Here is a 72,089-nt window from a genome sequence, read left to right as displayed (position 1 = left end):
GCTGCTAACAGACATTGGTTTATTGTTTTGGGTTTGGTCATCTTCTTTATCTCTTTGAGTCCGGACTCGGTGTCAATGCAGGCACTCCTATTCCAGAACAGGAAGGCGAGCAGTCAGAGCACATGTAACCATGCGCCTAGACGCCGGGCAACATCGTATGTTAAAGATGTTTTCTTCAGAGCATACACTCCTTATCTGCCTTTATAGAGCTACTGTTAACTTTTGCATCTTGACAGGCAGCCACAGTCCATAGCTACAGTCTGAAAGACACAATATGCAGAGGAATGATATAAATAAGAGTTGCACTGAAATCCACACATTGAGTACCTGTTGGGATTCAGGATAGCATCTTACAGGGTTTTTTTTGTTTGTTTGTTTGTTTTTGTTTTATGGATCTGGCTTACATCATGACAATAGTTAGAATATTTTTTGTTCTCTGGCCAGGAAAAGAGCATTAAGGAGAAAAAAAAAAAAAAACAACATATCTGATACGCTTTATATTTGTGTTTGTATAAATTCAAATATTGCCTCTCAGCTCCAACTTCAGTGCTGCAATCAGGCCCACACTGTAGCCCTTTGCCAGCACAGCTGTGCTACCCACGGGTATAAGGATGCTTTGCTTGGTTGATATCTTAGCACCCACGCACATCAGACATAGTGGCAATGTTGTGCTTTTACTGGCAACACTAGTATTTTAGGTGGGGACTGATCTAAAATCTCTGTATTACCACAGCAAAATTGCTTTACTGTTATCTCATTTCTGCACATTAAAAAATCCTGCATTTGCAGTAATAGCTTTGGCATCTTGGGCTTGGACTAAACCAGACTCTTATCAGAACAGTTTTAATAGCTCAGTGCTCAGGCCAAGTCACAGAGTGCTTCTAATTTAAACACGGTAGAATAAATATAGTCTATTCAAAGTAATATTTCTTCAGTGAAGACAAACTTTTAAAAAATATGAGAAAGAAGCTAATGTCAAGGGTTAAAAAAAATAGTAATCAAATTATAGTATCACTTTATTTGGATATGTGCATCAATTGGTTCCTTCAGTCCCCTTTGTGCCTTAGATTGACCTTTGCTCCTATCACGTATGATTGAAGTTTTCCAAAACACAAAAAATAAATTTGTCACCACTGTCATTTTCCTACCAGAGCAGATGATAAGGAAATGTGGTCCTAATTTTAAAACTAAAGCTGTATGATCAGCTGGGTAACTAGACATTGCTGGCCATGCATGGGACTCTTACTAAGTAAGGCATGTTTTGCACTCAAAAGCCATTTACACAGGTGCAATATTTAATATGTTCATTTTCAACAAACATACATTTGTTCTCCTTCTTTGCCATTTTCATCATTTGCTAGCACTGCCTACATTAGCATTAAGTTAATGCCACGAGTGACTTGAGAGAGAATTGGAAATGATTGGTTAGTTTATAAACAGTGGTAATACAAAAAGCTTCCATATGGTTATGATAAGTTCTGCTTCAAATTTGAAGTTTTTGATTGATTAGGAGTTTAAAGTATAAATTGTATTTTCTGAACAAAGGAGCAGAGAATTGGTTTAGCTTTCTTAATCACAGCCTTAGCTTTCTTAATTCAGCCTTTGCTGAAAAGTACCACCTGTTTATAATTAAAAACAAGGCATGTTGTCTGCATTAATTAAAAACAAGGCATGTTGTCTGCATTAATTTCTCAGGAAAGCTCAGTTCATTTGTAATTAGAGGTGCCCAGGTGACGGTATGACAAGCAGAAGCCCTTTGCATAGTCACAAAGCAAGCCGTGCACGGGCAGCAGACAAAGTCCTTCTCTCTTACCTTTATGCACCACGTACACAGGTAGATTCTTAAATCCAGCTGAATCTGGACTGTCTCTTTTGGTATCAGGGTGCCGCTGAGATAATGCCATATCCCTGGGTAGCTACCCGTCTGCTCGATACCAAAAGAGTTCCCAACCCCACTGTCAGTTGTTGGGCAACCAACATCCAGGGACACCAGTCCTCTATCAGCAGCCTGCAGCTGGATCAGCTGTCTGATAGCCAGGCATGCTGGATCCCCTCCAGACACCTTCTTTCCTTTATTTTCCCTCCTCTCCTCTCCTCTCCTCTCCTCTCCTCTCCTCTCCTCTCCTCTCCTCTCCTCTCCTCTCCTCTCCTCTCCTCTCCTCTCCTCTCCTCTCCTCTCCTCTCCTCTCCTCTCCTCTCCTCTCCTCTCCTCTCCTCTCCTCTCCTCTCCTCTCCTCTCCTCTCCTCTCCTCTCCTCTCCTCTCCTCTCCTCTCCTCTCCTCTCCTCTCCTCTCCTCTCCTCTCCTCTCCTCTCCTCTCCTCTCCCTCTCCGCACCATTCTTAGAATAAGGTTAAGGAATTCACCCAGGGTCACACCACGGGGCTGTGATGCTTTCATTCAAGGCGTCCATCCCAAGCACCAGAACCGGGACAGATACAAGCAGTTTGGTCAAAGAATGAGTGTTTAATCAATGTGGCAGCCAACGACAACTCACACTCAGCCATTCAGGTCACGTCACCTTTGCCCAGGTGACATTTGCCCTCGTTAGGGTTCCTGACAAAAATAAAAACAATTTAAAAACCCAGAGTAATGTAGTTGTATGTATTTGTCAAATTTATCAAGTAATTTGTGTAAAGTAAGTTGACTTAAGGAACTACAAAGGTTTTAATTAAAATTTATTTCAATACATAAAATGAATCAACCAGGCTTTATAATTAAACCTTGGAAAAAAAAAAAAAAAAAAAAAAAAAGATTTTAGTGGAAAATGCCAGGGCTTAAATTGCATTAATTATGTAAGTCTATTCAACACAGCTAACTCTGCTGCTTTTCTGATGGAGTAGGAATGAAAAGAATAAAAATACCATGCTGAAATGTCTTTGCATGAGTGGATATTAGTCACTTCAAACTCCTTCCTGATTAATAAAATGCATTACCATAACTTTCAGAGGGAGGAAAGTGATATACTCAGTGGGGAAGAACAGCTGGATATCATTAGCAGCTGGGAAGGGGCGGTGGTGCTTTCATTGCTCCACTTTCCAGGAACATATTCCCTTTCCTCCCCAGTCCCTTCTGCATCTGGGTCAGAGCCATAGTTTCGTTTTCTTGTTCTACATGAACAGACTCCAAATTACAGCTTTCTTGCAAAAAGAAACTTTATTTTCAGATTTTTCCCTCTACATTTTGTCAAGCAAGACAGTGGTGGGTAACATTCAGCAACTTTTCCTTCAGAGCACATCCCCTTCCTCTGCATGAGCCACCTGAGCAAAAAACAAGAGCTAGAAATACCCCATGAAGCCCCACAGCTCCCCCACAGATGGAGCTGTAGCTTGTGCCTCGGAAGGGGTTACATCTGCTGTTGCATTCCCTTCTTTATCCATACCCAAAACCTGGCTCTTCAACCCAGGTTGCAGACCTGGGTGCATTCAGCTCTGGAGCCTCCCTCCTCCCCGCTGATGTGCCGCAAAGCTGCACAAGTTGCAAAACAGTCTGAGTGTCGGGGCCGGCTGGAGAGGTGGTGTCGGCCCAGCACACTGAAATTTCACAGGAGGCTTGCTTTTCAGCAAGACCACTCAGATTCTGGCTCAGGCTACAGCTCAGTGACGGCTCCACAGAGGTTCAGTCACCGCGTGCATCCTTCCGCATGGCATGACAGAGGTTCATGCAAGCAGAACGGTTTGGGTTGGAAGGGACCTTAAAGACAGTCTAGTTCAATCTTTTATATCTCTCTCAAGCTCAAGAAGAAGAAGAAAAAATATATTTCTCAAATCAAACAGTATTTGAGTTGTTGGGCTTGGCGGCGTATTTCTCTCCTCTGACTGAACTCTGGAAGACAGCTCTTAGGAGGTCTGTTGGGCCCCCTAGAGCTTTTCTTCTCTTCATTTCCATGTACCTTTCCTTGGTCTCTCTGTAGAGTACTATGAGTACATCAGGATTATTACGCTTGAGGTGAATTACTTTTCTGTTACTTCCCTTTGTGAAGGGTTAAAAGAGGAACTTACACAATAGTGCTTCGTACGGTAGTAATATATCAAACAGCTGGAGTTTACTTTACTGACTCCCCATTTTTAATGAAATCATATTCTCTGCATTTTAGGATTTAATCTGTAAAGTGATGAATAATTACCTTAATTGTGGTTTTAATTTTTTAATTTTTTTTTCTGACATGGAGCGAGGAGGAACAGTGAATAAAGGTTTTTTAATTAGAATGCAAGACATTACAGACTACTCTAAAATCAAAATGTGAGTAAGTGGATAAGTACGTAAAATCCTCATAATTATTGTCTCCAGACTGCACGGTGGGACATGGATTATTCATATTGCATTGGTGATATACTGCATATTAACTGTGATGACCCATCAGCCTCAGATGAGGTGTTGAGCCCAAGTGTTTGTTTTCTTGCATGCTCATTTTAGTTTTAAAATAACCTTCATTCTGTTTCTGCTGTTCCTGATGGAGCTAATGAGCAGTGCTTATGTAAAGTACCCCAAAGGCAGTTAAAAACACAGTACTTAATTGCTGGTAAGAAGCAATTTTTGATGAGAATATTGCTATTCCAAGCCATGATTAGTCATTTAAAATCAGCCAAGCGCTGTTTATGTAGCTCCTCCAGGATAAATATTATGCAGTGGGCTGTTGACAGGATCTCTACATATCAGTGGGGTCTGGATCAGGTCTTGTTTGCACATTAATAACATTCTCAAGTATTCAAACTTCTTCAGAGTGAGCAGGAATAAGTGGAGAAGATTTAGGGACCTGGGCACTTGTCCAAATGTTGACTGGATGGCAACTACTTCTAAAGGAATGGTTTCATCTTGCCATTACCAAGCTATGAACTGGGAAAAAGAGAAAAGGTGAATTCTTTCCTCTTGCTTACTTCAGTAGGAGTAGTAGTTTGCCAGTGCCCAAGCATATCTTTATTGTCCAACAATAGTTAAACAACAGACAATTGCGTGCATATAGAAGAAAAAAAAAATAAAACAATAACAACAAGAACAACAACAAAAGTTCATTGGGTCTCTCATGGCTCAGGGGAAGCTGGAGAGACAGATATACTTCTCTACAGCATTTTCCCAGTCATCCTAGGGACTTCAGTAGGATAAGGAGAGTGAGTTTTTGGAGACACCTGTGCATGTGCACCCTACGAGCATCCCATTTCCTCATTTGCTTTACTCATGTTTGCGGGGTAGAGCTGAGGATTGCTGTGAGAGGACTATGACAACTCCATGACTGTGAAAGGAAGAAGCAGCAGCCCGTTCCCTGCTCCAGCCACCCTTTATGCCTGGCATAGACCTCTCCCAGCAGTGGTCCATGCATGACTTAGCCTGTTTCTCTTCAGGAGCAATTGTTACAAATTCTGTGCATATTGGGCTACACCTTTTACTAACTTGCACACTGAAAAATTTACCTACTTTTAGTACCCACCCATTTTAGAGCAACAGTTATTTCAACGTTTGCTGATATATTTACTTAACATGATGAGGAAGGATTTGACTACGCAAACTTTGTAATGCCTGCTGTAGTTTGATTTTTGAAAAAGGAAAGCTATTACCTTCTAATTCTAACAGACACATAAACGCTTTCCCAACATTTTACAAGTTCCTTCCATCCAGCACTGAAACATGGCTGCACCTTTTGTACGGAAGGAAGACAGAGCTTAAACTAAACTCATCAATTTGCTGGTATCTGCTCTGGCAGGTCACCATGAACATGTGCAGGACATATAGCTTGGTGTGCTGGGGTACGGGCTGAACACAGAAACTTGTTTGAAATTGGTACAGGTTTTGATACTGCCTTATATGATACCACAAGTGGATACATGCTGTCTAAAACATAGCCTGTGCTCTGAGGGCTTTTTTGTCTATTTCAATTGTATTTTGTATAAGTATTTAAAAGATGAAGTATAAAAATTAGGATAGATATCGTAATAAGTCCTTAATAGCGGTGAATACATGGCACCTCAGTTTTGCAACTGAACAAAACTGTCAGTGCATGTTGCTGGTTTTTATCTTAAAAGCTTCATTAATATATATATATATATCACTACTTTACTTATAATTTAAGCATGATTTAAGCTCAATAAATATTTCTATACTGAAAGATGTCTTCTTGGTCTGTGGGGCAGCATCCTCTCCGGTCATTAGTTTTGTTGTATTTCCTCTTGTGCTTTTTCCCATCTTTTACTTCTAGTTTGAAAGATAAGAACAGATTTTAGTTTCCACTGACTGTGCATTTCTTCTTCTTCTTTTCAGGATAGGCAAGTGCAGAAAGATAATGCTCAGAACAAAGTGCTGGATGCAATAGCTCTGATCCAGAGAAATGTCTCCAGTCGGGGGGGGGGGGGGGGGGGGGGGGGGAGTTAATTTGTTTAACTGTATTTTAATGTTATCAGTTTCAAGAGGAAAGATGTAGGTGTGTGTTTTCAGACTAAGAAACCAACTTTGAGCAATTTGCATACTTAATCCCTCTTCCCCATAGAGGCAGAAGGTCTGGGTTCCCTGATGACTGAGAATGACAGATATGCAGAGCCTGTGTGGTATTTTTTTAAATGACTGACCTTTTAGAAGACTCAGTACAATATTTAGAACAAATTTAAGTAGGGAAAATATTGCTATGTACCTCATATCACAGACTCTTTGAAATATGGAGTGCCTTGAAGCAAAGTAAAATTAGTAACTGCAAAGACAGGACTGCAAAAAGGGAGACAAAAAAAAAATCAGGAAAAAGAAAGTTTGAAAAAGTAATAAATGTTTCATTGCCTTACATTCTAAAAAGAGTTTAATCAATAATGGGAAAGGTACCAGAAAATTTCTGTAACTCAGTATTGATTTTTATGTCTCCTTTGAAAGGCACTTGCAGGTCATTACTGAATTAGATAGAGCAACCCTGAAAAGTTAAGGACTTTTGCCATCCTCAAAAGCTACATATTTGTTACTCAAGGTCATAGTGACTGTTTATTTTTGGAAAACTATTATTTCCACATTGTATGTGAGGAGAGTTTCAGCTGCCCGACAACAAATCTGAAGTTTCTACTACTGCCTATGAGAGTTCATGCATAACCCTTTCTTTTTGTTTTTTTTTTTTTTTCTACCATAGAATGGTCATTTATTATGTTCTGTTATTTTAGCTTTTCAGTTATCATTAACCAAAATCCCACTGTTGGCAGATTTATGACCAGCCTCTTTACAATTTTATTTTGAACCCGTGGCGTTTATATGTAGGACTCTGGCACAAATAAATTCTAAACTAACCAGAAACACCACAAAAGAAAACACGCTGATCAAATGCAGGCCTGAGGCTACAAGCTTCCCCTTTCCCTGAGGAAATGTCACAGCCTGTGCGTTTGTGTGCCTTCTCCCAGGAGGTGAATAACCCACTCCAACGTGGGCCGAGTCCTCCTGACTAAAATGTTCTGAGAGTCCTCCGGGTTAGGCTGCGGGCGGCATTTCGGCGTTCTGAAGGTTCAGGGCCTCTGAAGTTCCAAAGCTGTCACTGCACTGCCCTGGGCCCCGTCCCGTGCAGCAGAGAAGTCCCCTCTGGAGAGCAGCTAGGACCTTCGTGATCTGGGCTATCAGCCCGGCGTGGTCCCGTTCCCTGCAGGGTGGGAAAGGGCTGGTTGGCAGGGGGTTGGACCACAGGGATGCTTACTCACATGGACGCCAAAGTGCCTCAAGTGAGGTGAAATTAATGAGCACATGCTTGAAATTTTCTTTCTTTTTTTTTTTTTCTTATTTTCATCTTTTTTCTCTCCTTTTTATTTTTTTTTATTATTATTTGGCTAGCTTTTTACTTTATTTGAGTTTTTTGCCTTGAGGCATTGAAATATTTAAGAATATTTATTTGAGCTGAGGACAACCTAAGCAGTAGTGTAATGTAATATCAAACCATTAGCTAGGAAGTAACTTGTTAGTTGGTTAGTCCAGCCCCTAGAAGACAAAATGTACAGTATCTGATTTATTCCTGGTTGTTCTGGCAGTTCTAATGTATCTCTATTTTTTGGGACTGTATTTGGGACACACCGTCTTCATTTCATCCATCAACTTGGCTAAGCCCAAACACTTCACCATTGTGCATTATTTATTTGACTTTTTAATCTATATTAGATTGCCAACCAGCCTTCTGTTTAATTACACTTTACATTTAAGTGTTTTTTCATTTGTTCAGTTTTTTTTTTTTTTTAGAATACATATATCATTTTCTCTCTTTCTGTTAGCAGCTCATATTCATTTTGGTGCCAATTTTTCATTTCCCTCTCTGTTTCAGGACTAAACTTTTTCTTTAATGTACTTTTTTATTATTATTTTTCTCTTACATTGTCTCCATGGGGAAGAAGGTATCTTCTCTCAGTATTAAATATACAATAGGATATAAAGAGCAAGTAAATCCTCAAATTAATCCTTCTATATAATTCTGCTTTCTAACTTCATTTCCTGACAGTTTTTCCTTTAATAGCCTCCCAGCACTGTGATAAATTGCTCCAGATAACACTTTTTTTCTCAATATGGATTAAATGTCTGTACTGGGGAAAAAATAATTGTTCAGGGAATTTGAAGTGTAAGCCTTCACTCACATTTCATGCTATACTTGCTAGAAATTCTGGCTGTGTGAATGAGACTAATTGGAACATGCTATGAAAGGCTGTCCAGGATTGCAGTGTGCCAGACCCCTGACAGTGCCTGGGTGTACCTGGGAAGGTGGCATTAAATAGCTCCAGCTGGATCCTGGCACTAAAGCAAGCCTAAATTGGCTAAATTAATTGTCTGTTATTTTGGGGAGCCGTGGAGATTAAACAACAACAACCAAAAAAAATCCTGCCACCACTGTTTTAGTCCATGTTTCTTCTTTTTTACAGGTAAAAAATGATCAGAATTTTAAAAATAGTACAGTATCTATAATTTCTTCTTTTGTTTTTATTTCAATTTTATCTAGGTTAATAGAAATGGAATGTAGTGTAGAGGCTTCAGGTGAGGAAAAATAAATTAATTACATTTGAACTTTCTCTCTACATAGGAAATTTTTAAATGGCTTCATGCTGAATATCTGCTTTAGTAATTCTATAAACAGCAGTAAAAGAAATAGAGCTACAGTGGACTTGGAAGACAACCAAAGCTTCTTTTTTGTTCTTCTGGCATCTATTCTCTTTATTTTATATAGAACCTGCTGTGGAGTTTTTTCTACTTTCTCATTAGAGAAAAAAAATATATATATATATATAAATTCTTTTCCTCTAATTAGAAAATAGTTTACTATATCTTATATGATTGCTTTTTTTTTTTTTCCCAGAGAAAATGGAGAAATTTTAATTTGTATGGGTTGATTTCCTACAATTTTTGAAGGATACTGTTTATCTGTTTATCTTTTTTAGAAATAATAGATTTTCAGATAGGCCTCTTTAAAATGATATTATTTCTGATAGGAAGAAAAGGAAAATAAATAGACTGCTAAGTATTTGCTATTTACTTTGATGATATTCAGCCTTATTTTAAATGCTTTGTCATCATGTTTATACTAGATAAAGTCATCTCCATGTTTCAGCATAGGATTTTGCTGTTCATACTCTGTTGTGCTAAGACTTGTGTATACAGTACCTTTCTCAAAGTTTACAGTCTCAGTTGTCAAAACAAATAACAGATTTTAAAGGATGCATTGGAATCTGTGGAAGATGTAGACATGAAAATGTTTTTTTTTCTTACTGAAAGGCATGTTGTATACATGAGCTCTAACGAGATCTTTCCTTTAATACTCTTCAATGAGTTTCCGTTATTTGAAAGCATCTTAGTGTTGGAAATAAGAAATTGCACTAATGTTACAGATGATTTTTTATATACGTTACTATAAAATAAAATTAACTTCTCAACATAAAACTACTTGTTTCTATTGAATACCATTTCCCTCTGCAAAGAAATCTTTTTAAGTACTGTAATTTACATGTTTCAAGAGTGCATATTGAACCTATGCTGAACACCACAGTTAATGGGTGCTCATAAGTTTTCCTGTAAAGTGTGTTAAGGATTGTCATCAGCAATAAATAGCTCTCGATAAAAGTTTCAAATCCATTACATTGATCTATATTGTTTTGTGCAATTACAATAATAGGGCATATTCAGATATCATCAGATGACTTTAAAAAATAACAAGAGATTGTCTCCAGCACCAGATACCCTCCCAAGCTTGTCTCCTGCTTCTCAAACATATCAGACAACCCCAGGTTAATTCCTTATTGCTATGGCTACCTATGCAGTTGCTCACATGTGGTTGCTAAAGCCTCGGCTAGCTGTAGGTTCAGCCATCTAGCTGGCCTAAGCCTGCTAGTGGGCATCCACCGAAGCTGTGGCTGTACCTTCTTGTGCAGTGGACGTGCCCATGTAGGTGCGTGCTCAGCTGGACGACAGAATCAAGGCTGAAATGAGGATGACGACAGTAACTTCCTCTGCTTCCTTGCCTCCTTACACTAGGAACGGCCCAAGAGCGACCCTGTACTCTGGAGCTGCCTTCTCTGTTGGCACATCATGCACAGGGCTCAATGCTACATCTAGGTTTGTTACACTTTTCAATACAGATCTTATTGCAGACATTGCTTTTAAAATGGGTGGAAGGAAAACATAGGCTATAACATTTGAGGCCCATTTTAGTTATGAAGTCATGATCTAGACCTCATAGTTTCATAAATAGATGAAATAAGATTGCTGTTCATTTTCTTAGATGTTCTAATTTAGGGCAGTAGCACAGATGTTGTATTTGTGTAAGCATACACACACACCACTATGCCATGACAAACAGCCTGCTTAATGAGCAGGTAAGCATCAGGTAAGACTATCTAGATGTTCCTATTAGATGAAAACAAAACAGCTATGATTATCTAGCCTGTGGATTGTATCATGAATACTTCATTTATAGGTAGCTTCTCTTTGTTAAATTCACTGATTTAACTGCACTTTAATAACACAATTTCAAAAATCCATATGTTGGAAGGCAAGAAACAATAGCAAAACATTACATGTGACATCACAGTGGCTCACGCCTGTATCATTTCAGATTAATTTGTATGTTGTTGCTTTCAAAAATCTGTCATGATGATAAAGATGAGTGTGTATTAGCTTATAATTTCTTCCATATCCATAGTTGTTGTTCTCTTGGATCCTTCTCCCCCTCTTTCTCCTGCTCCTCCTGGAAGGCAAGGGCCAGCATTTCAGCACATGATAATACAGCTGCTTTGTAGGACATGGTGGAAATCTTTGGAAAGGAATTTGTGACGAACCTGTAAGAAATTTTGTACTATCGCAATGTGGGAATAAATGTAACTTGACCACTAAGAGTTACATGTTAAAGGACTACCTGGGCTTTCATCAGCATGCTAGCCCACTCAAAGTTGAGAGGTAAAACTGAAAGATGTACGTTCGGTGCTATTACTGCACCTTTCAGTAGTGATAACAATTAGTGCTGCACATTTGACCACCTTACACATTTTTTTTACATGAATCAAACAGAGCTGTGCCAGCTCCCCACAGGGTGCGAATGGCTCCAAAAGAAGGTAGAGCAGAATGTATTTCTGACAGGCTCCTTTCTGAGTCTCCGGTGTACAACAGGCCTGGGGTAAAACAAGAGGCAATGAAAAATGGTCTTTCTGCAACACTGTTTTTAAATGGGCAGAACTTGAAAACGAGAGGCAGGCAGACAACTAGCTTGTAGGCTGTTTTTGTTGTTGTTTTCCCGAAGAGGTAACAAAACAAATATAGCTGTTTCTGATCTTACTTTCCCCATTTTTCACAGTGGATCTGTGACCGAATTGAAATCAGAAAAAAATATCCTGCCTGGGGTGACTGTTTATACACAAAGACAGATGCAAGTAAAGGAGTTTGGTATTATTATGCTGTTATTATTTCTTTGACATGACACATTCAGGGAAAAATGATTTATTGTTACCATGTGCATAATAAGCAAGCAGTTGCACTTTGGACTTTGGTAACTGCAAACACAGACCCAGCAGACAGAAGTTATCCAAATGCCCCCACTACTTCTACCTCACTCTGTTCCCCGTTTGCAGCCACTGCAAGTGAGTGCACTTCACACCTATGACCCTTGAAGAAGCAGCTTACAATAACAGGAATATAATTTAGTCTTGAGGTAGGATTCAACTGATAGGAAGTGGGTGGCTTGTTTTTCTACTTGCAAAGGGAAAGAGGTAATTTTAGGGTGAAATATGTGTCATTTTACAAGAGACCACTAACACAGGCTAGGTGAATGCTGCTCCTGTGTCTGCTCTCCATTTTAAGAGAGGACCCAAAATGAGTAGCGCGGATATAGACATCACCTGCATGGCCATCTAAGCTTAGGTGAGATAAATATCACCTTTAATGTCACTAAATTTGTTTAATCTACTTAAATAAACCAAGTAAGCCCACCCCAGCTCTTTAGCTGCATGTTCCCTTGTTACCTGTGGCTCTCCATTTCTCAGTCCTCCCGTTGCTGACTCTGTGAGAAAGAGCACAACACCTTCTGCAGAGCCCAGCGCGGTCTCCTGCCTCTCACTGACCTGGGGAATGGGTTATTGCCTGATCACACACTCCCGTGACCAAAGTGTACTCAAGTGACCATTTCAGAAATGACAGGAACTGGTAAAGATGCTGCCATATACCAGCACTTTGTTTCTTCAGCAGTTGGCTGATCTTTGCTGGCTTCCCAATCAGTTATGGAGGCAGTAACCTCAGATACACCTAGCAGTGAAAACTGGTACAGCCATCTTGCAGCACCTGTCCAAACACTATTGTTTTCTGCTGCAGTTATCCATAGATCTGATCCAGTAAATAAGCCTTTATACATGAACTAGTATGCTTGTGAACATGGATCCTGTGTAGTCTGGAAGGTATGCATTGCATCTTCATCATCACTTTTTATGAGAATATGTCCAAACTCTGTTTTATTGTTCACATTGGATCATGTCTGAGAAACATAACCCCCTTGACTATCAGAAAATAAATTCAATTGCAGTGTGCACCCAATCAGATAGGAAAAATAAATAAATAAATAAATAAATAAATAAGAAACTGAGGTCAAGGTGATGAAAGAGAGAAAAATAAGACTATTTAATCATAATTTATTGCAAAATAATATTAAAAGCAGATGAAAAAATCTGTTGTTATATGCAGCAACAGTCAACTTGTTCTTTCAGCTGATCTCTCCTTCCCTGTATATTTGTTTGGTAAGTAGTCTGTCAACTTTGATCAGAGAGGGGATTAGTTAGTGCTGAGGTAATGAACAGCCACGCAGCTAACAGCCCCATGGGGAGAGCAGTGGCAAGCTGCCAGAGCCCAGTACTCTCTGACCAGGCTCTTTCAGATAGCCCACAGTAGGAGGGCTTAATATTTTAATACCTAATTCACTTACTTGGAGATAATTGATGTTACATGGGATCTTGATGTAGCAGAGTGATGAGATCACAACACGAGCACAATATAGCAATAGCAATATGGCTAAATGACAGTACAAACGTGGTTCTCGTTACCAGTCTCTATATGCTTGCTGTCAGGATGCTGGGCATCCCTAATGCCAGGACAGAGTATGTGGCTTGAAGCCAGCACAAGCCCGTTGCTCTCTTCCAAGTTAGTTTTGTTGATTGCTCAGTGTTTGCACTCAGTGTTAGGCTGAGCCACTTAAGACACTTCCCCCATGCTGGCCTGGCTGGCTCAGGAAGACATTCATGCTCTTCTGGTGAACTCAAGTAAGACCATTTATGCAACCCATGACCCACTCAACTCACACAGATATTTATTTACTGAAAAAGCCCTCTTCCAGTCCCCCTGGTTTTGAGATAAGTTCTTCTTCCTTTACAACAGCTGTGCTCACTCTGTTCTTCCTTGGGCTTCAAGAGCCATCTTGCCTATCTCCTCTGAAGATTCTGCCATTGTAGGGATATGTTGGCCAGTCAACAAACCTAGGAGAGTGCAGAAAAACATTTCAGGTGCAGGTGTTCTGAGTTCTTCACTTGACAGATAACAATGTTAGGAAATCATGAGATAGAAATACTCTTTATCTATCAAGCTAAAGTTAGCACTGAGCATGGTCTACGGTACAAACACCAGGAACAGCCATGCAGTCCTATCAGACGACATGAAAAAGTAAGAAGGAAACAAGAAACCCCAAAAAAAATATAAAATACTATTTCCTTAATAATAAATCACATAATGTTCATAGAATCATAGAGTGGCTTGGGTTGGAAGGAACCTTAAGGATCATCCAATTCCAACCTCCCCGCCACAGGCAGCCCAGGTTGCATGTTGCTCAAAGCCCCATCCAGCCTGGCCTTGAACACTTCCAGGATGGGGCATCCACAGCTTCCCTGGGCAACCTCTGCCAGTGCCTCACCAACCTCACAGTGAAGATTTTCTTCCTTATATCTAATCTAAATCTGCCCTCTTTTAGTTTAAAGCCATTACTCCTTGTCCTGTCACTACAATCCCTGACCAAGAGTCCCTCCCCAGCTTTCCTGTAGGCCCCCTTTAGGCACTGGAAGGCCACAATAAGGTCTCCCCAGAGCCTTCTCTTCTCCAGGCTGAACAACTCCAGTTCCCTCAGCCTGTCTTCGTAGGAGAGGTGCTCCAGCTCTCTGATCACCTTTGTGGCCCTCCTCTGAACTTATTCTAATAGGGTAATATGTCCATGTCCTTCTTGTGCTGGGGGCCCCAGAGCTGAACGCAGTGCTCCAGATGGAGTCTCATTAAAGCGGAGGAGGAGAATCACCTCCCTCAACCTGCTGATCATACTTCTTTTTACTGCACATTCTCATTTTTAGGGAGCAAGTACCAATGAGGAGAGCTTCTGGTCATGTCTTTGTTGACAGAAGTTCATCTTTAGTACTAAGGCAGCAAATTGAGAGGAAGTGATGATTTTATAGGCATTTGCTTGCTCTTTTATACAGCGGGACACATTGAGGACTGTTCTTTTTATTGAGACAAATTTAACTGACAAACAGAAGATAGGGAAAAGAAAAAAAAAAAAAAAAAAAAGAAGAAAGAAACCTGAGAGACTTTTCTGTCACAAGACACAGCAAAACAGCAACATAAAATACAAGTGTTACTTGTCTTTGATGTTCATTCCCCACCCCCACTATCTTACTGTGAGGTTTGTAGGAGAACATCAAAGGGGAGGAAACAGAATTTTGCGCAAGCCCTGTGCTGGCGGATTGGGTGTGACCCCACACAAGGGGGCTGCAGGGAGCACGCAGGAGAGGAGCCCAGCACTCGCGGGCTCCTGCACAGCCCTGGGCGGCCAGCCTGGGGTGGCGGCCTTGGGACGTGCTGCTCGCCTCGCTTCTCCTTCCTCCGTGCCTCGGTCTCCAGGAGCAAGGCTCGCAGCACTTCTGAGATAGGCCTCCCTCAGCCGCTGGAACCATACCTGGCCTTCCTCGTTGCCTTTGGGGGTCAGAGATGTGAATACCGGCACTGCCGCTGCTGTGACAACAAGGGACGACCACTCATCACAGAACTTGCTGTGGCAACAGGGGAAGGCCCAGCTTTATCGAGATTCCTGCACACTTCCCAAATGCAGATTTTTCAGTGTAACTGCTGACAGAAGGATGTGCTCCCATTCACTAATATCGAGGTTTCTCAACACAAGTAGAAGACAGATTAGTATAATTTGAGAAACCTAGAAAGCTAAAAACTGAACGAGGTTCAGTTTGTAAAAAAATCTCATTTAGGCCATCCAAATCGTAGAATCATAGATTCATTTAGGCTGGAAAAGTCCTCTAAGCCAATTAAGTCCAACCTCTAACCTAGCAGTGCCAAGTCTGCCACTAAACCGTGTTCCTAAGCACCACATCTGCATGTCTTTTAAATACCTTCAGGGATGATGACTGGAGGGTCATAAATAAGTGGGTAAGGATCTATTTCTAGCTGTGGTCTCAGATAACTACTGTGCATTATTAGCATCACATCTCTCTATTGATTTCAGGTTAAGAGGAAAATGTTCTTCTTTCTTCTCAAATTTCCCCCTCTTCTTTGTGAGATAGGTGGGGTTTTTTGTTGTTGTTTTTTTTTTTTTAACAGTGAAGGAAAGGACAACCTCTACTAATAAAAAGTTAAGCACAAAATCCCTACCTTAAAGAAGGAAAAACAAACAAAAAAACAAACTCAGTAAGATGTAATATTAAAGGCATGATGAGCTTTGAGGTTACTGAATTTATATCTGATTCCCAGGAGATCCGGGCACATCAACCAGCATGTACAAAGGCCTGGAGAGCCCTACTTTGGCCCTTTCTCCCTGCCACCCCTGCACCCTGCAGAACCCCTCTCTGCCCAGCACTGCTGCATCCCCTGGTCTGAGCAGATCACCGACGAATTTGGACATCCACCTATCGACTCCCAGAGTTAGGGAAAATAATGAAGAAAAGATCATTTTAATGAATTTACATGAAATGTTCAGCTTGTTACTTGCTGTTATAATTATAAAGTTAGGATTTTGCTTTTCATATTCCTTTAGATGTACTTATGCTGAAAATATTTTTTTGTATTTTTTCTTTTGCATTGTCATATAAAACATTCCAGGTGAATTAGAATGGAGAAAACTTCCTCCCGTTACTACTGAATGGAGACATGTAAAAAAAATCTCAATAAACAGAGTATTAAGTGCTTATCTTTTTTCCTTGACGGTTGCCTTCCGGTAATAACTGCTCAAATACAATTTTCATATAAATAACTACATAAAAGAAACAAGATATAGTTTTTCTCTGGATGTTTTAACTCTCCTCTGATGTGAATATTGAATATAGTGAATAAAAATAGCAGATGGCTGTGGTTTCTCATGTTTTGTCACTAAAATTTTGATCTGCCAAAACATGCTTACAAAACCAGATGCAGGTAAAGGATTCTCTTTATTTCAGCAGGACACACACGCTTGGTTGTAGTGGGTCTAAAATATTGTCTTCTAGTCAGGCACAGAACAAAAGGCAAGTCACCTATAAGGGCTCTGTCAGATGTCTATACTGACAAAACGGTGAACGTTTCCAAAGAGGTAGTTTGGATGGGTCGCTCCCCAGTCCGAGAGCTGAGCAGGATGATGAGATGATTCAGTGCCCAAGGCAGTGTTGGAGACTCAGAGTCCTAACAGAACAGCCACAGTAGTGACCACTTCCCAAAATAAATTAATATGATCATTAATCCTATCTAGATTACACATGTGCCTAATTTTGTCACACAGCAAAGCTTCAGTATGGGATCAGCACTCTGCAGGAGGCTGGTGAAACGGCCACTGCCACTTGCACAGGCAGGTGAAAAATAAGATGTGATGTACATCTCAAGAGTGGAAGGATGATAAAGATCTGAATATCTGTAGGAGTTAGAAAAATCTGGATAAGAAAATAATGTTATGCAGGACACACTAAGTTATTTCCTCTGGGTAAGGCATAGGTCTCCAAACTGTCGAGACAGAGAATTTCTTTCAAAGTGGTTTCTCGTGTAGAACAAATTTGATGTCAGCAGAATTTCTGAGTCGGAAAAAGAGCAGCATGGTTATCTTTCACTTCCAGTTTCAAGGAACAGCTTTGAAAACTACAGGGAAACATTTACACACACTGCATTTATTGCTATAATAAACCTGCTTTCATTTTCAGACCAGGCAATACCATGTGGAAATTTCACACATGCAGTGATTTTTATAGCTCATGAAAACATTTATATTTTCTTCCTTGTTGGAAAGATAACTCATGTAGCAATCAGAATATACTTTAGTAATTTAGCCATATTTAGTGTAACATCCTGCTATTACTCTGTTGTCATTGTTATCGTTATGACTCTTTCCTCAGTTTTATATGCTACGCTCTCCTGAACTACTGCATCTCCCAAAGTGCATTTCTATTGCTATGCAATATCAGCTGTTCAGAGGTGCCACATCCTGCAGCCTGATGGAGACAAGGACACGGCAGCTCCATCGCCCGGGTCAGACCAGCAGCAGGGCTGAACACGCGTTCACAGTACGTATATGCCCACACACGGGTGCAATACCTACACATGCATATGTATAGATGGGCACACACGTCCACAGAGATACACTCAGCATTTAAACGAACACAACCAGCACCAGCATTCTCTTTCCTTTCCCCTCTCCAGCTGGTTGGGACGAAGGCCTGTCACAGGGAGCACAGACAAGCACACATCCAAGTTGGGTCCCTCACAGCCGGACTCAGACATGACATAGCTCCAGGGGCTGCCCCGACCCCCCGCCCTGCCCAGCTGCCAGCACCTGGCCCACCAGAGTAGCTGCATACCCTCGTATTTTCAGTCAATGGCTTCTCAGTCTCCTTGCTGGAGATATACTGTATCCGCGCTGCCTGATATTCCCGAAGGACTGAATGCATGAGGCTTGGGCCCTAATAAACTGATTCTCCCTAACCCCAGTAGTGAGAACTAGCCTCTGACAACCTTGCAAAGGCTGTACTAAGGAACCTCTCGACCCTTTTGTTTGATCCACATCTCTTCTGTGGTGGTTTGCTCGTACCGCTCGTTGCACCATACAATATTGACAAGTTTTCTCTAAGCGCGTAAGAAAAATTCCAGGGCAGCAGGTTCCTGGAGGGAGAAAGCTCCACTGGGCTCAGGTTTAACAGGTCTAAAATTTCCCAGTGCAGGCATGCAGGATACGACCATCCACCAAGACGTACTCATCTCTGACCCTCTCACACACAGGGTCTTTCAGAGTCTGTGCTACCACAGGCATGACAGAGCTGTTTTGTGATGGGAATGATGGTGCTACTGTGAAGTTGCATGAGAAAAATAGTAAAGCACAAGACCACAACCACATTAAAAGAAAAAAAAAAAAAAGGAAAAAAGGGAAAAAGGGAAAAAAAGGAAAAAGAGGGAGGGGGGAGCAGGGGGAAAAGTTCTATTCCAGAAGGCCCTTTTCTCAACTGGATCATACCCTGTGTAATGGTGGGCACAGTATCAACACAGTACACCAATTCCCTTTGCCTCCCAGTGAGGAAAATGTATTTGAAGGGTGCCCCTGGACACGGCCCTTCTGAGATTAGCAATCCAGGTGACTGCAGGATTCTGAGCTTTGCAGCTGATCCAGGCAGATCAAAAAGAGAAGAAGGGAAAAATAAATTCTGCTTCTTAATTGCAGATAGTGAAAGCACATAGCTAGGATTCGAAACGGTCTCACAAACATAGAATTTGTACTAAGGATTCATTAGAAAAACAGACACTGTAAAGAAACAAACGGTAGGGTTTTGCATCTCATTCTCACTAGAAGAAAAAACAAAACAAACAAACAAAAAAAAATTTACCGAACTGAGGTATTAACTGGCCACCTAGGAAAGAACCAATCAAAAAAGCAGTGATGCAGCTAAGCTACTGTGCTTGTGTACAGGATTTAATTGGGAGCGGGAAACCACCCAGAAGTTCTAGATGAACAGCAGCTAATGCACCAGGATACAAGCTGCATCAGGCATTACCACTGCCGAAATAATGTCTCAGCATAACATTTCAATGATGAAGTGCATTCTTCGTGACAAGTCCAGTATGCATGCAGCTGTTAAGCACTCAAATGCAGAGTTAGCAGATAAAGGTCACAGAAGTTCATCGTAAATCTAGTCAGATTCTTTCACTTCTCACCATCTGCTTCAATTACAGATATGTTGCTGGAGATACAGTGACACTCACAAGGTGACCATGTGCACCAGGAAGTGTTACAGACTTGGAAGGTGAAAATTTGGAAAATTTTTGCTATCCAGCAGCAGGCAAGATCAGTCAAGAAACAATCAAATACTTGGGGATGCTGCTTAGTCAAAGGAGGGTATGTTTTATCTTGGAGTAAAACTAGAATGTAACGAACCAGGAAAATATGATGGGTCATTTATGTGAACATTGAATCACATTTAATGTTTGCTATTGCTACAATTTAAAACAAAAAAGGATCTCGTTATTATGCCCTTAAAAAATCTGATGTTGTCTGTTTTAATACTGTAATTAACACATGCATTAATACGTGCACTACTAGATGAGAATATTTTGCAGGCCAATTACATAGCACTCCATTTAATTGTTATTCAACTCATTATTCAAACTCTTCCTCTAGTGTCATGAGGGGAAGTATTTGGTCCTGGTGTTTTTCAGTCTTTCCCCAAAGGCCAATGATCTTTCCTGTTGTGGTAGTGACTGCCTGCCAGGTGCCCAACATGAAGGTACACATCCCCACACTTTTCCCAAAACCTTTTCAAAAAAAAAAAAAATTTCAAAAATCTGTACTGTGTGTGTCTCATTCAAAGGGCTTTCATCTTTGTTTCCGAAAGCAGTAATATATTTTTTTCTTTTGTTTTTAAACAAACCTATCAACTTTGACAAGGTCTTCATGGTGTGGGAACAATGGATAACTAATCTGTCACAATCTTCAAAGCTGAACCTGTGAAATTATCAAATACCTGGGATGTTTTAAGTCCTGACTACCTGGAAATAAATTATCTGCAGAGTGGAGTTCTGATGCATCTATTTTCTCTTCATTTTTTAAATCAACAACACTACTGTTTCCAAGAAAGAACGTTTTGTAAAATAAGTGTCACTTCTGCCAGAAGAGGCTTTTACTGGTCTGACCCTGTGTTTACTGTCAAACTAAAACAATCATAAAACCCTCAATCTAAAAATCAGTGTAGGCCCTTCTCCAACAACTTTACAGGGTTTCTACAAAACTTCAGGTAACCTATTTAATATATAATAATTTGAGTCCAGCTATTAGATGAAATTGGTTATCTACGTTTCCTCCTTCCAAAAAGTGTATTTGCAATCAGACAGCAAGCAATTAAGAAAATACAGTACTTACCCAGCACGATGGATCCCCTTGAACAATTAGCAGCATTTAATTCCTGGAATACTTACCAGATCACAACAGAAGTCATCTTTCTAACCACCACAGGTTCAAGACACGATACAATATTGTCAAAACCAAGCAATTTGTATGAATAAAACAAACTGTAATGTAATTATGTCAGGCAGATCCTCCTCTGGAATTCACAAGGGAATAGTGGCTGCTTTCAAGTTGTTAGATTTTCTTTTGGTTTTGCATGTTCTCCATTAGTATAGCATGTTTTAAGGGTAGCTTAACACTTTAAAAAACTTTTTTCCCCCTAAAAATAATAAATAAATCTTTCAATTGCAGTGATTTCTGAAGTAAAAGGATCAAATGCTTGATTGATATACAAACCTAACCCAATTTTTTTTTAATAAAAATTAATTCAAATTTAGCAAAAGGAATGCAGAACTACATTCTTATATTTGCTGACAAAAAAGTCAAAACCAATATTGCAGTAGGATTGCTAGACCAGAATGTTTAATGACTGCAATTGTATATTAACAAAAAAATACAGCTGTAATACAGCTACAGAGCTTTCAAGTTTTTTTATTACAGTGAACTGATAAAATTAAGACAATTAAGAAAGCACATCCGTAAAGAGAAATTGTCTGCATAGTGATTAATGCTATTCAAATTCTCCACCCTGCCCCAAAGTAGTGCCTTTCTCTAGAGGTTATAACAGAAGACAGACTTCTGTAATCAGATACTCAGTACTGCCTAGGATAAGCAGGAATGACTGCAATCAAAAATACAAAAAGGTGATCATCTGCTATAGCATAAAGCTATTCCTTTAATAACAATTTTCCATTCAAAAATAAGAAATAGTGATGAACTCTGCTTCTTCACACATTGAACATCCTATGTCCTGTTTCTACACTAGAAGATGCGCAGAATACCTACCCGTCATCTCAATGGGACTCATGCTTACACACCTGAGCACCATCACAGAAACAGGATTTGGACCCTGTCTGAATACTCAGCAATTGCCTAACGAGACTTGTGTTGACCACCAAAATAAGAAAATCCCCTAAAAAAAAAAGTCACTGAAATAAGTTTGCTATAGCTGTGGGCTCAAACAGAAGACTAGAAGCAATCCGATTATGAAAGCAAAAAGGTTATAATTTTAAATGTTTCCTACTACATACAAGAACAAATGCAGAATGTGATGTTTGCTTAGTTTTATTAATTTATTTTGCAGGAATCTGCAACTCGGAGTATGCACTTTCTGGAGGTACCATGCATGCATAGCCTCTGAATGCCTTTGTACAATTTCATCTCTTAGTAGTAAGTTCATTCACAGCATACACAAATCTAGAATGTAGACACCATATATACAGGATTAAACAAGATCGTGTCTTCTTGTTTTAATGAAAAAATTTAACAGGGTTTCACACAGCAGGAAATATGGATTAGATACATTGGTGCCACCATAAATAAATAAATTTCAAGAACACAGTTTTTTAAAATCTTTTTCAAAGGTACTGAAAATCCAGGATTATAATATTGCATTAACTCCATTGACTTCTGATTATTCAAAACCAAGAAAAATAGTCGCATTAATATTTATGGACATAAACAGCAATGAAAGCCCCAAACTGAAGAAATCTGGCAAAACTCAGTCATGGCCAGCTTCAAAATAATGCTGACATTTCGAAATGAAACAAACGCAGCAGCACATAGAGACAGTACTGACTATGGGATGTGTTATTGTGCATGTCCTCTTTCTTTACGGGATGGAGAGTCACTGTAGTATAGAGCACACGAGTTCTGTTGTGCCAAAGAAGCTGATGAATTGTTTATGTCCAACTGTCCACTTCTTGCCAGGATAGTCATTTTCACATTCTAGGGTATATCACTGAATTTTAAAATACAATCCTGATGACAAGCTGGTTTTTAACATATTTAATCTTCTCACATTCTTTTTAAAATGTTCTTTTGTTTTCGTTTTGACTTGTCCCCATTTCAACTCAATTATTTTTATTTCAGTTTCAAGGGGGTTTACAATCAATAAATATTAAATGTGAAAGTATTTAGAAATTGAAATGAGAGATGTATAACTGGGAGAGAGAAAGTAACTGAAAGAGAGGGTATTTTTAAAAATGTGATTTAGTAGCATATGATAATCAGAAAGTACTGAGACCAGCTCTTTTAAGAATTATTACACCTTTTCACCACACCTCCCAGTTTTCAAGAGAAACACACACATACCACAGACACACAGATACACAATTCAATCTGATCTAAGACTACATTTTACAAAGTAATTCCTTTTGCTTGACTTCCCAACCCTTTCCTCTTCACCCAAACAAGACTAATAATTACATCAAATTAAAAGTAGATCCAAAGTTCAGGATTTCTTTTGGTTTACTGTACTCTGAATCATCCTCCACAAGCCCCACTCTAAATAAACTTTTAAAGAACTACAGAAGTATTCTATAATTAAAGGGAATTTATCTTAATAGCACAGCAGATATAAAATAAGCTTTATAAAATTTCAATGAACAGTGAAATAATTTTGAATATTTGAGTGTCCAAGTCAGTTACAAATTCTACCAATCTAGTAGCATGGTTGAGGGAGAGCTCAATCATTAAGGAAAAAAGAAAACACAAGTAGTGCATTAACTCAACACAATGGCATCAGCATCCCACCATTCACACATACACACACAAAAGTTTTATACAATACAGTGCATTTTTATATGCCAGCTGACATTAGGGTTTTATGTGCATTCAATAAATATTACACAAACCAATCTTTTTTGGCATAATCTACAATTCAGTTGGGGTATGAACAGCGTCACCTGCTTTCAGAAGGAAAGTGAATCATCATTCAAAATACAATTTACATTCTAAGAAACTAAAAATATTCAAGCACCATGTAAAGTTTTTACTATTAATGTCTGTGCATGAGCATTTACAAATAAAGGAACACAATGGAAGGTTTTTCTGTGGCATTGTTGTTGCTTTGTTTTTTGTACAAACAACAAATGAGAGTAAGTGAGAAACGGGAGTAAAATTATTGGTACAAAGGAATTCATTTGCAATTTAATGGCACTCACTTGGTCTTTCAAAGAGTATCTTGGTGTCAAGGCAGCCTTCTTTTTCTTCCTCTGGTGAAGTTATGACTAAGACTAGCAGGTCTCCATAACCCCAGAAACCATGCACTTGTGGTTATTACAGTTCAGGGAATGATTGGACTGCATGCATTTTTATTTTTATTCAAAAGGAGCATCTATTCTGTCAGAAAGTGACACAAGAGTAAAGACACACAACACACCTACTCTCATTTGCTGAGCGCCATGATAGTTCCTATCATTTTGGAATTCCAGCAAAAACAAATGCTTCTTTCCAGAACTTCTACGGAAGTACAAATGAATAGAAAACTGAAATACTACAAAGGCAAAGGCATCATGATAGAGAAGTCATTAAGTTACTGGTGTTGTTTTGAGTAATTCATAATACCAGTAAAAGCTATGGTACTGCTTATCCTAGGTAGAATGCTTCTGCTCATCTGTTTTCTAGTTATCGCAGTTTTGTTGATATGTCCACTTACAAAAGTAAAATTATTATCTTATATAGACTGATTTTTTTCCCCTCTCCATATGTGATGAGCTCTTCGCATAATATGGATGCGAGAAAAATTACCTCTGATGCCTTTGACTTTGTTTTGCTCATCTGTGGTATACACTGATTGCTGGAGATCTCTTAGCTTATTTAAAATTATGCTGAAGATTTAATTAGTGCAAAAACATATTGAAAAATGCCAGATCAAATACTGTTTCCTCATCTAAGATCACAGTTTATTTTTTACTGTTATCTTTATAAACTGCAGGGAGAGAAGACACCAGATTCAGCAATGCAGTCAAGATAAGTTTTCCTCCACCCACCCCTTAAAAACGCTGCTTGATTTTAAACAAGGATTCAGACACATGATTGTTCTACCACAGCTCAACAAGTTATCACGCATCAAGTGAATTGTAGTAATTGACCATATGGATGGGGTTGCCATGAGCTAAGAACAACTTACAATGAAATAGTTTGAATCTCTCCTGCTAAGGTTTCGGTAGCACGTTTTGCCTCACAGTTGTAAAGTCAATTACCACAACTCAGCTGACGTGCTTGGTTGCATCTGACTCCTGACGAAGTTGCACCATAAAATCTCAAATGCACTGTATCAGCTTCTGACCAGTACACAAAACATCCTATTCGGTCGCAGTTTTGTAACACAATCATTCAGCTGCCCAAACCCAAGTTCAATTTCACAAATAATGAGTGCTTTATTACAGCAACCTGAAGCATTCAAATTGAACATCACCTTTATAATACAGTATATCATATGCATAAAAGTACCAGTATGATTTCAGTTGCAAGTCTTGTGTTCTTCAACCTACGGCAAATATTTCCTGACCAAAATAAAAAGAATGCAGTGTATATTTTTTTCAAGATTTGCCATCTGCTATTTTATACAGGCTGGTTTATTAACAATGTGCAAATAAACCTTTACTGAAGAGCTAACTGATTAATTATTTTTCAGCTAACTTTGAACTGGGGCACAAAGTACCTTCTGTGCTGTAAACATCATGAATTCTCCACAAATTGGAAGCTGAAAAGGCCTAAGGAACTGAGTACAAACACTTCTCATACATAATCATGGCTGAACTCAAGTCTTCCAAACTGAATTTGTAGTAGTCTGCGTTTGGCATATGTCACTGTGCTGCTACAGCACAGTCTTAGAAAATTGGTGCATATAAAAGCATACTTTTAGCTTTAAAACACGATGGCCTAATGAAAGCATGCAGTAGTATTTTCATCCATAATATGGTAGAATTCATTCTTAGTTTATTACCAGTGTTGACACAGCCAGGTGAGCACTGTACAAGCAAAAGGGATTGTAAAAAAACTACCTCTGATTAAACTCTCTGTAACACTCATACAGTATCTCGTTTAGTCACCTTAGGTCACTATTTCAAACAGCAATTTTTTGTAGACATAAATTACCCTGAAAAAAGCAGCAATTACAAATACCCTTCTTTTTTTTTTTTTTTTGTACACTTTGCAAATTTATGGTTGCATTTACCTGTCTTCCTTTTCAGTAGCTTACAATCTAGAAGCACAGGGAGCCTTTGTTTTCCAGCTAGCTGTGGCCAGGTTAAATCAGCTCTGGCTCTTCAGTTTTTCGGGTTAAGTGTAACATTTCACACCATTACTAAAAGTCCTATAACTTCAAAAAAAAAATTTTTTTTAAAGAGCCACTAAGCAGTAACTATAACCACAGGACTAAACACCAGTAGTTATTTGCTTTCCTGCATACATTCTTCCTGAAATTAATCCTTTTACATTTTCAGCTTTTGTTTTCTGCTTTGTTCACTGCAATAGGATAAGAAAGAATTTCACCCTTATTTCTTTTTACTGTGGTACAAGCAGAAACATCTTAACACGTTTCTCCCACCCCTTGCATTATGAAGATTGTAGACTGGCAAAGGCCGGGCAGATGGACTGAAAGGTTCCCCATGTTTCCTTCTCCTACAGCTGTCGGCTTGAGAGCCTGTTTTCAACCCAATGCAGCCCCTTCCTGATTTTCAGGTGTATCGTGGCATTTCACACTGCTCACAGCGATTTAGTGCTGGGTGATTTAGAAAGGTGCAGCTATCACAATTCCATGGAGCCCCTTCAAAGTCTTCATCTCTTGGCTGAGTCCGTGAAGCCTGTTTGGAATTGTTTGGATGCTCTAAAAAAAAAAAAAGTTTCTTATACATAAAGGTAGAAACATTTCTACATAGATAACACAAAAGGTTTTTTTTCCTAAAGCACTTCTAATTCAGTTTGTGAAATCTAATTATTTAAAGGATTTCATTTCTGTAAAGAGTCACTTAACCATACTGCATTCAAAACAAGGAGTCACTAATGTCAGGTCACTGATACTGCTAAAGGTTTAAATATCTTAAAACAAAGTTTGTTAAGAAACATTCCTGTTAAGAATGACCTGATAAATTTATATACGGCAGTCTCTTACCCTCTCTTAAATTCCAATAACCCTACTTTTATCTGAAGTGAAAGACAACTTCTAAATCAGTTCCTTCAATATTTTCTACATCTTTGCTAGCATTCATCCAGGCAGAAGAAAACATCAAATATCAAATCAAATGATAGGCCTGCTTCAAAACCAGGATGATTGTTTTTTCTCCACAATCATGACATGGTTGGCACTGGAAGGGACCTCTAGAGATCATCTGGTCCAACCCCCCTGCTCAAGCAGGGCTACCTACAGCGGGTTGCCCAGGACCACATCCTGGTAGCTCTTGAAAATCTCCAAAGAGGGAGACTCCACAACCTCTGGGCAATCTGTGCCAGTTCCCGGTCACCCTCACAATGTTTCCTAATGTTGAGACAGAACACTGCCTCTTGTCCTGGTACTGGGCACCACCGAGCCTGGCTCCATCTTCTTTGCATCCTCCCTTTGGGTATATAGAAACATTTATAAGATATCCCTCTGAGCCTCCTTTTCTCCAGACTGACCAGTCTGAGCTCTCTCAGCCCTTCCTCATAAGGAGAGATGCTCCAATCCCTTGATCATCTTGGTGACCCTATGCCAGACTCCTTCTAGTATATCTAGATCTCTCTTGTACTGGAGAGCCCAGAAATGGACACAGCACTCTAGATGCAGCCTCTCCAGTGCTGAGTAGAGAAGGATCACTTCTCTTGACCTGCTGGTGATGCTCTGCCTAACACAATGAGAAGTACTGTTAGCTTTCTTATAGGCACAGGCACATTGCTGACTCATGTTCATCTTTGTGTCCCTTACAGGCCCCCTAGGTCCTTTTCTGCAAAGCTGCTTTCCTGCTGGATGGCCCCTAGCATGTACAGCTGCATGGGATTGTTCTTCCCCAGGTGGAGGACTTTTACACTTCTTGTTGGACTTCATGAAGTTCTTGTCAGCCCATTTCTCCAGCCTGTCACTACCCCTCAGGATGCTGCAATGGCCCTCTGCTGAATTAGCCACCCTCCTCAGGTTTGTGTCATCCACAAATATACTTGCTGAGAGTATACTCTACACCATCACCTAGACCACCAACGAAGATGATAAGCAGGACAGGACCTAGGATTGACCTCAGAGAGTACTCCACTTGTTACTGGCCTCCAACTAGACTTTTGCACCACTGATCACCACCCTCTTGGCCTAGCCATTCAGCCAGTTTTCAATCTACCCCACTGTCTCCTTATCCAGCCCATACTTTATCACCTACTCTATGAAGGTCTTATGGGCGACAGCATCAAAGGCCATAATGAAGTCTAGGAAGACAACATCCATGGCTCTCCCCTTGTCCACCAGGCTGGTCACTTCTTCGTAGAAGCTTATCAGGTTGGACAGGCATGACCTTCCCCTCAGCAAAGCCATGCTGACTACTCCTGATGACCTTGTCTTTCACAGGCCTGAAAAAGACAGCAGTGACATTTGCTTTCCTCCAGTCTTTGGGCACTTCTTCCAGTTGCCACAATTGAACAAAGATCATAGAGTGGCCTCCCAATCACATCTGCCAGCTCCCTCAGCACTCATGGGTGCCTCCTCTCAGGGTCCACGGACTTATCAATGTCCAGTTTGCTTAAGTATTCCCTGACCTGGTCCTCTTCCTCCAAGGGTAGGTATTCCTTGTTCTAGCCCTTCCCCCTGGTCTCTAGGACCTGGGATCCTAGAAGGCCGCTCCTGCTGGTAAAGACTGAGGCAAAGAAGGCATTCAGCACTTCAGCCTTTTCCCTTCCTGTGGAACCAGGTCTCTCACGTAGTTCAGCAATGGGCCCACATTTTCCATACTCTTCCTTTTGTCAGTGATGTAGTCCTTTTCAAGGCCAGGCTGGATGAGGCTTTGAGTAACCTGGTGTAGTAGAATGTGTCCCTGCCCATGGCAGGGGGGTTGTAACTGGATGACCTTTCAGGTCCCTTCCAACCCAAACTGTTCTGTGTTTCATTGAACTTGTAGAAGCCATTCTTGTTGTCCTTGACAGCCCTGGCCAGATTCAATTTCATTTGGGCTTTAGCTTTCCCAGCTCCATCCCTGGATGCTCTGACAATTTCTGGGTATACCTCCCAGGCTACCTGTCCTTGCTTCCACCCTCTGTAGACTTCCTTTTTGTGTTTGAGCTTGGCCACGAGTTCCTTGTTTCATGTCCATGTCCCTGCAGGCCTCCTTGCAATTTTACCTGATTTTGTTGGGAGGCATTGCTCTTGAGCATGGGGAAGGTGGTCCTTAAATACTAATCAGCATTCTTGGGCTGTTCTTCTCTGCCACAGGATTCTACCAAGTAGATCCTTGGAAAAGGCAAATGACTTTCTCATGGCTTTGCAGCAGGGATGTACGTGTGTTAAGTAGTACTTAAGTCTGTTCTCATTCATATAATCAGTACGTATGTATGAATATACATTAGGTATTAACCCACATAAAGAACCAAAAAAGGTTTTCTGATGTCTCCAATCAACACTTCAAGACCTCAGGCTATCTATTAAAAGTGAAAAAAAACTCTTAAGATGTAGAAACACAACATTTCACATAACGCTAATATTCCAAGCAATATTAGCACAAATACCTAGAAGATAAGGTTAAGATTTCCACCTGCTAAACAGACATCTGTAAAACAGCTTAATTAAAATAAAACTTACGTTGTAAAAAAGGACTGCAATTTGTAATTCGAAAGTTCACATATTACTTTGCTGAGTATCATCTACTCAGAAATCTAACAGGAGGCCGATGACAAAGTCAGTGCAAATAGTACCTACGTTTGTCTTCAAAGACATACTTAAAAAGTGAAAAAAATGGCCTCCTTGCTTAGATGTAAACCCTCTCCAATCCAGATGCTGCACAATCACATTAGCAGTGTGTGGCCTAAACAGATTTCTGCTAAGCAGGCAAGCCATGTAAGCACAAAGACCTCATTCATGTTCACTAGCCAGCTTGAAGCAAAGAGCAGACCCTTGTCTGCCTATACCTGCCTTTCTGCCCACATCTTCAGCAACTGAATATTAAGGATATTGAATATTAATTAATATAATTGAACATTAACTTAATTTTCCAGGAAAAAATGAACTAGATGGATCCGTGTTAAAAGCCGAGCTCAAAATACAATATACCAACCCTAACACAGGTCACTATTAAATTGTCAGACAAAACCCAGAAGCTAGTCTTAAGTCATACAAATCCTCACAAGACAGTTTCCGATTGCCAATAAAATCACTTATTTCATACAAGTCTTGCACATTATTTTGCTTTGAAATAATAAATTGACTTGTGTAATCAAGAGAATGTCTTCAAACATCACTAAATACCTTGGATCAACCAAATGACCACTGCAATTTAACACGAATCCAGGTAGCTGCCTTTGTGCCACTGCCCACCTGATGATACTGTCTTTACTGCGCAGTAGCACTTGTGCAGGGAACACACAACAATTTTTTATTGCTGTTGTGTGGTTTTTTTTTTTTTTAACTGGTATATGGATGAGCAGTAGTTCTGGGCCTTTACTTTTAAATTTCCACATGCTAGGCATTTTAGAACATTGAAGAGAAAAAAATTTTTTTTTCAGAAGGGGGAAAAAGGTTTCCTTATATAAATTCAAAATTAAACTGCAAAAGCCTTTGAAGTGCTTACTAACAAATAGATTTTTATTTTAAATAAAATTTGCATTTTCAAGCAAACTATATAGTTACATTTCTGATACAGCAGTTTTTTCACTAGCAATTTCAGTACACACTATTTACGGTGAGAGGAGACAGTAGTATACATCTTATCACATAAGATTTTCAGAGAAAAGACCACTGTTTTCTCTATATCAGGGCACAGGATCCTGGACTGACTATTTTAGAGGAACATAGTACATAGAACTAAGTATTTAAGAACATTCACTAACATTTGAAAGCAATTCTTTCAACAGATTTCAAGAGCTAATTGAAAAAAAAATACTTGGGCAAAAAATACCTGAGACAAGAGGCAGGATTCTACTCCAAAATGACCCGTGTACTGAAGTTCAGAGTGCTACTGAGCTATGCAGCCACTAGGTGTCTACTTAGGGTGACCAGCAATTCACTCTGGAACGTACTGATCGATTCTCCACTGAACAAGAAGACTAAATACATAGCTCCTGCGTGCACATATATCTGAAGTCCTAAGCTGGATAGGAATGCTAGATACTACACAATTAGCACAGAAAATTTCAGAAATCAGTAATGAACTTATAACAGGTGGGACCCTGGAATAACTGCAGACCCATGTGAGAAAACATACTCCATCATAGTCCTTCAGACATCTGAGGCTCTTGCTACACTAAAACAAACTTTAGGGTTACTGCTGTGAAACTCCTACTCTGCACACAAAATGAAAGCATGACCAGGCAAGTTAAATTAAAAATATAAATGCAAATTTTAAAAAGCTGATCTTGCCAATTAAATTTACATAAAAGATCTCAAACTATAAAATCCCAACAACATATTAGAAGACAGCTAAAAAAATCCTGATGTAGACCTCTTAGGTTAAAAGTATTTCAAAAAAACATAATTAGGAAGCTTTAAAGTGTTAAGAGCTTGTATACTTTAAACTCTTTTTCTAATAGTGGATAACAGTATTTACAAACAAGACAGTACCAGAACACTGGTTGGAAACAACCTGTCTGAGGAAAACAAGCTGCAGCCAGGATTACTGCAGTTACATAAACATGTTATGGTTTGGCTTATACAGAGAAAAAAAAGAAAAAAATATTCTCAGTACAGTTAAAACAAGTTGAGGCTTGCTTTTTAACCTACCCTTTTTATATGGCTTTGGTGGCACAACAGGACCAGGCTCTATGTTATCGTAGAAGTTACATGTGGCTTTCGGATCAAAGTTCCCTGTCAGAAGAGATAAATAAGAAAGCAAAATTCAAATGTTATTTACAAGCCTATACCAGTGACATGAACATCTAGAAACTTCGTATTTTATACATGTTATTACTATTACACTCTATTTTAGCTTTTTCCTGACAGTCTTTTGTCAGGTATTTTCACCTTTATATTGATTCTAGTAATTTTTAGCAGTCTAATCCCATACTGAACAATCAACTCCAGTTCAATGTTCTGTATTGTTTTAAAAATATAGGAAAATTCAAATCACTCTGTAGGACATGGTCTTGGTTAAAAAGAATGAAAAAAGAGGAAGACTGAATTTTTACACCTATTTGACTGTATTTATGTCAGGTTTCTGTCACAGAAAGGATTTTAAATACCTAGACAGATTTATATTTGCCAACTTCTTGGCTACAACCAGTGTTTCTGGTTTGTATCACTTTATTAGAGGTAAATTAAAAATTTAAGAACCTTCACTAGAAAGTATTATTTTTAGATTTACTCGATAAAGTTACTTTTAAGTAACTATTTTCTCAGTATTGTAATTTACCTTGGCCAAGTCAAGTTTAACAAGTTGCAACTGAAGAATACATCTTTTTAGTTAAAAAAAAAAGAGATTGATAAAGTTCAATTTTAATTAAAGAGTCCAAGAAGAATATGCACATTTAAGCATACACTGTATTTAAATTGCTTTTTTCAAAACCTGTCAGTTCTATACCTCTAGACTGAAGGAGGTCAACTTCTTTCAGTGTACAGTCAACATTTATCTGGAGCTGTCTGTTGAGGCTTCTTAATTTGGTCATTTCCTCAGGCTGGGGAGAAACAACCCAAGATAGCAACTGTAGGAGAGTCAGCATCTTATCCGACATATAAATAACATTGTTTATCTATGTTAACAGCTTTATTAGAAACTAAGTATAACCAAGGCACTGAATAGAGCATCCAAGATTCCACTGCCTCTCCCTCCCTGCCACCCAATTTTTCCTCAAAAAACACTTTTCTACTGTCATTTGAGGAAGTTTAAGAAAAAAAGGAAGAAAAACACAAGTTAATACTAAAATTCATTTGTAAAAAGGCATAGTTCTTCATAACTGTATAAAATCACATATCTTATAAAAATCTGTATGAACTGACGACTTGATACATCAGTTTACATCACAATGATCAGAAAATAAAATACGAGCTGCAGTTCATATAAGCTTCTGACCTTATTTGATTACTATCAAATAATAGTCAATTTACATCCTCCAAAGGAGCTCCAACATGCCAAACCTTCTAGCCTAGTATATTTAAATCATTCAGTACTGCATGACAATAATTACTCATAATGGAAGAATGAATAGAGTCAAGTCTATATATATGCATATAATAAAGAAACCCCATTTAGGTTACTGAAATGCTAGTGCTCCTAATGCTAGCAGCAATGATTAACAACACAGATGCAGGCGTAACTCTAAGGATCCCATTTTAGGGTATACTTGATCATCACAGAATATTTGAGGTTGAAAGGAACCTCTGGAGGTCACCTGCTCAACCCCTGCTCAAGCAGGGACACCCAGAGTAGGTTGCCCAGAACCACACCCAGGCAGCTTATAGAGATCTCCAAGGAGAGAAACTCCACCTCTCTGGGCATCTTGTGCAGTGCTCGCCACCTGCAGAGTAACAGTGTGTTTCCTGATGTTTGGATTGAACTTACGGGTGACAGCATCAAAGGCCACAATGAAGTCTAGGAAGACAATATCCATGGCTCTCCCCTTGTCCACCAGGCTGGTCACTTCTTCGTAGAAGCTTATCAGGTTGGACAGGCATGACTTCCCCTCAGCGAAGCCATGCTGACTACTTCTGATGACCTTGTCTTTCACAGGCCTGAAAATGGTCTCTGGCATTAGCTGTTCCTCCACCTTCCCAGGGAATGAGGTGAGGCTGGACAGCCTGTGGTTCCCTGGGTCCTCCTTCTTGCCCTCCCTGAAGACAGCAGTGACATTTGCTTTCCTCCAGTCTTTGGGCACTTCTTCCAGTTGCCACAATTGAACAAAGATCATAGAGTGGCCTCCCAATCACATCTGCCAGCTCCCTCAGCACTCATGGGTGCCTCCTCTCAGGGTCCACGGACTTATCAATGTCCAGTTTGCTTAAGTATTCCCTGACCTGGTCCTCTTCCTCCAAGGGTAGGTATTCCTTGTTCTAGCCCTTCCCCCTGGTCTCTAGGACCTGGGATCCTAGAAGGCCGCTCCTGCTGGTAAAGACTGAGGCAAAGAAGTCATTCAGTACCTCAGCCTTGTCCCTTCCTGTGGAACCAGGTCTCTCACATGGTTCAGCAATGGGCCCACATTTTCCATACTCTTCCTTCTGTCACCAATGTGCTTACAGAAGCCCTTGTTGTGTTTGATATCCCTGGCCAGATTCAAATCCATTTGGGTTTTGGCTTTCGTAACCTCATCCCTGGATGCTCATACATGCCAAATACCTCAGACAGATGAGACGTACAGCAGATGTACTTACTACTTCAGCAGTTAACGGCATATATGCTGTTACTAAAGCATGGTATGCTTTCCTGCCTACATCTGTCTGTATTGTTTACGTAAGCACAGTGAACAAGACTGAACTGATTTGGCTAACAACTGCACAAACTGAAAGCTATTTTTCAGTCAGATGAGTTCTCTTATCAGAGCCATACAGATTTCTGGGCTAGAGTCACTAGTGGTTAGAAGTCAGAGATAGGAAGAAGTAACGGGACAAGAGGCGAGAGAGGTGCCAGCTACTTGAGCCAACACTGCCAGTGAAAAGTTACTTGGCACATCGTACACATACCAAATGGGAAGTGGAATGTCTAAGAGATGCAACTACTCATTGTATCAAGGTATTTTGGTGTTTGAAATACCTTTTCAAAAAACTTGAAGCCCAGCTGTATCAACAACTGAGCTGGATATGGCTCAGACATTACACACAGACTTGGACATACACTTCTATAGGTTGTTTTGTAGGAAATTACTTGTAGGAAAGTAATTATCTATTCAGTTCTGTGGCCCAGAGAAACACACATATACAAGTCTCACTAGGTCTGTTGTGAATCCTAAGAAAACTGGACACACACGCTTCTTAAATGTTAAGAACTGGCTTACTACAGGCCAAGAACTTACAGAAAATCTTTTCCAAATACTGAAGATTTTATAAGGCAAAATATATGGGAGTATATTATACTTCATTTTATGAAAGTATAAGAAATAAATTTGTATCTTGAATTAAAATACTAACAAATTGCTTACTGTTGGAATTGCAGTTGTACAGCTAACTCTTCGAAGCCGCCTCTGCATTAGATCGTGCTCCATGCCATTGACTTCAGCTTTCAGGCGTTCAAGTTCTTCTTTCTCAAGCTTCAGTTCCTTTGCTAATCTCTCCATCCTTGCTCGTTGATGTAAAAGCAAGGCTAACATTTCACATGGAAGAAATAGTTACTAACAAAAAAAAAAGCTGGAAAACTGAATTCTTAGCTTATATGTAAGATTCATGAGTGACCTTTCTGGAAAAGAATGTGATCATAAACATGCAGCCAAATACCAGTGTGAAGATGCTTTCATGCCAAATGAACTACTATTTAGGACAAAGTTCTTCCAGAATAAATAAAAAAAATAGTAACTTGAAGTTGATATTACCATTTTGGTCAATGCTTCTTTTTTTTTTTTTTCTTTTTTGTCATTTGGTCTTTCTCATCTCAAAAATACAAAGGCACCTGTACAAGCAGACAGCTTCTCTGGATGGAACAGCAATCTAGTTATGTTAATACTGTACTGACAAAAAAAAAAAATACCAGAGGTAAGATCAGAAGATAACACTTCATAGCTACTGTTCAACAGTTCAACACGCTAGCCTTCAGACTCCTGAATTGTTTTTTCAGTGAATATTTAAGTATTCCTTGCTTTTCATAGAATCATAAAATGGCTTGGTTTGGAAGGGACCTTCACGATCATCCAGTTCCAACCCCCTTGCCATGGGCAGGGATGCCACCCACTAGATCAGGTTTCTCAGGGCCTCTTCTAACACCTGATCTTGAAATCCTTTAGAGATGGGGCATCCACAGCTTCTTTGGGCAACCTGTTCCACTGCCTCACTACCCTCACAGTGAAGAATTTCCTCCTTATATCTAATCAAAGTCTCCCCTCTTTTAGTTTAAAACCATTCCTCATAGCCCTGTCATTGTCTGCCTGAGTAAAAAGTCACTCTCCATCTTTTTTATAATCCCCCTTTAAGTACTGAAAAGTCTCCTCAGAGCTCTCTCTTCTTGAGGCTGAACATCCCCAACTCTCTCTGCTTTTCTTCATAGGTGAGTTGCTCCAGCCCTCTGATCATCTTTGTGGCCTCCTCTGCACCAGCTCTAACAGCCCCACACCTGGATGCAGCACTCCAAGCAGGGCCTCACAAGGGCAGAGTAGGGGGGGACAATCACATTTTCAGGGAGTGCTTTAATTATCAATACTACAAATTCAGCATTGCTCAAAGTCAGAACTAAAGAACTTCAATAAAATAGCCTAGACATGAGAATCCTGAAGGGGTGTGGGGAGGTAAATGACAGAGCTGGGCGGGAAAGGGAAGCTCAGGTCTTTCATAGTCATTAATTCTACAATAGAACTAAATTGCTGCCCTCTCACCTGTCCCTGCTGTTAATCAACCATTTTCTCATACTTCTGTCATGATAGCGAAATTTATGACTCCTAGTTGCAAGCTGATGTTGGGCGCTCTGAGCAGCCACTCAGCTAAAGAAATTTGCCTAGCTAGAAAATGATATTAGTTTTTTGCAGGAAGTGTCCTCAGTATTTCATCATGATGCAAAATTGGCCAAGTTTGTTAGTGTGATGCTTAGCACTTTTTGACCTAGCTGTTTTACCTGATGAAAGTCTACCAGGACAGAGAAAAACAGGAAAAATTTGTTGCTAGTATTCAGACAAGCATGCTGTCCATGTAACAATCTTTCAGCAAACTGTTTGAATACATGAAGACACTGTAGAAAACTTAGAAAAAAAATGATATTTCATACAAAGTACCTGCCACCACCTGCCCCTTTTCTTCACCTCTATCCAATACAGGCAAAGTAAAAAAAAAAAAAAAAAAGTCTCTCACATACTTGCATTCTTGCTGGAAAAAAAAATAGAAAAGTAAGCAACAATGTGAGGTAGCTTACTGGGGGAAGATAAAAATGCAGGGGCATAAAGTGACTTTTTATCAGATGTCAGTATTCTGTGCAAAACAACAGCACTATACTTTGGTTTTTGCATGGATCCACCAATTCTTGGTCAAAGAATAAACATTAAATCCTATCCAAAGAATAACATCAGATGTTTTTACAATATAGGTTCCAATGTTACTGATCAAAACCGTTCTCTACTTTTTGAAGTAAATGCAAGTCATTCGAGTACATTTCAAGAGATCACAGAATGAATTCAAAAAAAGAAAGTACTGGTACTAGGGTGTATGATTTGCCACCATTACAGTCAAATCCTGTCTTCGCATGACTCCTCCAACTTAACATGGGGTATGGCTTCATTACATAGCTTGGTATTATACCTCAGGTACAACTAATCAAATTTGACTCATGCTACAAAGAAACATTAGAAGTACAGACACCAGAATGGATTTTTGGTAACAGTTTTCACAATGGTTCATATTCAGAAGAAAATTAAGTGATCCCTCACATTCCCTACATTAAGCTTTTAAGTATACTCCTCTTTAGGCCTCTGCAGTGGTAGCAGAGTGTAACATTTATTCTTCCACAATTTATTTCTATTAAGAGTTCACAGTGCGGCAACACCAAAGGCTAACGAAGCCCCAGATGTGGTATTACCACAAAAGCAGATAGCCCAAACAGCACATTCTAGCTGATTTTATTGTTTTCCAAACACAGAAATCTAGACACAGATTCAGAAGTCAAACAGATTTCTACATTTCAGAACATGTTTTCTTCATTTATGTGAAACATAAATGACTACCTTTTGTGAAGTTGTAAAACAAACACTACCAAAGAAAGCATATGACCTGAGTTACAGATCTACTAGCGTTCTCTCAAAATAACATTTCTAATTGGGTTTACCAGGTATAAAATAGCTCTGTTGATGAATTAAAATAGCTCAATAAACAGAAAGCAAAATAACAAATCAAGAACAGAATTATAACCATTATTTCAGCTGTCTCAAGTTGAAAGGAAACCTAGAAGGAGCAATGCAGGAATAGAGACTCTTCTTTCCAAACGCAAATTTAGAAACAAAGTACATTCTTTAAATATCTGCTGCTGATTATCATTCCATCATTACCCCAACTGATTGGTTTGAATACTTGCAGAGTGATTCATTTATTCCATTTAAAATGTTTCAAATCTAGAAAACTGGTTACCCTGAGAAAAGCAGTTTTCATCTAAAGTTTAGGTTTCACCACTTTGTGTTTTTCTTGAGTAAATTATTTAACTATATTTACACATAGCATTAAGACTAACTATAATCTGTCCCCATGTAGCAGAATACAGATCCTAAAATCTCTCTACCAAGCTTTTCCTCCTCTTCGAAAACTCTAAGTGCAACAAGTGAGCTTTTGATCAAGTTCTTCAGAATAATTATTTTAATACCCTTCAAAACAAAACACGATTTGTATTGACATGAGAAGCAATTTTAGCTGCAATCCTCTCTCCTCTTTCACTTAATATTCTTCAATCTAAACCAAATAAGAATAAAATTCCCTGCAGAAGTTAGCGTTTCAGGTTTCATAAAGCACCCAGTACTGAACAAATAAATGTACTGCAAAGTTCTTCAAACAAAAAATAATAAAATTCACATGTAAATTTATGACATGGTTCACAGAATTTACCAACCAGATACATGGCATACGTTCATTAGTTGTAGTGTTCTCTTAAGAAATTCCCTTTTGTCAAAAGCACAGCAATTTTATGAGCCTCAGAAATCCTTAATGTATTCGACTAAATTTTAGTGCAATTTTAAAAAACAGAGCACAAACTAGTTGGATGATCTTTGGTATGATTTGTCTTCTTCTCTGTACAGGTTCGATATTTCCTTCTTAACAAGTAGCAAAATCAAGCTAAAAATGCCTTTTACAATAATACAATTTGCAAGGGTAAAGCATTTACCTTGAGTGTAAGCATAGTCATCTGATCCAGAACTAGAACTTCTCTGATATTTATGGCTTCCTTTTTCTCCTCCAGATCCTGGGATTACAGAAATAGGCTGAATAGGTTCTGGTGCTGCAGTACGCTCTTCTTGGTCCACTAAATTTAAAAGATTCTCAGTCGGTGCTCGACCTACTGTGATTTTAAAAATAGTTGGGTTTGGCTGAGATACCATTACCCGAGGAGACTGTGTTGGTGCACCTGTAGGCCCAGTTGGTTGAGTGTAGGTAATATATACTGGATTAACACTAAATGGAGGTTTGGGTTGACCAGACATACCTCTTGATGGAGAGCTTGTAGGAGGAGTAGTGGCTGCATACAGCGGGTGCTGGTTTCGTTGAGATGGTTGATTACTTATTGGTGAAGGACTTCTGTTCATTGCAGTCCCAGGCCTTTGCGGTGGCTCAACTGTAATTTCTATTTTGTTCATGGAACCTTTGGATAAACTAGGTCCAGCAAAAGGAGGAAGATACGACACGGAGTGACCGCTTTGTTTTTGAAAAGTCTGGGATGCTTGCTGATATGGATGAGGTGGGACAGTTGAAGGACTAGGAGGCATGAAGACATGTGAACTCTGATGACCCAGCTGAGGAGGCTGAACTTGGTGCTGAGGAGAGCCAAAGGGAGAGGGACACTGGGATGCCGGTGGTGATCGAAAAGCCGTCTGAGGGATCTGGGGTTGTTTAGGAGAATACTGAGAAGGTTGGTAGTTCTGTTGATGTGGATACACAGGTAGAGGACGGGGAGTATAATGTGGAACTGGGCCCTGTGGTGACGAATGCCACTGCGTATTCTGAGGAGTCTGTCGTCCTGAAGAACTTTGAGATGTTTGTCTAATATAAATAGAGCCAGGAGTCCCATAAAGATTGCTTGGAATCTGTGGAAGAATTTGTAGAGCTCTGGGTACACTCTGTCCAGATGGGAGGTTTTGTGATACTGTAACAGTAATGGGATTTGTACTGTACCGAGGTATGTGCATATACGTGGGAGGAGGGCCTTGCATAGCAGACGTGTTCATTCCTGGTTGTATGGAAGATGGCTGTGGAGGTGGCTGTGGAGGAGGAGTAGCTGCATTTCTATTCTGGTCATTCATGAAAAATGGATTGTAATTAGGAGAAGCTGCCACAACAGCGGGAGCAGAATGTGGTTCTTGAACTAAGCATATCAGTTGTTTACCTGCTGTGCGTTGTGGATCAATATGTCCATCACTTGAACTATGTACCAGTGTACGACCACCATTAAGTTGAGCTCCATCCCCTGCATGATAGCTGGTATGAGGATGAATACCCAGATTAATGTGCAAAAGGCTATTTCTATTCATTCTGGTGTCATCGGGACTATGGTACTCCATATATAAGTATTTGTTGCTCTCCTGTGCGAGGGCTCGACAACAGGCATCTAGATTGTTGTTGTTCTAGGAATAAGAAGGGACACCTATTTTGTTAAATTGCAAAAGAAAAAGCCACTGCTCAAAGTTCAACAAGCATTCAAATGAAGCTGCGATCAAGCCTTAATAGGCATACCTCATAAGTAGTTGACACAGATACGAATTTTGAAATAAAGATCATACCTACCAGGTCACAGTCTGCAAGTAGTACAGAGCTCACGCTGCATCTAGCAAAATACAATGGTAATGCTAGCTACAGTATGACATAAAAATCAAGTCAAGTCTGGATTTGGGGAAAGCAAAGAACAGGAATGCACAATTAATTATTTCTAATAACACAAATAAAATTAAACTAGATCAAAACTGCAAATTCTGGAGAGTCCAAACAAAGATGCAGGTAACACTTTAGTGTTTACCCATGCGTTTATTGTTTTACCTTTATTTTACAGTTTAGCTGAGTACTTTTCTACCTGAAATTCTAAAACCACAGCATTTTAAGTCAGCTACTCTAGGTAGAAATTAGCACCTTAAAATTAAATAAATGAAATCAAAATAAGTGTTGCTTGAAAGTTTACTGGCAATTCCCTAAGGCCCCTTATAATTATGACATAATTTCAACTGTCTTAAAGAATTTCAGGCTCAAGGCTTTAAAAAAAAGAAAAGGCTTATTCATACATCAAAGGGAAAACCAAATAACCCCTGTAAGGGTTTGATTTGTTCTGCAATGCCAGCAGTTGAATATACAGACATTAAATTATGAATCAAATCAAATGTAAAATTGGGAACTCCTCCCTTCTTCATCCATTTTAGCTTCATTTCTTAATACTAAAGTGAAGACGACTTCGTCAAAACTTCACCTCATTTCACTACCAGACTAACATGGACATTCAGCATCCTGTCAGATGAAGACACTATTGAACATGACAAAAAAAAAAAAGAGAACAGTCCAGCGCTTAAGTTTATACGGCTCTCACTCCGTGGGTACTTCTACCTGCTTACTTCCCCCTCACGCCAAGCTCCCCTGCTAGAGTCCGATGGTCAGTGGGAATACCCAAATGTATCACACAAATCTAAAAACAGAACACCTGGGAGACAGATCTTATAATAATAACCAGAACCACAGTCCCAAGACATCAGCCTCAAAAAAGCTAAATGCCACTATCAGTCACTTGCCTTCATAAGACAAGGCTTCATAAGGACAGTCCTTAGCATCCATGCCCCGAAGACAGAAAAACTTTAAGTTTTTAGGTAAAGCCAGTTCCTTATTTTGGAGGAAGGAGTTGTACTAAAACCTCCTCCAGTGTACCTATGTTCTTGATGAAGCCATCATTAATAACCATCCTGTTAGCCACTCTCCTTAATCCTGTGTGCATACAGTCACACATGCAAGGATGAATAACCAGCAAGAAAAACATAAAACAACAGCAACAAAACACAAATGCAAGTGAGGAATGGTAACATCTCGTCTGTAGAAGACAGAACAAAAAAAGCAAACAGCAGAGTCTTCCACTCCTTCAAAATAAAACCAGAAGAACGAGAATTTATGTTTCAAGTAGACTACTAAAAAGTTTTCATACTACAACAATAAAAGTACACAAGCTCCTTTAAACTCTTCACCATACCTGAAGCATGCACTGAGATACCACCCCTTCAGGTATCTCAGGGAAACGTTGTCGGAGATCATGGAGTACCTGCACATCGAGTTGTTGACTGCCCTGCGCCATGCCAGACTGATGTTGTTCCAGATTATCAAAAAACGGAAGTCAACAGGCCTTCCAATGATTATGATCTTCTGAGGCTTCTGGCATTTTCTGTAAGAAAAAGAAACCAATTATTTTTAAGCTATCACAACCATTCTTTTTCCTTTCCCCAACTGCAATGACAAGTACATTTTTAGATCCAGATATAAAGAGCCAATGACTTAAGCATGAGAGTCGGAATCATAATTTCTCAAATTCTAATCCAAAAACACTTAACATAGCACAGGTATATCTACACAACATTTTACTGGAATGTGCTAGCTCAGTTCTTTACCTGGTCCCATTGTGGTACCATATATGCATGACTTTAATTAACCTGGCCTGTATAAAACAGAACTGTAACAGATTACTTATATATTATTCCCAGTGAGAATCTGAACAGTTTCTAGAAACATCTGAGGTCATGGAGCATGCGTGTCTTTATTATTCACATTATGCCAGAAATAACAGGCTAGAAGTAGCACAATTATTTAAAAATAATTCTCTAGTAATGGGGCTTAACTCTTTACATTGTTGTAAATTCAAAGAGTTGGAAGGAATTTTTGTGAAACACAACAGGATTAAAACATACTTTAGTAAGTCCTTTTTAGGCCTATGATAATAATCTATTTCAGATTGTTGTAAAGTACCTATTATTTTAATTATTAGCATTATTAGTTACAAAAAAAAATTCAGGATTCTTGCATTCAACAGCAAAAATACACGATTTGAACTACAATACCAAAGGAATGCTAGACATCAAATACAATCTGAGTCAATAAATGCTTTCCTCACTTGTGGCTCATAATCATAGGAGTAATCATCCAAGAGCTAAAGTCTAAGTAAAAATTCACATGGACATTGCATGAAGGTGGTACATGAAAGAGCCTCTGTCTTTCCAACAGTAATATTCAGCCGAATTTTTAACAGGGGAGAATGTAAAGGTGTTTTCAAAAATGAAAATGAAAGATACCAGCAGAGTGGGTGTTCAAGTAATACATTAGCTAGTCTAAGGCCAAAGTTTTCTCTCCATTTAAAACATTCACATCTCAGCCTTGGTGGCATTTTGAATGGTACATAACGTACATACTCCAGAGCTGGCTTTTCAGTAGTTAGCTCAGCTCCTAATAGAAAACTAGAAAAGTACAATAGAACAGCCCAGACATACGCACACCTTCAAGTGATAATAATCTCCTACAGTTTCCTGTATCTTTCCTAAGAAAGTCTCTTAGTTTGCTTAAGCAAGAAAATAAAACATGTTTTCAAAGAAATAAAAAACATCAGGTTTAGGGTTAAAAAAAAAGGTTTGGTGGGGAATGGGGGGGGGGGATTTGTATTGTTTTAAATATTCAATACTCAGGCCTTTGTTTTTATTACCTCTTCCTAAATATTACTTCCTTTCACTGAAAAGTGGCAAAACAGCAACAACACGAAACAGAAGTCTGCTTCACTATCTGGCTACTACATATGTGGACAGCCCTCAAATGACATTATCAATCATGAAATGACACGTGCTCGCAGGAAGGATTGCTCTGTTTTATCTGATACATTCTAGTATCCAGTACTACACCTGTCACGTCACACTCTTCCAAAATAAATGAGAAAAATTTTAAAAAGATAAAAACAGCGAGATCTTAATTATCCTGCCGTGATTTCAGATATACTGCAAGAAATATAACTTGTATAATCACAGTGTATTATTTCTCTCTTCAAACATTAATTCAAATGTAACACAAGAAAGCAGACTGGGAATTTGTAATCATTTCATATAATGTTTTTCTATGCTTTAATACTAGTCTAAATCCAACATTTCTTTTGACATTTTTTCCAATACTTCCTGAATACTTGAGATGAGCAGAAGTGTAACCCTTAAAGTTATTGGCAGTTATTAGCCAACTAGGAATTTTATCAGAGTTCTCTAACCACAAATAATGGATAAGAGAAATTTCCATTCTCATTTTAGAGTTAAATCCTCTAGTCTTGAAAAGTCTACAAGAAACCTGAAATAGAAGAGAAGAACAAACACACAAACACTCAGAACTCCACGGATTCGACGGCTGCACAACTACAGATTTATTTATTTATGCATTTATTTTCCAGTCAACTCCACAAAGTTCACTTTGGCCATATGTAGGCCATATACAGGCACACATCTGCCTATTCTGTCTGACCTTCCTACACCCAAATCAGCATTTTCCGGGCTAAGTGGCTTCCAGGCTCAGTGGCCCAAACCACTGGGAACAAAAGGCTCACATCCCATATCACTGCACAGCACCAGGCAAGCAGAGCAGTGAAACAACAGCAGATGAGTGCAGACGAGGGAGCTGCAACAGACACGAGCAGACAGGACAGGAGCTCCTGCTGAGCCGCAAGAGACTAGGAAAGCAACTCTCCGATTCTCTTTCATGGCATGCACGTGCTGAGGGACACGCTGAGGCACGCTACATTTAAGGTGCCTTATCATTACTGAAAGTTCACAGTGCAGTTCACATCAAAAAAAAAAACAACCCAAAATTGCAGTGAAAGCAAAAGTCACTTCATCTGCAACTTTCAAAAGTGAGCAGAGGTTACCCAAATCCTAGCCGAAAAGTAACTCACAAGGATGAAATAAATTAACATTGCTATGCACACTGAAGCTGTAGTAACAAAGGCATTAAAGGATATTGTTGCAGAATTGGTCCTGCTGTGATAAGACACAGAAATGACCTTGGCAGCCATTAGTGAAACTTGGGCATTATGTACAGCATTACTCCAGTCCTAAACAATTCCACCAGTCATTTTTTCACACCTTTTACATGACTAAATTGTATGGATGGGAAAACAGTATCTGTATTTTCCTCCCTAAAAGTCACTTATGAACTTTGTAAGTTAAGAAAATAAACTGGAGTCCACACTTCCACCAAACAACTGATATCTCTCACCAAAAAGAATGAATATAAACCAGAATTACTATAATCTTGTTACTCCCCCACAGTGTGTTCAGAAGGAAATCTATTTTACTACTGTTATTTTTAAACACTAAGTCACTTAAAATAAAGATAAATGAATCATCAAAAATAAGAACCAATTGAAAAACAAATGAGGTAAATACATACAATGTGAAAGTTTATAAGTTATGTAATGGTGTGTGCTTGCAATGCAATTGCACCATGCAATTACAATATATGCAACAACTGAAACGATTCCTGAGTAAATTCCCACAAAAGGCTATCCAGGAGACAGCTTCTCACAAAGCCTCATCAATTTAAAATGAATTATGAGTTGTGTAACAGTAGTTGTGCCTTGAAGGATAAGAGGAAAACCCCACCCAAACCAAACCACAACAGTAAGCAAATCAGTTTATAGAAAAATCAACTCTTCAAAAGACACCCTGCTATTGTACCTTTTAAGCAAATTCCTTCATCTTAAAAGGTTATTTTAATATTTAGATTAGAAGGATGAGAAAACAGATGGATTAAGTACAGACAGGTAAAGAGCCTCAATTTTTCCTCAGCATACTACACAAATGTAATTCTTACATTTTATTGTCCTGACTTCTAATCTAATGCATGCTGACACTTACAGACAAGAAATGGATTTATTGAATGACATATAGATGAACTCAACCCAACCTTTGTAAATTAATGTTCTTTTCCTCTTTTGTTCACTTGTTCACCATTGCTGTTCAAAGTGTTGAGGAAAAAATTCAGATTCATGAATGCAGCACGTGTGTGTGAGAGAGACTTTTTTCCCCCTTTCAGTGCTCATTGGGCGCTTCCTTCAAACACCTGCACTGGATACTCTGTCTAAACACCGCTGGAACTTCAGTGTGGATGTACCATGAAATTTCGCTGGACAAAACAGTAGAGCATGACCAACATCTTACTTATAGAAACTTCAGAATAAAACCAAATAATATTAGATACAAATCAGGGAGCAAAAATGAAGTGAGCATACATAACATCTTCGCCAAGCAAAAGCGACTTGGATTTTAGTGACATTTAAACTCATTTCCAGTAGCAAAGTAGCAAATCCAATAAACAGTTATACAATCCAAATTTGTGACAGTAATTTCTAATCGTGATCTACCAAAATATCATTTGCCCATACCAACAAGTCATACCTCTTCATATTCGCTTCTGGCATTTAGGTGTAAGACTTCTAAGTAACAGTGATGCCAGCATTTTAAGACCTTTATTCCTGTTCTGGGCCACACAGAAGAGCAAAAACAGTCTCAGTACTCTCCCCAAAAAGGAATTTTACTTGTTTCTCATGTAGTGGATTGAGGGAGAACTGAGGAGTGAAGCCAGGAATTGATGTAGCAGAAAAATGTGAAATTCTAAAATACAATTTCATTAATCTGGATTAAGTACATAAATATATTTTCACCAAAAAAATGGCAGTGTAAATAAAAACGAGATCATACTGAAAAGAAAAATATGGTGTTTTCTTTAAACAAAAGAACAAAGTTTAACACTCATTTGTAATCACTTTACCAAAACATGCATTTTGTTTTCAAAGCTATGCTAAACTAACTTTATACTGGCTGCACAGTATAAGTTCTATTACTTTGAATTATAAGATTCTAAACGTATCTCGGTCTTATGTGCTAAATTTATTTATGTATTGGGTTTACACGGCAAGGTTTTGGTAGCAGGGGGACTGCAGGGGTGGCCTCTGTGAGAAGAGTCCAGCAGCTGCCCCATGTTAGATAAGGGCCAGCTCCAGCTGGCTCCAAAGGGACCTGCCGCTGGCCAGAACTGAGCCAATAAGCAATGTTTGCGCCTCTGGGAGAGCAGATTTAAGGAAGGGGAAAAAAACCTTCTGCACAACAGCAGCTGGGAGAGTGAGGAGTGAGAAGCAGCCCCGCAGACCCCCAGGTGAGTGCAGCAGGAGGGCAGGAGGTGCTCCAGGCAGGCAGCAGCAGTTCCCCTGCGGGCTGTGCAGGGAGAGGCCCCTGGTGGAGCAGGCTGTCCCCCTGCAGCCCATGGGTCCCACACGGAGCAGATCTCCACGCTGCAGCCCGTGGAGGAGCCCACGTGGAGCAGGTGGATGTGGCCTGGAGGAGGCTGCGGCCCATGGAGAGCCCCCGCAGGAGCAGGCCCCGGGCCGGAGCTGCAGCCCGTGGAGAGGAGCCCACGCAGGAGCAGGGGGTCTGGGGGGAGCTGCCGCCCGCCCGTGGGGGACCCGTGCTGGAGCAGTTTGCTCCTGGGGGATGGATGGACCCCGTGGTACGGAGCCGTGTGGGAGCAGTTCTTGGAGAGCTGCTGCCTGTGGGCAGCCCCCACAGGCTCAGTTCGGGAAGGACGGCATCCCGTGGGAGGGACCCCGCGTGGAGCAGGGGCAGAGAGGGACCGTGAAAGAGTGGCAGAGAGATGAAGCGTCAGGGACTGACTGCAGCCCCGAGTCCCTATTCCCCTGCACTACTCAGGGGGAGGATGTAGAAGCAGATGACTGGGGGGAAGGGCTTTTCAGTGTTTTTTTAAGTTTGCACTGCTCACTATTGTTATTATTGAAATAAATAACTGAAATAAATTAATCTTCCCCAAGCCAAGTCTGTTTTGCCCATGACAGTAATCGTTGAGTGATCTCGCTGTCCTTATCTCAGCCCAGGAGCTGCTTTGTATTTTCAGCCCCTCTCTAGCTGAGGAAAGGGAATGAGAACGCAGCATGGTGGGCACCTGGCATCTTGGCAAACTCAACCCCCCACAATTTATTAAATGAAAGAAGTTGGTAACATGTGCTATGAATCATTCTCTCTCTGAGAGACAATTACAAACTGTGTTTCTCTGGTCATGATAACAGAGTAAGAGTTCTTCAAGTTACCTTTGTTATTGCATTTCTCCTACTTACTTTCACTTATTTTGTTGAAAGAAGTTACTCCATTTAAAAAAAAACTTCTAATCTGAAAAGCTGTTTAGAAGAACACAGTACACAGAGTGCTTAAGAACTAAAAAATATTTTATAAAAGAAATGCCTTTATCTATATAACTGAAAACCGTAACTGCTTGTTAAAAACAACTACATTCATGTTTCATGACTACTTCCTTCCAGATTGCTAAATTCAAGATATCAGATAGTATGGAAATAATCCTACAAAAAAGTCATCCACATTCTGAACTATGTGCTGCCCCTGTGGAAGTGGAACACCACGTAACACCTTTTCCAAGTAATCTATTATCTTCCCAACAGCAGAAGCGATTTCATTGTGCTACGTTAGCATAAACAAAGATATTCAAGGTGCATTGAAGAGATTAGCCTACTTAGTAGAAGTTTCTTTATTAAAAGCCATGGCAAAAGAAAGAGTGAAAAACTACCCACCTCTCCCAATGGCAAAGTATCACCTGTTCCACCTTCAGCACTCAAATGCAACATCTACTCCAAAACATTTATTACTATTAGAGAACTAAAAAATGGGCAAGTTAGGTCCCTGGAAACTATGTTACTGGTAAAGAATTGGTAACACATTCAGTACAGTTTCTTGCAATAAATTACTGTATTTGCAAGGAGTGCTTAGGGGTAAAGCCACTTGAGCTCCTAGAATAGTGGTGAGCAAACCAGTTACCCCCAAGTCCTCCAGAGCTTTGGCTACAGTCCCCCAGGGATGCCAAACTTCACTGCATATGAGGCAGCATGAAAAAGCAGAGAGATGAGTTCTGTTGTAGCAAGTTACAACCCACACACAACAGCTTTCTGTCCACAGTGGAATCAGAGCACACGGCTGTGGCACTGTGAGACAGCTGATGGACAGCTGAGCGCAGGCGAGGCACCACCAGCAAGAGGCTAGAACCAAAGAAACTACTTAAAACTCCATGTCACCTGCCCACAATATTACTCTGTATAGAAAGTTTCTCTGAAAACTACAAAGGAGCAACTGAATATAGGCAGCCCACTCTGTACTTCTGCCATGATTACACTCAGACTTTCTTTACCTCTGCTACTGTACTGGTTACATGCTTCCAAATGCTAGGATACTCCACACACACTGCATGCCAGTAGTAAAACATGAGAAAACAAGAAAGGAATTAGCTCAGCCAACAGATTTAGGAAGCACTGACTTTGAATTAGACATGGTAAATATATATATAGATATAACTAACATTGTGGTGTTAACAAATAAATGTGGTTTTGGCCAGGGAAGTCTACAATGCTATGTGATCACATCCCAATTCCACTTCTGTATTTCAATACTCAAGAAGATGTTGAGATGTGTAATTACTGTGGTGCTTCTAACAATGGCTGCAAACACACCACAGCTAAGGTGTCAAAAAGCACTTTTTTAAAAGTAACATTTTGCATAAGACCTTAAAGTTTTAAGATGATTCAAACTGAGTTTCTTTGCACTGAGGATCAACTGAGCAAAAAGTTGGGTTTTTAACATCCCATCCCACACATACCTACTGTTTAATAGGCATCTACACCCAATTATAGCCTTGTAAACACGCCTGGCATGTGACCTGGCTGCAGATGCAATCACATAATCACACCTCTAATCCTTAAGTAGCCTCTGGAACCACTGTTGGCTTCAATTCAAAGGTGCCTGCAGAAGAATATTCAACTGGCTGTAAATGGTTTAAAGTCACACTATAATGATACAAGGAATAATAAAACAAACAGTTTTGTACATTAAGTTTCCATTTATTGAACCATTCAAATAAATAAAACCAAATAACCAATCCATCCCACAGGTGTCAGAACACTCGCCAATCCAGCTACAACTTTGGATTGCTCTTGCAGCAGAGGAAAGCAAACACTTTCACTGCCATGTGACAACTTTATAAAGCTTTGTAGCTGAAACATCTTTAAAAAAATCTCAAATACAAGAAGCTAAGCTATTACAGCATTTCCAAGACAACAGTTTTTCCTCACACCTGTTTTTAGGCCCACAATCACACTATTTAAACATGTTGTATCACAAAAAACAGGAATTACTTTTCTCTGCAACAGTCCAGGTAATTTTTAGGATTATATATAGCTAAAAACTTCTCTCACACCACATATATCACAATGACCATTTGCTACAGAAGCCTTTTTATTTACAGGGTGACATATCCCATAGCTTTTGGAGTACATTGCTTCACAGCCTGGAAACGGAGCTAGAAAGGAATACAAAATTGAACTTATCTTGTCAGTTCATACAGACATAGTAAGTTCCACAGAGCAAAAAAAGAAAAGCAGTCAATGTTTAAAGCCGAGCTCAGCTTGCTGCTGTCACTTGCTCTGAAGTGAATGACTGGCTAAGTCACTAAAAACCACAACTGAGTGGTTTGGCAAGCTGTTTTATGATGAACATTCATTCATTTGTATGAAAGAAGGCCAACAGCTTCAAAAAGCTCCTGGATGGCAGGAAGGCAAAGGGAAACATAGTAAAGAAGTATATGGCAAAATAAAACTAAAAATAAAGCTGACAAATCGCTGACCAATTGGTCTCTTAAATTTTGGTAAAGTTACACAATCTCACTTGCCAATTCTTGACGCAATTTCCCTGTACATATGGCATACAACAGCTTCACAGGTGCGTCACCTGATGGCCTAGAACAGCTCAGAGTACCAAAATGGAGCATAATTCATCAAAGCGAGCACAACAACAATACCATTAGCTCACACTGATAAAACGGGAGTGTCAAACAATGAAGACATTCCTTCTCTTGTTTTTATTCATTTATGCAATGATCAATTTTGTCCATGTTTGAAAACTATTTTGACAAATTCAATAAATGAGGAATGGGGAAATACAATGTGGTTTGTCTTCATCACACAAAAGGCAACATGTAATTCCAAGGCAAGAGAAACCTGGAAGAAGGAAATCCATTTTTCGCACAACAGGGACACTGCCTGGGGATGGGACTAAAGCATAATTAGGTTTCTTCTGTGGTCTGTGGGCAAGAATTTCAGTGACAGCTGTTGCTAGGAAAAAAATCAGAAGTTATAGTCAATCACTGTTCCCTCTTAGGAACCTATTTTGTGTTGCTTTGTGTGCTTTAGTATTTGCTTTGCTTTTCTCCCTTTCATTATAGTCTGTCACCCTTGTAAGCTGTCAGCATCTAAATGGACTAGAATTATCTATCTACTGTTCCTCCTCTTCCATCTATGATAAAAGACATCAAAAATGTCACAGTGTTGACACCAATTAAACAAAAACATCAGGCACCGAGACAGCATGTTACCAGGTGGAAAAGGATTTAGTATGTAGAGTACAAAGATCTTGTTTCCCAAACAAGTCATACATTATTCTATGGCCTTGGTCTTGATTAAATTTCTGTCCTTTAAGGTAGCATCTATATGTGGCACTAAGAAAACTTATTTATTCCACTGCTTTGGAAACAAAAGGAGAGGAGTCAAAATCATCTTAACCCTAAATACAGTCAAATCTTCATAAAATAAAGAGTACTTTTAATTACTTCACAGTAAGAACTGAAGGATAATGAGAAGGCTACTTAACTGGAAAAATAATAATCCTTTTAGCAAGTGGCTAAGAAGTACTTGGCTAGTAATTCCACTACCAAGAAGATACTAGTAACCTTCTCGTGTTTATAATGAAATGCTTCATTAGAAATGTATGGTTCTCTCACTCCCCCAAGCAACTAGAAGCAGCTCTTGCTACACAACAGTTACAACCCAGTAGGTTTACAAGGCACTGAGACAGTTCTGGAATAATGCTACTAAACAGCAAGTAATAGTTTCCACAACAGTTCTGCAGAGTACCAGGTCAAACAAAGTTGTAAGAACAACTGAGTTTGTATGTCACAGAGATAATCATGAGATTATATCACAAGTATCATGTTCATACCAAAATTTATAAGGACGATGAATTGTCCTGCTTGCCAGGACATGCAATTGCTGACTGAATAGCTGTGAACTACAGGCTGCGGCTGGAAAAAATCCTGCAGTAAACCAGCTCGCTCTCAGATTTCCCAATTCACAAACTCCAAATGTTGGCCCTACTAAATGCAGTGTAAAAATTATATGGGGTGGGGGGGTGGGGAAGTGGCTGTTACATCCTATTTTAGGAGTCAAAGTGAGCCAGAAAGGATACATATTCCCTTCCAAGAATATATAAAACTAAACATGTACTAACAGTATCAGAAAACGTCTACTGCATATCCATGGTACAGCCCATCTGTATTTCCATGTTTAACAGTTACTAAAAGCCAAGGCCCAACAAACTGCAAAGCCACTGGAACACTGTTTAATACATAACTGCTCCAGAAAGTAAGCTTCCTTCTCAAAAGTGACATTAAATTTCCTCGTAGGATACCTGTCTCTGAGCATTGCTACGGAGGCAGAGGTGTCTGCAGGTCACCAGCTTGAGTCCCTACCAGGAATTTAACGCTGTCCCAGCCAAGGAGACGTCTGGCAGCTCCTACACAATGTAAGTGATCCTCAGCATCAGCTCTTGCTCCTAGATCACAAATTCACTGCCACACTTGGCATTCACTTGCAAGACATTCAGAACAGGCTCTGTTGTAAGATGCATTTACACTGGTCAGAATACAGCGAGTCCTCCCACAAGAGACTTCCACAAATTGAAACACTGAACTCCTGCAAAAGTAGGTACGGACTAGTTACTATTCACTCAAGCCAGAGGTTTCAGGAAGACTGAAGGCAACAGTCATGATCTAAGAATATAAATGTGTCACTTGGCTTGTCATATAAAAGTAATAAAATATTAGAGTTAACTACACTCACAAATCCACTGTTACACATGCATGTTGCTATTCACATAATTAGCTTCAACATCTCCCTCACTTCTGTTCACCTTCACCCTTTGATTCAGGCTTCTCCCTGTTAAAATGTTTGCTCTAAATAAATGGGTTGCTAGCAATAAAACTGAAAGAAACTATTGTCCATTTGCAGGGCAGAAGCAGCATAATCAGGTTAGTCATCTGAGACGGCTGATATTTCCGTACAGGCACACAGCTGCACTTCATGCATTCAGTGGTATACCATCCCAATTTTGAACCAGCTATTTGATTTACTTGGGTGGCTCAGAGCAAACAATTTCACAATGAAATAAGAGTTCGGCCATCTCTCTGAGTCAGCTGAAGCTACAAGAACTACAAGATGTAAATTCACTCTTTTGAGTTAACCATGCTATGAATAAGCAATAGGATGGGTAATTAATGGCAACAGAAACTTTCCAAAATAAAGTTTCATTGTTAAATAAGCTTGAATTAAACTATTTTTAAATTAAAGTAGGTAGAAAGAAGAGAAAGAGTTCTAAGCCAATCATTTCAAATAAATGATCGGGTTTCCTGCTTCTGAAATACCTCCAACAATTTTATGATGGCTAATAGCAATAATGTCATAAATGAAAGTTAAAAATAACAATACAAGTAGGATTCCTGATATGTATCCCATGAGTTTTCATATGACAAACCTTGAAAATATTCTGTGGTAAGTACGCTGGCTGAACCCAAAGATTTCTGTTTTGTTGAAAACTGCATATGTAGAAGAGCACTACAGGATATGATGCAGACAATTTCTGTAACAGCACCTGTCTCAAACTTTCAAATTTTGCTGCACCACAAAGAAAGCAATTGCATAACATATTTCTACTTGTAAAGAAGCATTCCTTTTAATGCAGAGATAAAAAGGAGAAACTAACTAGAATTAGTTTCAATTTAAATGATTTATGTAAATTTATTAGCAGCCCATGTAACTGACAGTAGTGCCAAAAGCAACATCTATTGTAAAGGCTGCCCCTGCACTGCATGTGCTGGAACACTTACACCCAAAACAACAAGCTGAGAGATTACAAAGCAGAAAGAATAAAGGGGTCCTGGGAAGCACAGGCACCTACACAACTGTTTCTGGCCTGAGCGCTACCAGCCTCTCCTCACTATGGCCACCTTAAACTAAAAGAAAAACACTAGACTAGAAAAACAAGGAGCTGAGCGACGAGAAAACCCGCTTTCAGGATCCACAGCAAACACACACTAATGGAGGATATGACTACACAGAGGAAACAGAGGAGGGAAGTGGAGAGGCACATAAACAGGAACAAAAAAATACGACAGAAATAGGGAGGAGGCCAACACAGAAAAAACACGGAAGAGACAGGAGTCAATACAGAGCAGTGCAAAGATTACAAAGTGCAGAGAAATATGAACCAAATGCTCTCTAATCACCAGAAAACACTAATTTCCATTTTTTATGTTTTCATATACCAACTGCCTACATTTCGCTGATATGACTAATTGCTATAAAATATGGTAGACAAGTGACGCAGCACGCCCATCTCTTGTGTCAGGCCAGGAGAATTTATTACCAAACTGTAACATGGACTTTGCCTATTCTGTGATATATTCCAACAACTCTTTGCATGAATAACCATAAGACTGTCACAAGGAGAGACCACAACAAGAGGTGACATACAGCATTAATTATATTATCTATATATGTTTACTTTCATATAATATATTAAGATATATAAATAATATGTGTATATATTATTTATACACAAATATAGAAACATAGATGCTTGAGGGCACGTTGCACATGAGGAACTCCTGTACCCAATTTCCTAGTGAAACAGAAAAGATACGTTAAAATAAGGTTAATCTGCCACCATATATATATGTCTATATAGATATAACCAGGCATCATATATGTATGTGACATAAACTCTAGATCAAACTTTATTTCGCTTTAGGCAAGGGGGGGAAGAATACCTTAAAATTAGATCTTTGTTTATTCAATACAATTTTTGTTTTTGACAGTTAAGTCCAGTGGAAGGAAAGCTGTGACTTTTCCTAAGCAGCTTCCATAATCAAGTTCTATGCTACAGCTGATGGAGAGAACCCTGGGTGGTGTAGGGTAATGGTTAAATAATCAACACTCAGATAAAGCTGTAGCTGTCCTGTCTGTGGCATTGCTTCAATGGCAAATCTCCATGAGGAAGTCTAGATATTTCGGACCCACTTGTTCCATAATCTTAGGCCAGAAATAGGACAGCCAAAATAGATAATGGAAAGACCAGAATACGAATACAATTGTTCATCCTAAGATGCACTGATGCATTCCTGCCAAAATTCCTGCACAGCTTCAGAGGACTTGAGCAGTAACCAGCAGCTTTACCTGATATAAGCTTCAGAGTGTTCTCTTCCTTACAGAGAATCTGGCACTAAATCAGGTATTTTAATACCAAAGTGAGCACGCTGAGAGACCACAGGTAGCAGCAGTAAAAGCACAGCTACCAACACTGAGCTTTTCCACAATAATATTGACTTCCACTTCACACTGCAAGTAACTTTCATGCTTTTCCATGAGCCCTGGACAGATGACAGGATCGAAAACTGATTTTTCTGACATTTTAATAATCTCCAAATTAGAAGCTTTATGAGTTTCAATCACTTTGCTATATACCAGCACGAATTGATGCTAAAGACCATGCTTTACCTGTCTTTAAAGACCTTTAAGTCATGACTTCAGTAGGTTAAGGAAAACTGTACTTACAGTCCCGACACCTTGATTACTCCCTAACATTGTATGTATGCAAAGGAAAGTTACAGTAGTCAAGTCACATTTGTTTATTTTTGTTGGTCTGGTACCAGGCCAGAAAGTTTCAGAGCCAGATGATGAGATTAACACAATTCATGGTGCATGACTTTTTAATGTAGAATGGAGTATAAAAAGACCAATTTTCTGAAGATGGAGCTATAGCCCTCCTTGCCTGCAATCACAAGTTTTAGCAGGAACATGTTAAAACAAGTCTGTGGCTCCATAAAACTGGGTTACAGGAGAAAAAAATAAAGGTAAAGAGACCTTTTGCTAGTAGCTAATCTTTCCACAGTTGACTTTGCATGGCTGTCTGATGCTAAAAAGTTACGAGCAGGTTTCACTTCCATCAGATCCAGTTATAGGAAAAAAAATGGTATAAATCTGACCACACTGCAAATGAACAAGGCACATTTTCTGAAACTTGCAAGAATAATAAGTATGACTTCAAGGCATTTCATCCCAAACAGTCTAGATCCACAATTTCAGCTTTTAAAACATTATTTTTATGCTGTATCAAGAATATCCTTCCAAACACAAGTTAAACATGCATGTTAAAAACTTAAAGCAATCAGTATCTCTCTAAAGCCAGATCATTTCCACACTGATCTGCCCTACTGTATTCCATTAAGCCTGGTAGGATAAACTGCTTTCATTTCATTTCCCTTTTAGGAAGCTACCCACATAATCCTGCTTTAGAGGAAAAAAAAAAAGGCTCAAAGACAGCCCAAACTTAAAATAGTTACTAACTCACTCTACTCTTCAAGACATTTGGATTATTTCACATGCCTAAAACAAGATGCTGTCCAGCAGCTCAAGGTAGGTGCATCCTCCACAAGCGAAGCCCTTTTTAGTAGACTTCTCCACTGCCTTATGTAGGGTCCTGTGGATAACTTGGTAATACAGTAGCAAAAGAACTGCCTGAAATGTTCTTTACACTACTCTAAAATTACCCTGGTATTTGTGCTGTACTCAATGCTATTCACCTTCACAAAAATGAAAGGGTGCAACAGATACCCAATAATCTGAGTGGCTGCAGATGCAAGCTACAAGAGCTTTTGTCTTTCACCTAGTAAGAGTACCACATTTTTTTTTTTTGCTTAGATGCTGCAGCAAAGAAGCATAACAGTGTTCAGCTAGTTCTTTAATGAATCTCCAATTTCTTTACTGTTCAGCTTTGGCAGTATGCATATGGTTTGTAGAGCAAAACAACATGGAACACATCCAGCTCTCCACTTAGACACAACGAATTTGAATCTGAAACACAGGTCTCTTGGTCTAACTCCCAGGAGTCTTAGAAAAACATCATCTGCTGAGAACACAAAGGGGAAAAAAACAAAGGTCATACCATCCCACAAATCAAATGTAGTCCTGTATACAAAAGGTTACATAGCAGAAAAATCTAAGGTTTAAAATAAATTGCAGTCACCCCCCATCAGTCGAACACACTGCCACCTGAGTATTCCCCTGCAGCCAATGACCAACAGACAACATCTGCCCTACACACATGAAGGACACGAATCAGCATGAATCACAGAATGGTTTGGGTTGAAAGACCACCTGGTTCCAACCCCCCTGTCATGGGCAGGGATGCCACACACTAAACCAGGTTGCCAAGGGCCTTGTCTGACCTGGCCTCGAACACTTCCGGGGATGGGGCATCCACAGCTTCTCTGGGCAGCCTGTGCCAGTGCCTCACCGCCCTCACAGGGAAGAATTTCCTCCTGATATCTCATCTTAAATTTAGTTTAGCCATTACACCTCTTTTAGTTTAGCCATTACCCCTTGTCCTATCACTTACAGATGTGTAGATTTCAGAAGCCCAGATACATTAAAATAACACTGTAATCTGATGCTTTGAATCCGCAGTCACAGTGTGAGTAGTCACACCCTCTGCTTAGCCAAACAGCCCCAGTGACTTCTTCAGACTTTGGTTACCAGACCTTGGGCTCTCAGGGCCCACTAATTCTCCACTGCTGTGTGAACAACTCAACCTATGGGGTTACCGTTAATTCATCTATCTTCTCACTACTGATTTTGTCTGATTTTCAAGTTAATTAAAAACAAAAATCACAGAAATTTGAACACTTATAAGTGTTCTCCTATAAAAAAAAGGCATACTGAGCTCCTGGTACATACATGCTCCAATACCAATTACTTTGCCTGATAATTTGTCATGTTTCCACACCCAGCCATTCACTTCGATCAGAAGAGCAACTTCCTACATACTTAAAAAGTAAGTTAACTGGAGACACAGATAAAATACCCTAATGAGTCACTGCCTTAATCAACAAATTTCCAAGTATGTAGAAGAGTAAAGACATTCTTTATGTAGTTATACATTCCCAGATTAACTGAACATGTTCCAGAAAACAGACTGCACATGAAAAAAAAGGCTGCAAGTTCAAACACTGTAGTATCGACTACACAGCAAAATATTTAGTACATACATCACAGCTGCCAATAACTGAACACCATCATGAAAGAATTGTAACATGCATGTTTAAACTACATGCAGGGTGAGAATTTGTAATCACGTATTACAACAAACAGCTTATTAAATTCATATGATTACCTTTTACTTTCAAATGAGAGCCAAAGAATTAAAGGAAATCTCACTACAAGAATTCTAAATGATGCATCCCAATCTATAGAATTGTTCATATAACTGCTCTTAAATTTGAAAATTCAATTTTATTACTTTATATTTTAAGTTATTTTATCAATTAGTGGTGTTAACAAATATGTCTCTACAGAGAACATTATATAACAGAATAGATATAATCTGGACAAATCTGGGAGTCTTAAAAACTTAACTTACTAGCAATATCTGTAATATTAGAACTTCCAACTATGAATGCTATTTCCAGAAAGAAAGGAGAAGAAAAGAATTGCTCAAATGCCAGAAGTGCAAAATAATTAACAGCAGGGAAAAAAAATTTAACCTAACTACACTCAAATATCAAGCTTCTTACAAACTTTCTTGAACAGGGAGCTTAAGATTGCCTCTGCTTATTTGAGAGCTGCAGTCTACTTCCCTTCCATGAAGAGAGAGAGAAATAGGCAGCTATAAGGGAAAAGGAATACTGAACATCCAAATGCTGTAACTTTCTCTGCAGCATAGGGTGTCAGTCACAGCTGAGAACACTGAAACAAACAAAAACCACAACAGAACAATCCCCAAAAAGGAGATGGGCTTTTCCTGTTGTTGAACTCTGAAAACATTTAAAATTGAAACAAGTGAGCATTAGCTACAAAACAACCTCTAACTTGAGGAATTAAGTTCTGGAGGAACAAAAAAACCTTTGTCCTAGGAAATATTTATCAACATAAAATGATAGGGTGCAAACCATCAGCTGTATTGGGTGTTTCCACAAGAGCAAACTATCACATAGGCAGTCTGGTCTGTTTCATAATCACTTTAATCCAACAAAAATACAGCAATTTGCTTCTCCTTTTCCTAGTCTGCTTGCTCCTCCCGAGGGCACTAGAACAAATGTTTAGGGACCAAACAGCGAATGGATTATTAAAGCTGAACTCTTATTTACAACCACCAAATACTAGCTCAACCCTGATCACTTCTCTGATTCACCTCAAAACCACGTGAAGCCTTGTGCCAGGATAAATGAAAGACACTGGGCCAGAAGCAGGCAGCCAAGGGGGAGAGCAGCGTCAGACCAAAATGATCACGAGATCTCACCAGGAGTATCTCTGGAGCAGACTCTTCCTTTAGGTAAAGACAAAAAATTGCTACAAATTAGACTGTTTTGTTATTAGTCTAACCCATACACCTGTGCGCACTTTTAGCAGCTTTCTGCCTGTCTGGGATAGTAGAGCCACCTCATAGCTGCAGCCTGCTTTCAAGAGACCAATGTATCTGGAAGTCTCAAATGCTCAGTATGACCACTGGAGAAAATGGGAAACTAGAAATCTTGTTTACAAGGTTAAGTGATATGGCAATCAGTTCAGTACAGTACCCTGTAACATCCAAATGACCTACATTAAAGCAAGCCAGGAACCCAAGCCTTGGAGAGGGTGGTGGCTGTTTCAGCATCCCTGAAATCCCTCCTGAGTCATCTTTTTTTGTTTGTTTGCCTGTTTGTTTGCAAGAATCAGGAAAAGTTCTTAGCCAGGACCACAGAAAAAAAAACAAAGCTATCCTATCCATCCAGATGAGCTGTGAAGGAATTTCAGCAAGCAAGAATCACTGAACAGAGAAAACTTAAACAGGGGGCAAGCGATGCATACCTGTATGATGCTGGAAAAAAAAATGTTAGTATTTCAATGAGATACATAGCAGTGATATGACTTTAATCTGGAGTCATGAAAGAATTAAGTCAAACACCTAAACCCAAGTTTGCAAGCCTCACAGATCCTTCCTGAAAAGTTAATCAACAGAAAATTTTAAAGTTATATGAGTAATTCCTCAGTATTTTCATCATCTTGGGTTTGTAACTTATTTAATAAAACTAACAAACTTAATGTACTCAAATATATCTTTAATAACTTATAATTCAATTTTGAGGTTTGTACCTTGGTAAACTCGTTTAATTTTTAAGCATTACTTTTTTTATAGCTAGCAATTTAAATAACGGTTAATGGAATCCCAGCTAAATACTAATACAATTGCCATACAACTATTTTACTGCTTTTCAGGAAGATGCTGCTGAAACCACCACCACCACTCCAAAAAATGTTCTGTGGAGTGCCTGACTGCAGGGCAGCCTTCTAGTGGCATTGTGTCATGCTGTACTCACCGTGGGGTAACCAGCAGCTAGGATCTTCATGCTACACAACACAGGACCCACTGAACAAATAAGGAAAACCATCATGTTTCTCTGACTGCTTGTGATTTCTTATAGTTTAATAAAAATTAAGACTATTTACGATTATATAACATGTTTACGTAATTCACATATTCTACTATACTCAGAAATAACTTGCCCTAAACATTTAAGCCTACCCCATACTTGCTGGGAAAAAGAAGAAAAAAGGAAAAAAATCAGTAAAAAACAACAACAAAACAAACAGGAAAACAGACAAAAAAAGGTCTTAGCAAGTCTAAGTGCATTCCCCCTAAGCATGTGGAGTTTTCATTTTCTGAACAGACTAAATAGCCTGTGCCATAAATAGTTTCAGTTAAAAATGAGTGCAGCTTATGTAAGCATGTGGCAGTCATCATAAGCATTCTTACTGACAGCAATACAACAAACGGTGGCAAATAAAGTATATAAACATGCTCTATTCAGAAAGTAGCATTTAGAAACTAATTTGAAATACCAGTAGGGTTTACTATGAACTACTACTAACAAATCTTAACATCAAATGTTCATCCTCTGAATGAACAAGAGAATAGAACGATCACCAAAGAATATACCAATGTCCCTGCTCAAGCAAATTCATTCAGAGTAGCCCCAAAGAAATTTTTGACAGTCATGAGAGCACAGCTTTTACTGTAAGACACATCTGTACTCTCTCAAATCTGTATTCTATCACATAACGAAAAAACAAGAAAAAGAGAAACTAAAATGTTAATTTCATAACTTTTTTCCCTCCTTAATCAAAGACCATCATAAAAGCTTAGGCCTTTTTCTTCCCCTTGCCCTTCTTCTAGCACTCTGTATATTCTTACAAAAGCTTTACCTTTCAGACCTTTCAAAAACCATGAGATATTAGGACACTTCTTCAGACTTCTTTATAGAAAGAGGGACTAAAAGTATCACGTAGATTTTAACAGGAATCAATAGAGGGGAAAAAAGAAGAGAACTTTGGTGGGGGTTTTTGTTTATTTCATTTTAAATTGAATTCATGCAAGAATAGCTGCAACTTCTTTTGGTCCTTTTCTGCCAGTTCCTTAACACTACCTCTCCCCCCCATCCAGTTCTTGCAATAATTAAGTCCATACAGAGTAATTTCCACAGGGATTGTTTCAATGCGTCCAAGACCAGCAATAAAAAGAAAGTTTTCTCCCTCTACCTTAAAAAGTATGCAGAATGTTCTCTGAGAATGTATGGACTCCTTAAAATATGAGAGAAGCAGAAGCTCTTCTGTCATCTTTTCCATTGTTTCCAAGAGGAGAATCCTCCACCAGACATCAGACACCTACCCAATAAAGCTTTCCTTTGACCTGCAGGCAGACATACATGAGAACAAACTGCACGATGGCTTCTGCAAACGAAAAGCCCAGGAGCTGCGTGGATACAAACGGAACAATGCAAGCTGCTGCCTCCCTGCCCCGATCACATCTTGGGTAACATATGCTCTTCGGAGACCCGTCGTGCATTTTTGTTACAACTTTTACAGAAAGCAGTCTCAGTTAGGGAAAAGCAGCTTTCAAGTGACTGTGTGTTCCTCCAGAAATAGAAGTACTGCTTGTCACAGTACTAGCAGTGTCTGTGTTGTTGGTTCTGCTGCCTTGCTGCCTAACAACAGCAAAGATCAGTGAAGATCCCTCAATGTCCATGTCAGTACAGGGAGATGCCATCCACTTAAAACTAGACACCCAGGCTCGCTCTACAGAGTTGCTAGAAGAGCAGGTTTCTTTCCTGTATTTGGAAAACTTGACCAAGTTGTTCTTTACAGAAGCTGCTCATTCATCTCCCTCTCACAGACCCCTTCCTCCTAGATGAAGGAACTCTGTTTCAACACGTAACTTTGCTGACCCTTTATTTTTTTTCCTCTCTCTAAAATACCGTAGATGGTCTTTTCCAAAGACAGATAAAGAACCTGATCTGACTTAGGTCTCTTAGGCCTAATGCTCCCTTCAGCCTTGTTTACCTCAACTCCCAAGCCTGAAAAAGGACTGGCAGGTAGAACACTTAGCTGACTTGGAACTTTCTCTAAAGCAGAAGCAGCATTTACTGTATCTAGCAAGGGCTTCAAAAGCAAAGAGGCAGACTGCAGTTAAGAGGGTCTGTATTCTGACATTTTAAACTTCATTGCACTGTAACAGATACGGCAGAGACAGTTACACCCTATTCCTTTAAACTGGATATTCCAAGAAGAAAAAAAAAGAACAGGTTTGTTACCAAAAAAAAGCTAAAATAAACACAAAAGGAAGCTGGACATGAACAGAGATATCTCACCACTGCTACCTGCTAGTGGCACAGGTACACACTGCAGACTAATGTCTTCAACACAGAAGCAAGAGAAAGTACAAAACCACATACATCACTCCAATGAATTACTCAGAAGCTCGCAACACACGACCCATTTGTAGACTGACGGAGAGACCTGTTTTGAAATACCTGCACAGAACACTGCTGCTCATATAGAAGGAACAGTAAGCAAACTTCTACAACTACATTTTTCAAAATGCTGCTCTAGCAGCAAGAAACAAAGCAGAGCTCCAGACTACAATAACTGTTGCCCTGCACTGTCCATTTGAAACTTAGTAGTGAGTTGCAAAACTCACGCCGACCTACAAAAGCATTAAAAGGTCTCTTTTTAAAAATCTAAGTCTCATACAAGCGTTCTGAGTTCAGTTACAATACTTACTCAGCAATTTCAGGGTTACTAAAGTCATATCTGTACACTATCAGACCACTTAGAAGCAACAACTTGATTTTGTACAAGTGGCACTCTTGTAGAATTACCCAGAAAATGAAGTGGTTTTTTTTTGTCTTGTTTTGTTTTTTTAAACCACCTTCAAGTCAGCAGGGGGAAGAAAAGGATAACATTTGATAGAGAAATGCTCGTTAGTATAAATTTATCCTATTAACATACTGTTTTGAACAAGTATGAAGGAACAGAGTAAAATTGTACCAAATGAACACTTTGCCTTATCTGGATATGTCACTTTTGACCTGATGTTAGCAGCATTACAGTGAGAGTCACTACTCCATCAACACAATCTTAACAGTTTCAGAAAAGCGAAGCAGGCACATTTCAACAGCAATGCTCCACAAGTGACCTAGCACACAGCCCACTGCTCCTGCAAGCTGATCTTCATAGACATCAATGGGAAAGGCAAATTTTAAGTTCCTTTCAGAATTTGCACGAAGTCTGGGTAAACAGAGAACCCCTTACACCTTTCCGAACTATTGCTGATGGCATGCCCAATACCAAAACCCCAGGCAGAACACAAATCCCTGACTCTTCCAAGTGTTAGCAGTAAGTGTCCATGGCTTGAGTTAAGCCACAGTGTACAAGCTCCCCACAAAACAGAAAGAATTATACTTGAGGATTTATGTACTGCGTGACAAATGCAATCACATACAAAGAATAAAAGAAGCCTTTCATCAGCTATTTTCAATAGCCTATAACATTGTAAACCAGTAAAGATTTCTCAAACAGATGGGACTTTGGGCCAAAAAACTTTGAACACAACCAAGGAAGGGAAAAAGGAAAGCTTAAAGCTACAACCAGATTAAAATGCTAGCAATGCTGCGGATCTCATGATCAAACTTGAACAGTCAACACTGAAAACAGTTTAGAAAAGTATCCATACTTTTTTCTGCCATGACATCTGAGACAAATGCTGATAGTGTTTGTTTGTTTGTTTGTTTTTTCCTAAAAGCATCCCTAACTCTACCATGATTTCACAGAAACTGACCCACTTTTCAAATTAATATACACTTTAGTGGACATACAATTTCATTGGAATGCGAGCATTTTATTAAGCACATCAAGTGCGGAACGTGACTGACTGCACGCAACCTGCTGAAAAGTGCGTTTTAAGAAAACATTCTTAACTATCCATCAGCAAGCCCACACGTAAGTAGCAAAACACCTATACTTAAGCTGTGATAGGCTACTGAACACTGCTACAGCACAATGACCTTTAACTCTAGTCTGTAGCTTCACTGTTCCCTTACAAAGCCATCCTGCTTTATACAACCTCTGAAAAGAGAAAAAGGAGAAGTAACTTTACTTATGATAGAGTTAGGTCATGGCAGAACCCAGTAATGCATTGAAGATGCTTTTAGAACACCACTGCTTTAAATTCAGGCCCTGAGAAAAAAAACCCTACCTGGAATCCAAGAACTATGGCTTCTTAAGAACACAGAGCGGTATATAACCTTAACGGAGATGAAATTCTTCACTTTTGTACTATATTGCTATGCTGGCTGTAATGAAGCAGCACTTGGAGGAGAACAGACATTTGAAGTAGTAATCAAGGGGATGCACGGACACTGAAGTGTTAGATCCGCTCTGACATGAAACTGAGCAACTGCGTGTGATCTATCCTGTATAATTCATCTTTAAAAGGAGAAAAAGAACAAGAAAAAAAATGTTTCTTTCTATCTTGATCTGTATGGTTTATTAGCAACACTGTAATTTGTCTCACCATCTTACTGCATGCTGAATTTTGACAGATGTTTTCAGCTTCTCATGCCAATAAAAAGGCTTCAGTGATTCCTTTTCTGGTGGCTGTGCAGATGAGTCTCCTGGATACTAGTCCTACAGTGCCATCTCCGAAGCACTGACTGACACGGCACAGAAGTTGACAACAAACCCTCCACCTCATACAGAGTAGGAGGCCATAAAAGATACTCGGTACTACAGAACCTTCTGCAAGAACAGTATCAGGTCTAACATCTTTTGTCTTAAGCTGGAGACAAATTTGTGACATATTATTAACATATCCAGTTTGAAAGCCTTTCACAAGGATAACAGAGTGATACTTTAAGGTTTGCCAGGATACAAGAACCTATTCTGGAAATGTTTTGAACCAACACCTTTGACATTTGCATAGAAAATACTAAACAAGCATTTCTGAACTCTTATCTTCCCATGTGGAAGATTGCTTACATGTGCAAACTGCCGCCATGACATCACCACACACAAACTCAACAATATGAGTCTTGGTCTTTCACAAGACAGCTAATGTCACCCTTCAGACAATATTTTATTCTGTTATGCCTCTACAGAAATAAGTCTACAGAAAGTCTACCTTATTATAGATAACTGAATGAAACTCCAACTTGTAAAAAAAAAAAAAAAAGACAGGTATCAGCAGAAAAGTTTGGCAGAGATTTGAAATTAATCCCCTAATATCAGTTTACAGTGCTAGACAGCACTACCAGTTTCAAGTTTAGGGGGTGTCGTCCCTCCTACGCCCCCAATTTGTGTAAAAACAGTAATAAGGACAGGAAAACACATTGCAAGAACACAAGTCACAGATATTTCTACCTTGTAACTCGAAACACATGAATTCAAAAGTAGTCCAAAAGTTGCTTATGAAGAAGTCTGAGGCTTTATACAAACCCTTAGTTTCACTCTCCCTCTGTCACCTGTCTTTACACGTGCCAAGTAACAAAAGTAAGTCTGTCACAGTAGATACCTTTACTTACATTTATGCGTGCACAGATACTTACGTACACCTGCTTCAGCTCACAGTTGTGGAAAGAGACACACCGAGGGCAAAATATGCCGTGCTGTCGTCAACTTGGATGACTAAGCAGGCATAATAGAAATATGCAACTCTGACCCCAACCAAGAACACTTTATACTTTTACAGACCATCCTTTGGGGCTACTTATGCTACTTAAAACTACATACAAAACAAATCATCACAGGATCAAAATGAGGAGAAAGCATCTACAGACTAGTACAACTGTATAAACATTCTTTAAGTGCCACCTGATTTCTGAGAGGGGACAGAGACAAGCTATTACCCGATAACACTGAGAATCGCGTTAACGTATTCACTTGGAACAATTCAAAGGAATCATTTACCATTAGAAACTGCTATTCCTCTGCAACTCAGCGGATAGGTATCAGTACAGGCATACCGCCAAAATCTGGTGGAAAAGGCAGCCCATTTTCACAACACCTATTCATTTTATCTACTTCAAGATGATGACTAACAGAAAGAAAAAGGAGCCTCCATGAGACACACAAAACAAGAAAGAATGGACACAGATCTCACCATATCCTCTTTACGTTTATCTGCAGTCACCTACATCAAAAGTTACAACACGAACCAGAATAAAATAGATCATAGAGTGCGCACCCGTCACCCTTACCCATCTCAATGTACCTAAACCAAAAGGCCTAAGACTAAGGGTAGACTTTGCTGATTTTAGATGCTGGTTTTATTACCCTCTACTAACGTGTGTAAAAATTGATACATTAACTGTCTTATGAGTGAACTGAGACAGTCCGAGTGTACACACTGATACAAGTTGTTAGATTATTCTTACAACTGCTACTCTCAACTGACACCATTGGCAGGTCAGGACAAAGGGCTGACTTTAACAAATGTTGTGAAATACTTTATTTTTAAGAATCCTGTTCCTCTCTCATTGCTAAGAGGAAATGAATTTAACATATTTTGTATAAAAAGAAGAATTGTTAACAGAAAATATACTTGACAAGGGGCAGGGGAAAGCAGTGCTCTTCCCACAAGTCTGAAGACCAAACTAAAGCTACCAGAACACGGACCTTGGCCCACACAGACTTTACCTGCAATTTTAAGAGTTCTTTTATGCTGTGCCTTCTGAAAACAGAACTGACCAACCATTCTGTGATTCTAAGAGGACCTCTTACAGAACATGAGCCTACAAACAATCAGTTCCCAATTTCAGTAACGGTGAACAGCAGCACTCAAGATACCAGACACCTCTCAGCGCACCACCAGGAACGGTCAGCCTATCCACTCGCAGTATTTATTTGGAATGGACAAAGAAGGGAAGAGGAAAACTGCTGTAGAACATCATGTTGACAAACTGTAATGTTCAGTAACTATAAAAGCAATGGAAAAAACATTAGGAATAGCCAACTTTCTAGCTAATTTTCAAAGTCAGAATCAATACAATAAATATTAATCATTACTAATGGCATCTTGAAACTAATTAAGCCTTCAAAGACAACTATGTCCATGCATATCTATCTGAGCAGAGCGCCTTGCTTTACAGTTTGCATCACCTTGCAGCGCAGCACACCTGGGCCATGCTATTTTTTGGTTGACAGGGACTCTCCCTCAAGCTCCAAAGCGCAGTTGCTCCCAGACCATTTGAGAAACCGCCTTTCCTCGCCTTGTTTTCTCCTTGCTGAAGCAGGGGAAAGAACTGCCAATGCCAGATCACAAGTCACGTCTGAACAGGGGTGAAACGCACTAACCGCAGGGCCAAACACCCAGCAGGGGTATAGCACCAAGGCAGAGGGTAGCATCTGCCTAGCATACCCTGATATAACGATAAAGCAGCCCCACACAAACCGGGCTGTTCTCCCCCCAGCAGCCCCCACAACCGGCAGGACCTGCCCTCAGGACAGGAGCCCGGGCAGAGCACACCTACGGCCTTAATACCTTTGGGGCCCTACCTTTGGGGCCCTCCCACCCCCAGCAGCACCACGGCGGCTGCTCCCCCTTCCCTTCCTTCCCTTCCCATGGCGGACCGGCCCCACCAGGACCCCCGGGGAGGTCTCCAAGCCCCGAGTTTTGCCCCCCCCTTCCCTCACAGGCCGCGTTCCCCCCCCCCCCCCAAGGCCGGGGACGACCCCCCCTTACTCCCGGTGCGCCCCCCGGCCCCGCCGCCCCTCACCGTGCTGCGCTGGGGGCTCGGCTCCGCCGCCGCCGGCCGCATGCCCGGCCCCTGGGCGCCCCGCCGGGCCTCCGCCACGGCGGCCGTTGGAGGTGGGGGGGGGCGGCACGCGCCGGCCGTTGGAGGCGGCTGGGGAGGGGGGGGCGCGCTCCGGGTCTCCGAGCGGGGAGGGGGGGGAGGGAGGGAAGGGAAGGGGGAGGGGGGGGCCTGGAGCGCGGCCGCGAAGCGCTTCCGGGCTGCGGGCGGCGCCGCACGCTCAGTGCGCGGCGCTGAGGCCGCGCGACGAGGGGAGGGGCCCGGCCTGCGCCCGCCCGGCTCCGGCATGGCGCCCGGCATCGCGAGAGCGGGAGGGGCGGGGCGGGGTGGCCGCGGGTAAAAAAAAAAACGGCTGTGGGGCTGGGGGCACTTCATCGGAAAGGAATCGTTAAAGCGAGGGACCTCCAAGGTCGTCTGGTCCAACCATCGCCTTACTGCCAATGTCACCCACTAAACCACGTCCCTAAGCACCACGTCCAACCTTGCCTTGAACAGCCCCAGGGACGGTGACTCCACCACCTCCCCGGGCAACCCATCCCAACGTCTGACTGCTCTTTCTCAGAAGAAATGTCTCCTCATTTCCAACCTGAACCTCCCCTGGAGCAACGTGAGGCCATTCCCTCTAGTCCCGTCACTAGTTACCTGTGAGAAGAGGCTGACCCCCAGCTCCCCACACCTTCCTTTCAGGCAGTTGCAGAGAGCAATAAGGTCTCCCCTGAGCCTCCTCTTCTCCAGACCAAACAACCCCAGTTCCCTCAGCCGCTCTTCACAGAACTTGTGCTCCAGGCCCTTCACCAGCTTCGTAGCCCTTCTCTGGACACGTTCCAGGGCCTCGATGTCCTCCTTGTACTGAGGGGCCCAAAGCTGAACACAGTACTCGAGGCGCAGCCTCACCAGAGCAGAGTGCAGGGGAACGGCTTTCTCCTCAAAAAGAGGTTTTGGGAACCCGGTGCTGGTTCCTCACGTGGCTGGAGGCTTTGTGAGGGGCGGCCTTGGCGCCCTCCACTTTCCATTCTTAGAAACTTCCTCGTGAGCGTGGTTAAAATCAGTGCCTGCTCCACGCGGTCACCAAAACATTGGGCATCGTTTTGTGAATACCACCAGCAATAAGCTGTGTGGACACAACAGCTGTATTACAGTTCTGAATACATTTCTTAATAATTCTTCCATGTAACAGGGGATAAATGTTAGTATAAAAATGCCCATGCCCTGTGCTCCTGCCCAAAACTCTTGTCATCCTCTGCTGTTGTGGGCAGCGGTTCTGCATCCCTCTGCTCCGAGGACAGGCTTCAGGCAGCTGTGACTGATGGATGGACTTTTCATTGACGTCAGTGGAGCCTGAAATCTCTGTTCAGGCAGAGCACTGCAGATGGTTTAGTGGGTGTACGCTTATTTTTCATCCGTAAACTGGGCCTTAGTTTGAGATTATGTTCCGTTTGTGTGCCTGTGTTAGCTGGTCTAACATGCCTGCTTCTGAATGATAAAGATCGATAAATATAAAAACCATGATTTGCGCTTTTTTTTTTTCTCCTTCAAATGTTTTTATTTATTTAGTTAGCATCTCTCTTACATAGTCCTTTCTCTTACTTATCACCATTCATCAGAGCCACAGAACACCACTGCGCTGAAATTACTCAGAGCAGATGCAGAGCTCCTGTAACCACCTTCTACCTCGCTGGTAAAAATCTGGGGAGTGCAGGGTGAAGCGGTGAAAGGAGGCGGCATGCATCTTGTATTGTCATTACCGACTGTTCACGTCATCTTCCTTCGGCTGAGGCCTTGGCTCCTGTGTCAGAGATTGTGTAAAGTTAATTAAGGAATTCCTGTATTCTAATCCCTACATCGGAAGCCAGCCAAGCCTGACTAGTGTTTTTGGAGAGATGAGATGCAAAACCAGAAGGAAGCAAGATCTCAGTGCAATAGTGCTGTTATCTAACAGAGATCAGTTCTTATCCTATGTTTGAAACTATTATCAAAGTCTTAAAGTGCACATTCCTCAGCAAAAATGCATAATTTCTAAGTATAAATTGGTGCTTTTGGACCTAATTAATAGCACTAGAAGGTCTATCCGGTCTCTTTCTTGATATGTAAGAAAAAACCCTGTGCATAACTGTTGATCCTTGATGAGAGTCTTTGTGCCCCTGCACTGACCCTTCTTTGTTCAGCGCTTTTTGTGTTGTCCAGCTCCTGCCTTAATTCGTCCTGTCTTCTGTTGCTTCCAGATCCTTCAGATCCACATCTGAATCAAACATTTTTGCTACTGTTCCTTACTGTCTGGCTGTAAGCTCCCTGTACTACAGCTCCTGGGGATCTTGTTTTGCCTAGCCACTGTATAATCATAAGACTAAGCTCCACAGCTCCCTTTCAGTTTAGCAGCCACCAGTCCTTTATAATTGTTAGGAAATGATGATTTTCCTCTGCAATGGACTGTAATGGAAGACATCCATTAGCAAGTGCTTTGTTTATGTTCACACATGTCACTTTCAAAACAGTTTTCCTACAGAATTGCAGAGACTTGGTATCGTGTTTTTAATCTGCCTTTAGCTGTTCATAGATTTGATGGTGGAATTGTACTTCCAGGAAATAAATCAGCTTTGAAAGTTCACAATTAATCATAATAATAGCCATAAGGATTTTTTCTTAAATTCTTGAGCAAAGCACTGGCTCTGCTTAAGGATTTAGGGAAAAATCCTTACGGCTATTAGGTACCTGGTAACCCAAGAAATCAAAGATTTTATGTGTTTTAGCTTTGCTGAACACACCTCTCAAAGTAGTTCATTTTATTGCTGATCCATTTCTTCTGTTTCCTGTTATCCGTGTGACAACTGATTATATGAAAAAGTAATATTAGGAAAGTATTTAATGTATTTTTAGCTACTTCTAATGGGATTTAGCAGCTGGAAACAAGGAGAGCTGGCACTGAGTAATCAGGGCAGTTCTTAGACAGCTGTGTGGGAACCAGTGCACCAGCGCCCTGAAATACATCACCATCCAAAAAATGCAGTATATGAGGTGAAAATTTTGAAAAATAGACCTTGATTCTTGCTGCTAAAACAGTAACTCAAAGTAGAATTGAATTCATTGTTAAATCCAGTTCTATAATAACTTGTAGATGAAAATGCACCTGGGCTTTACGGTGTTTTTTGTTTGTTTGTTTTGTTTTTTAATTTAATGCTTGTGACATTTATTACTATAATCTTTGAAAAGCCTCAGGTTGGGATTTAAATTCTATGCTACATTCATTTTAAGCAGAACAAAAACATAGTTAGTTCTGCTCCCCTTTCCTTTTTATGAACAGAAATCTAAGAGATACCTTTTCCTATTTTGGAAGAAAGCAATTTTCTGCATGTTTGTGCCTAAGAATTGCAGCCAGAAAAATATCGTGATAAAATGTACCTGTAGTATTCCATATTTTTCTGTCTGAATAGTTCCTATGCTGAATTAGTTCCATTTACAAATCAAAAGAGTGATTTTTTAATGTAAGCGCTATAAACTGAGTCTTGGTTCTAAAAAGTCAAAGCAAGTTCTTTCTCCCTGTTAAACTGTGGTCAGTAACATACATGTTCTCACTGAAATATGCTGATATATAATGGTTTTATTTGTTGATGCATAAATAGAACGAACCTTAAATACATTTGTCATATTTTTAGTTACAAAAAGAAACAACATTTTCTGTCTTTGTAGGTACAGAAGTAGACCTCACTATGGAAATGGGCAAGAAGGTGTGTAAGGAGTAAGAAGCTACTGTTTTTGGTATCGTTGGCTTGGGATCAAGTCTAAGCAGAGTAATCTGTAGGCCTGAAATAATACCTTGTATACTAGAAGTAATCCTGGTGACCCCTGGGACAGTTTACTTGCATGCATGCAGTTACAGACTTAAGGGACTAAACAAAATAATTTAGCTGGAAGCCTGTAGAAAGAGAGCTCAGAATGGAGGACATCCATTATATAATAATTCTAATTCAGCCTATGGAATTAAATAGACAATTATAGTCCTGATATGTCATTTAGTTCACAAACCATCTAGCTATTCAGTAATAAATCCCACATCGTAGGTTTGTAAGATCGCCTCACTTCTCCACCTTTCCTTATGTTTT

General features: G+C 39.9%; 1 protein-coding gene across 6 annotated transcripts; it reads right to left on the bottom strand.

Annotated features, from left to right (window-relative positions):
• Positions 1-21,997: 21,997 nt before the first annotated feature.
• Positions 21,998-68,108, bottom strand: TAB3 (TGF-beta activated kinase 1 (MAP3K7) binding protein 3). 6 transcript variants are annotated; one of them, XM_066980382.1, is made up of 8 exons: positions 67,957-68,108; positions 41,873-42,061; positions 39,143-40,277; positions 38,825-38,998; positions 34,965-35,125; positions 32,417-32,537; positions 31,621-31,704; positions 21,998-26,562 (listed from the first exon to the last, which is right to left on the bottom strand). In XM_066980382.1, exons 2-8 carry the CDS (start codon positions 41,972-41,974, stop codon positions 26,414-26,416), a joined length of 1,926 nt encoding a protein of 641 aa, XP_066836483.1. In that variant the 5' UTR covers positions 41,975-42,061; positions 67,957-68,108; the 3' UTR covers positions 21,998-26,413. The 6 variants fall into 6 exon arrangements, 5 of the variants coding, with proteins under 5 accessions (XP_066836483.1, XP_066836493.1, XP_066836469.1 ...); XM_066980392.1 differs by having other exon boundaries at positions 38,825-38,962; XM_066980368.1 differs by having other exon boundaries at positions 38,825-40,277.
• Positions 68,109-72,089: the final 3,981 nt, after the last annotated feature.

This window comes from Anser cygnoides, chromosome 1 (assembly GCF_040182565.1).
Source record: "Anser cygnoides isolate HZ-2024a breed goose chromosome 1, Taihu_goose_T2T_genome, whole genome shotgun sequence".
Lineage (NCBI taxonomy): Eukaryota > Metazoa > Chordata > Aves > Anseriformes > Anatidae > Anser > Anser cygnoides.
This window is presented reverse-complemented; position numbering and strand designations above follow the sequence as displayed.

Bases quoted from the DNA above. Each gene is read 5' to 3' on its own strand.
- TAB3 (XM_066980368.1), bottom strand. From the start codon at position 41,974: ATGGCGCAGGGCAGTCAACAACTCGATGTGCAGGTACTCCATGATCTC. The intron at 35,126-38,824 runs GTAAATGCTTTA...GTGAAATGTTAG, and splicing joins TGACTATGCTTACACTCAAG to CCTTGCTTTTACATCAACGA. The intron at 32,538-34,964 runs GTAAGCAATTTG...ACTCTCCTACAG, and splicing joins GTACAACTGCAATTCCAACA to TTGCTATCTTGGGTTGTTTC.